The sequence below is a fragment of the Nematolebias whitei genome, chromosome 3, assembly GCF_014905685.2.
Source record: "Nematolebias whitei isolate Nwh7 chromosome 3, NemWhi1, whole genome shotgun sequence".
Classification (NCBI taxonomy): Eukaryota; Metazoa; Chordata; class Actinopteri; order Cyprinodontiformes; family Rivulidae; genus Nematolebias; species Nematolebias whitei.
The window spans coordinates 28977255-29042811 of record NC_056500.1 but is presented as its reverse complement, the minus strand read 5'-3'; the positions used below and the strand labels follow the sequence as shown (position 1 = coordinate 29042811).

The window sequence follows — 65557 nt, the reverse complement described above, 5'->3', positions numbered from 1 at the left end:
AAAAAAAAAAAAAAAAAAAAAAAAAAAAAAAAAAAAAAAAAATACTGTGAGTCCAGTTCTGGAGTTACTTGGCAGGTACAAAGGATGAATTTTTGCATTTCAATAATCATTTGCACTGGAAAAAAAACAAAAAAACAGAAATAAAAGTAGTGATAACCATAAAAGCACACAATCGTTAAAATGGCTTTTTTTTTTTGCAAAGTGCTTGTTACAATCGCAGAAGCTGAAAAAAAACAAAGTTTGAAAGCGCTACAGAAAGGGCCTTTTAAACCGTCCATACATGTCTGTTACAGGACAGCGAGGCCAGACGGACAAACGAAAATGTCAAACATTTCCTTCTGTTGTCTCAGACTCTCATCCTTTGTACCTGCCAAGTAACTCCAGAACTGGACTCACAGTATGAAAACATGGAATGTATCCTAAAGCTGGTTGAGGTGACAACAAACAAGAGTCTAATCTTCCACCGCTCACCCCGTTCCCGTCTCCATCCCTCTCCCTCTTGTCGATTCCCCTGCGATGGTGTGTGATCTCTGATCAAAGGCAGCAAAGATGGAAACCGACTCTGGAGCAAGGGAGAGCAAATGGACAAAAAAAAAAAAAAAAAAGACCATGCAACCTCTTCTCCCATGTGCTTTACGTACCCTTCAAAAAAATAATAAAATGGTGCAGTTTGAAGAAAATAATTTACAACAAACAGTTATTTGGATCAACCCTAACTGGAGAAAACTGTTGCTCACAGACACTTTACAATAAAGGAAGTGTTGATGTTTTCTGTGGGGAAGCCGTTATGTAAAAAAACCAAAACTTATCAAGAAGACAGGAAAATGACACGACAAATTAAACAAACCGAGCAGATAATGAAACTCAATGCATAGCAGTGTATTTTCCACCTGAGTAGTGCTTACATGAAAAACAAAAAAAGATCAGCAACAATTTGTTGCATTTTCCCAAACCCATTTATAGTAGCCTCCTTTTTATTTTTGTGGCCTTATCGTGGTTTTAGTTTTGCAAACCAACACTGAGATGATCGCTCAGCAAACGGACAATCATTTAGGCTTTAGAAACTCGTATCTAAAAATATAAAAGCCTCCCCTCCCTTTATGCCAACCATTGCATCCCCAGACTCCAAGTGCAAACTGTCCCCACTTGGCTGAGAGCAGCCAACAGACAGAAGTCCATCTCTGAAGGACCCATAGCTGTCTGAGCAAGTGCCAGAGCCACGCTGCGCATAGTGCCGTCCTGCATATGCTGCACTCGGCTTGCCGAGCGCCAACAGCCTGATGGAAAATGCACAAAAATCAGGTGTGCAGCACAACGACGAGGCAAAGCAACCAGTTCCTTTTCCACACGTCCGCATAACACCCTGCCCAGCTTGGTGCGACTATTTACACATCCCATTATCTCAGCCTTTGTTTTTGTGGCCTTCTCAGATAGATGCAGCAAGAATCTTTGATAATAGCTGAAGAAAAATTACATCTCAAGGTCAGTTTTGGAAAATTATTTGAAACAATAAATAAATAAAACGCGAAGCGAGGTTTGGAGAGCTTGTATTAAAAGTAACCTTGGTCTGGGGCTGAGGCTGGAGACACATCAGTGGTGGAGACAAAGCTCTGAACAAGCAGCTACAAAAAATAAAAACATTTTTACATAAATTTGTTATGCAAAGTTCAAACCAGTTACTCCCAATTAGCTTTTTTTTTTCTTTTTTTTTTTGTCAAAAATGTGGCATAAATGTCAGTCTGGTTAAAAAAATAAAATAAAATTTGACAAATGGTGCAAGTTTTTGTCGATCCCTACAAGGCACACTGTGGCTCTTTACGTTGAACTGAGGAAGAGCGAACCTCAGCCCCACACTGCACAATACGACAACCAGCACAACAAGCTGGACGCTACCGGCCAGTCGCTTTCCATTTCAGATCCTTTAAATCGTCCAGTTCAGCAAAGATTTAGACAAAAACAATCCAGAAAGTTGAATCATTATTAATTATAGAACAGAGCACATTTCGAAATTTGAGAATCTTCAAGCTGATGCTGAACAATTAAAACATTTCAAGTGTTTTCAACTGCTCATCTAAAAGCCATTTTATAGATGTTCTAATATATAAAAAAAAACATGAGTTTTTTTACTCATCATTACAATGATCATCTCTTTTTAAGAGCCTTCAGAATAAATACTAAAACTATTAATCCAACATAAAATTGGGAGCTTAAAATGCCCAGTGATAAGAATGAAAGCCTTTTGATCCCTGCTTTGGTTTTTGATGCTGAAAGTTTGTATATTTTGGAATATTCTGTACATGATTATCATTAAGAAGGGGTTGCATGGACTCTTTGTGAGACCACAGAGTATTGACCACGCTGCTCTGTGCTCGGAGGAACTCGCAGGCCTTTCTGAGGCCTCCTCTCCCATAAGCAGGACAAGGACATTTAACATTAGTGCAAACGTTGCTCACTCAGCTCAAGCACCATTTCCAGTGCTGTTAGGCATTTTATCCGTAACCCCACCCAAGCACCCTTTTATATACTCTACCCTCATGGCACAGCGTCCCAAAACCCCGACCCAAAACACACGCACGCTAGCAAACACACAAAATGCACAGCCATGAGGAAATAAATAGCCGCAGCTCAAGTTATTTTAAGTAAAACAAGTCTAAGAAGGAGAAAAATAATAATTTACATCTTTAAACCCTTGATTCTGTTCTTCACAGACAATTGAAAGTGAACTCAAGTAAAAGTGTGTATGATTTCAACCACGTATCTGCAAATATAGGACGAGGGCATCCGTGGCGTAGTCATGGAGCCCAGACTGGATAAATGGTTGACATATTTTTAATATCTGTAGCCTGCAGATAGGGAACAAAAAGCTTTGGTTGCATATAAAAAGAACACACATTTTGGAAAACATTAGTCCAAATTAAGATGGCTCACATGTAAAAAGATTCTGCCACATTAAGACAAAGTGCAGCAGTCCATGCCAAGTACCACAATAAAGATCCTGCACCAGACGAGACACCACATCACCCAGCTCTGAAGGTAGAAGCCCGATTGTGCAATATTGTACAAAAGAAGGAAAACGACAACAAAAACTCTTAGGACTTAAACAACCCTTGGCAATGACCAACAAACGTAAACAAGAGCTATAAAACCTGGACCAGGAGGGATGAGCAACTCCAACATGATCATTTAGCTTCCGTGGTACTGTGGACCTGTGGTCACTGTGGTTCCTGCGAGAACTCTTATAACTATCAAACAAATGGGGGCAGACACAAACGTTTGTCCTGAGACCCTCCAGCCGGCAGTGCATGCATGTGCACTCTGGAAAAACCTCCCCAAAACAAAACAGAAAATTAAAACTAGATATACAAACACCTTAAAGTGCTCTTCCTTCCGCCTCCATCTCCTTCTGTCCACGGATTTTATATTAAGACGTAAAGACAATCACTAACAACTAGCTTCAAGTGCATTCAGTTGCGTGGAATCATCTGAATCACTAACCCAAACATGTGTCTGAACTCACCAGCTTTCAGTTGTGACACTTTCTTTTTTTTTTGGGTGGAAATTTGTTATAAAAACCCAACCAAGGAACCAAAATTCACCACAGTGGACCAAAAACAAACAAAAAAGAACAGATCTCATTTGCAACCGATTTGTTTCAAAGTACCCGTTTTGTAGACAAAAGTGCCCTCTCCGGTAACAAAGTGCATACATAATCTGCCTCTTCTCAAATAAGGTGCAAAAGAACTAAATCGTACTACAGCACCACCGCAGAGTTTACATTTACGGTGAAGAGAATGTGAACTTTCAGCTCACAGGACAATAAAATGTAAATTAATTTAAACTCTATGGTCCTCACAGGTCTGAAAATTAAGTAGGGCAACCTCAGTTGAATAAAAAACACATGACATAATATACCAAGTCATTATTTAGACAATAAAAAATGCAAAATATATATATATATATATAAAAGGAAGTCCCATCAAATGTGAGCATTTTTAAAAAAGCAGATATTTTTGCAATATGCTGCTCTAAAGCATTTACTGTAAATGTGTTCAGCGCTAAGAAGAACCAGCTATAATTTTAGAAACGCAACCATTGGTCTTCAGTCTGCGAAGAATATTAGGACCGTTTTGAAACTAAATGGAATATTTCACACCACAAGTTAAAGACAGCTAGCTGCTCTTCATCTCTGAAGAGGAAGCCAAACGCAGCCACATCGATGACTCTTCAGACAGAAATTAGAATAACGGATGTCCAAGTTCCCAATTAGAATAAATAATAAAATGAAAAAGGGTTGGCTTGTTTGGAAGTTTTGCCAGAATACCTCCTGCTTTGGCTGCACTGTTTTAGATTTGCAAGGTCGCATCATGGACCACATCATTTTTGGAACAACGTCCTTTGGACAGGCTAAGTCAAAGTGGAAATGTTTGACGATAATGTTGATAAGAACTGGAGTAAAGTCAAACGCAGCAAAAACAACGGTCGGTCATGGTGGGGAGGGTACGATGATCTAAACTTCTGTTCTGGAGATATTTTTAGTTAAAACTTGGCCAAGGGCGGCACGGTGGTGCAACTGGTAGAGCTGCTGTCTCTCAGTGAGCAGGACCCCCGTTCAAATCCATGTCCGGGGGCCTTTCTGAGTGGAGTTTGCATGTTCTCGCCGTGCGTGCGTGGATTTTCTCCAGGTCTAAACTGTCTCTAGGTGTGAGTGAGAGTGTGAATGGTTGTTTGTCTCTATGTGGCCCTGTGATGGACTGGAGACCTGCCCAGGGTGTACCCCACCCCTCGCATAGTGATTGCTGAAGATGGGCACCGGTGACCCTTGTGACCCATAATGGAAGAAGCGGGTAAAGATAATGGATGGATGGATGAAAACTTTGCCCAAATTGGATGATGAACAATCCCAAAAATCAACAGCCAATCTCTGGCAAGACGGCTAATAAAATACATTAATGGGTGTTTAATAGTTTGGCTTCCTTTATAGGAGACGTGAGTAAATTAAAGCTCACATATCCTAAACGAAAATAAAGTTTTGGAAAAACTGCCCAAAAATACGAAGAAATTACTGAAGTGACACAAAAGACAATTACTTCAAACTGTTGTTGCAACAAAGGTGATACTACAACTTTTTTTTAAAAATGGAATGTACTTATGTTTCACAAAACCTTTCTGCCTTTTTATCTAAACATTCATTAAATAAATAATGACAAGGTTTAGTTTGTCACGTTGTTCATCTGAGGTTGCAAATTCAAGACCTGGCAAGGACGAGAGGAATTTACGCCCTGGTACAGAAAAACAAAAAAAGAAGAAAGAACTAGAATCTGGCGTCTTTACTTTTAACCATGACTGCATTTCGTGGGCGTGAGGAGGGGGATCACGTGGACATGATCTCAGCTCAAAGCTTGAGTGGGTTAACATGAAGAAGAACCCCACGTTTGAACGACACCTTACATTTCTGAAGTCGACACAATCCAAAACACACGAGGTCAGTGACGATATTCAAACCGATATGCAAGCTCTGGTGTTTTCCTGCTCTCTGTGGGATACCTGGACCCAGTGTGTGTGTGTGTGTGAGAGAATCAAACAGAGAAAGTGCACAGGGGCTGGCAGCTCAGGGTGCATGTTTGAACAGGCTGTGGCTGACTCACACACCGATGATGTGGCCAGAGGGACCCTCCTCCTCCTCACTCACACACACACACACAAATGCACACATGCACTCCAAACTGCATGTAGATGTAAACACACTCCCACAGTAAACTGGCAGCACCAGGCATCCTCCTCACAGCAACACCAGGCTCTAATATAATAATATCCCCTCCAGGCTGGTCCAGGGGCATTAGAGGACTACAGAGGCTGGGAGAGGGAGAGGAAAGGCTGGAATTGATCCCCTCCTGCTTGGAAACGTGGCTGAGCTGGGGGAGATTATTTTTTTGGAATGCAACAGACATTGTGAGATCCCCCTCCCCTTCCCTTGTTCCCATCCCCCCCATCAACCAGCTGCAGCTGCGCTCCTATTTGGCCTCCCAACTTGGACAGGTATTTATTGCTCTCTTCATCACACAGGTTGCCTTACGGTTGTGTGGTCCCTAGGGCCAGAAAGATTGGAATAAGCATGATACATAAACCTGACGCACACTCCCTCCCCATCACCAACCCACTTCCTTTAAATATACCCTCTCTGTTGGATATCTTTAGTAAAGCTGTGCAAACGCAGAAAAAAAAAGGTGCTCTTCTTCAGACTCACTCCCTGCCATTCCTTTAACCTGCAGTTGGTTAAGTGCTGCTGCGCCTTGTCGCACAAGGACGAAATCTGGAAAACTGCAGAAAGTTTAGCACATTCATTCATTCATTCATTCAATCATGCAGCCATCTCATCCTTTGGGCAGGAACTGTACATGTCAAGTGTAAAAGTTTTGGACAACTGGAATCCTCTCTCCCCACATCAAACATTCACACAGCTTTGTTTCATTCACCCACAAGCCTCGCTCTGTCAGAAATACGACAACCCTAAGAGGAAAGATGCAACTGGTAAGTCTAGAGGCCAACATCATATCACCACCTGCTATATATACAGACGTATACAATTATAAAGTGTCGCGTACCCAAAAAAAAAAAAAACGAAACAAAAAAATTAAGACAAATCAAAAGGGAAAATGCTGACATTGCAGGGTTGTGAAGGACAAGAGGCAACGTAGCAAAGTCAAAAGGTACATCGAGAATGGTAGTGCTTCAAAAACACAAACCCTTCACCCCTCGCGTTCCATAGTCCTGCAAATGGCGAGCCCCCGTTAAAGTGGATTTGACTCATTGTGAATTTGTTTTTCCAACAAGATGAACAACAGATTTTGAAAATGCTTTTTTTTTGTTGTTGTTATTTTAAGAGTAAGTAACACTTCAATCAAACCCTTGCCTGATTCTTTCTGGAACATTTGGAAAGAAACTGTTGCATCAAAACAGTGGTAAGTTGTTCTTGCATATACCATATAGTGGAAATTTTGTTTCTATGGTAACTGTACTGAGTTATACAGAGCTGCAAAAGAATAGAAAAAAAAAAGGTTTTCACTAGGATTTGTCCTCGCTTCACTTGCACAGCAGTCAGAAGGTGCACGACACCTTTCTAAGAGCTTGACGGCTGCGAGGACGAAACCAATACGAATCTAAATCAACTGCATAGTTGCTCAGAGTTTCCTTGCATCTATCACTTGCCTAAGCATATATGCCATGTAAAAAAAGTTTACAAAGAAAGAAATGGCCCAGAAAGTGGACGTCATGGGTGGATGATTTGAAGCGTTCTTTTCTCTTTAACAAACACGCCAAGTGACGTGCTTAAAAGTCTACTCTGTTTCCTAAAGTAAAAGAGCTATAAAGATTAGATTTGTGTGACACCCTGATTTGGTTTTTAGAGGAATAGTTAGTTGTTCTGTCTTTTTATTTTAAATTGCCGTTGCATGTTTTTGTTTCTCTCCCCCTCCGTTCACGGGCCTGTCTCACAGGCTGTGCAGAGCGAACGTGGCGTCCAGCAGCGTCCTCGTCGCCCCGGCAGTCTCAGGGCCCTGCCTCCCCTGATAGCTCCTGCAGCTGAGGACTGTGTGAATGCACTCCAGCAGCACACTCCACCTCTGCACCAGTGGACGCCTCGGAACGCCGTCGCCCCTTGACGATTCGAGGCCCAGTCCCAGTGTCGGGACCGAGAAAACCTGGGGTGGCCTCCAGGAGCCCTGGCTCCCTCACCCGAGGTTTCCTGCCTCGGCGGGAGGGGATTCCGTTGCAGCCGTCCTTCTTAAGGTGGCGATGCAGATGATCTGAACGTACAAAAGTCTTAAAGCAGCTTGAGCACTGATAAGGACGCAAGCCGGTGTGCACGCGCATGTGATTCTTCAGGTCGTAGTTGTGAGCAAAGGCAGCTCCACATTGTGTGCACAGGTAAGGCTTCTCTCCTGTATGCTTCCGCATGTGAACCTTGAGCTTGTCCTGTCTGAGAGGGAGAAAGACAAACATGGCTTAAGAACACACTGACAAGAAATTCAAATGTGCAAGACTGCGCTGCTCACACAACTTCAGGTCTCGGTCAATAATTAACTCGTCAATAACTAATTTAGGGATTTAGCTTCTAATTTATTCTCAATTTTCGAATTATTTATTTCCTAAAGCCATTTCTCTGATCTCTTATTTTCTTTAAAAGTATTCATTTGACTGAAGAGAAGTCATAAACTTTACATTATTATCTGTGTGACGGCACCACAAGAGCACAACGTTCACCGTGTCTGATGGCTCGTTCTGGTAACATGACAAACAGATTAAACTTTAATAGAAAAGGAGGACCTAAATATCTCCTGTGCAAAAGGGAATTTTATTGTTCAGTTTTGACAAATATTTGAGCCCAGAAAATAAGATTAATATTAGAACATTGCGTTTTCCCAGTAAGCCATGTACTGACTGAATTTTGTGCAAGAGTAAATGCCAGTATAGAACAAGTCCTGCAGCAGCTACAAATAAAACCACATTCTGACTCAAATTCCCTAAATTTCATCTCTACATCTTCAAGCATTTTTTGTTTGCTGTGACACCCCCTCCAGTAAACTTTATCTGGCAACCTTGGCCTTCATCTGACTTGTGTCCTTCCCTCCCCCCCTTTAGCCTTTACTATCTCTCTAGCTCCCGAGCTCTTAAATCGTCTAACCTTCCTGTACTGAGGGCTCCTAAACAAATAAGTGAGTTAAGACAACTCCATTTGAACACATACGCACAAGCAATGCCAGGACTACAGACAGGGATTAGCTGTCATACAAATAAATAGTTAAACCCACTACAATCATCACAGGTTTGTGCAAACTGTGCCTCAAATATATATATAAAAAAATTAAAGTAGAATAAGCGTTGATGACAAACACCTCTAAGAATGTGCACAGACTCAGGCTGGGGGCTTGGAACAAAGTGGCACACTGACACAGGTGAATTATTTAAAGGATGGGAGAGATTTATGACTTTGCAAAGCAAACTCTTAACCCTGATCAAACAGCATTAAGATTACAACGCCCCCTCTCTCCACTGCTGGTCTGAAGCTGAACAGGTCTTCTCTTTCTGTTACGCCTAAAGAGGTTCTGGATATTTCAAGCCAAGGGATCCTATTTCCGGCACAGGCCTGCGAGTTAATTAATTAAGAGAATGATTTCAAGGAAGAAGCTGTACTCCTGAATCCAAGAAAATCACGTGCACAGATGTAGCACAGAAGCTACTGTGCCACATTTTCTGGTTTCCAGGTGGGACATGTGGGATTTCACTCAAGAGGAGAGGGAGGGACAATGAGAGAGGTAAGGGGAGGGGTGAACACTCTGCTGTGGGCAATAATCATCCTAGCCACAGATCAAAAGTTCACATTATTGTACCGGAGCACCATCCAGAGCCTGCAATCCCCCTCAGTATCAGAACAGAACTTTATGGCTGCTTTGTACTAGATAACACCACCATGGCACAGCCTTGTTTTATAGGACCTCTATGTTAAAATTACAGGACTTTGCCATGATCATAAACCAGACCTTTATAACAAACCAGCCCCCTAACCCACTGAGGCTACAACTCCATGCTACTAAAGTTAGCATATAACAATGTGGTATTAAGAAAAAAAAATCCCTTTAGTGCCCTATGCAACCATAATTAAGGTAAACATTTGGACACTAACTGTGCTGCCTCCTTAATGCAAAGCTAAGATGGTTAGCACTAATACTCCAGCTCTAGGCTTTGTGGCGTTTCTCACTGCTGTGCCGTTTGTCTACAGTGCCACATCCAATTCTATTAGCACATGTGACACGAGGCAGTCGCTTCATTAAAGGGGCTTACCTGGTAAAGCGCACTTTGCAGATGGCGCATTCATAGGGTTTCTCTCCCGTGTGCGTCCTGATATGGCGGGGTAGCTTGCCTGCACCTTGAATGACCTTCGAGCATATGGGGCACTTCTGGAAGGCCTTAGAGCGCATCTTCCTCTCCCCTCCACCTCCACCAGCCCCGTTACCTCTCTCCCCTACGGCTCTGTGTTGGCCTGTACTGCCTCGTGATAGCCACAAAGACGGCACTCCCTGTGATACGGAAGCAGAGGCCGCATCCTCGTGCTGCGTGCTGCTAAAATAATTCAAGTAAAATTCCATGTCGGGATCGTCCCCGTCTCCCTGTTCCTCCCCAGTCACTGCAGACTTCTTCTGCCTCTCAATAGAGTTCATCATGTGTTGCAGGAGGGCACTGGCTGAACCCCTCTCTCTCCCCATCACCTCCCTACAACTGTCCTCCCCTTTGGTGTCCTGCTGCGACTCAGGGGGGAGGTAGAAGTGACCATTTTGAGATGGAGGGTAGTAGGATGAATCCAAGTTTCCTCCATTGCCCTGAACTGCCTCTTCGTCATCCTCTTCATCCTCCTCCTCCTCGTCCTCCTCCTTTGGTTCCTGCGTATGGGACTGTGACAAGGCAAGAGCCAGTGGGGAGTAGTACTCACTGAGGCCAGCCGAAGCCCCATTGCTGGGGGTGCTCCCGTTACCATGGTTAAAGTGCAGGTGTGTGGGTAGGTCCCTGAGCTCTGGCGTGCTGCAGCTGCTGCTCCAGTGCACCCCTCTCTGGAAGTACTCCAGGTATTCCCGGGCACGAATCTGGTTCCCCTGCTCCTTGACTTCTCTGCTTTTCCCCTCGTCGTCTCCATTCTCACTTCTTCGCTCATTGCCCGCCTGTCAAAGCAAATAAAATTGTGGGTAAAAACTAGCATCGGGGGAGCAAAACAAGCAAGAAAAAGGCAAAGAATAAAGTTCTTGAGGAATAAAATTGTGTTCAGAAAAATGGCAGAAAATTCACTTAAGGAAGACCGACTCCAAATGGCCAAAATTTACAACTCTACAAATTAAAGAAAAAAGAGCAATGTTGAGTTTTTTAATATATAACTGGAAAAATCGACCCAGTGGGTCTACAAGCTGTGACGTTAGAAATTCTAACCATTTATTATTATTTAAAAAAAAAAAATCTAGAAACCCAAAACATACACCTACATGTCCCGCATAATGTGATTATAACAACAAATACCAAAAATGATTAGATGTTTTTCATTCAGTCGGTGCAGGACTGCAACACCAACTCATGCTGAAGGAACGATGGGAAGTGCGGAGATGTGTGTCTGTAAAAGAGCATGTCGTCCTTCCACAAATACAGAGCGTTAAGTAAGTGCTCAACTAACCGAAGCAGTGGGTGTGTGTTTGGCATAGTGAGAGACACGGAAATTTAGGCTACGCCAGCTATTTATTAAGGTGGATGGTTTAATGGCTATACACCCATTTTTCATGTAAATAAATTAGGTTTTAAAAAGGTTATCCCAGTTTCACAAAATTCCTATACGGTTCATGCTTCAAATAAACATTCACCAAGCATTACTTTGTATTGATTTATTCATTCATACCCATCTACTCACTACAGACTCATGTTCGGGCTGCTGTTTAATACAACGTATTGTTTTACATTATTAGTGTTTAGTGTATATCTTAGATCCTTTAGCGTACCGTTTAGTGTTCGTTTAGCATATATCTTAGTGTATATCTTAGATCCTTTATATACCGTTTCCTTTTATAATTTATATACACCAACATCTTATCAGGACTATGGTCTATCTGGAAGTGCTTCATGGACAAATCTCACCGTCATCGTCTTGTCATCAAATGCATATGTAATGTGTTTATAAATGTGCTTGCTGGTAGAGTTTTTTTGATGTCTTAAATCGTGGCCTGATAGAGATATTTTTTGTAATACCACTATCCTCTCCTCATGGCCTTTCCCCTTTTCCATCTAACAAGTATTCTGATAAAGAATAAGGGGCCACGCTCTAGTAGCAGCAGCAACGTGCACTCCGCTTCTTTCGGACGACTGTACGAACATAATCTCACTGCATGTCAGTACAGTGATAATAAAGCTTATTCTGATTCAGATTTTTGCTATTTTTGGGTGTAACTGGGACCCTGTGTACACAATTTCATTCCACCTTACGCACCACATGTGATGTGAATGACAATAAAGATACTTGAACTTGAACTTTTAGTTCTACAAAAAGTGTTGTACCGGCGGGGAGAGCACTTTGGTGTCCAGCAGGTGTGTACAGACGTCCTGAACAGGTGGGATTTCCAGGAGGCACGCAGCAGCAAGGATGTCAGCCACGCTGTTGTGACTGACTGTCAATGTGGCCGTGTAGGCAAAGTCCAGCAAAGCTCCCAGAGCTTCCGCCGCCACAAAGTCGATGTTGTAGATGTTCTGTTGGTCAGCAGCAGCCCCTGATGTGAAGAGCTTGTGGAAGTAGGAGCTACAGGACGCCAGGACAGAACGGTGAGCCGGAAACTCCTGATCTTGGGTAACCAGGAGGACGTCGCACAGCAGTCCACTGAGCCGCTGCTTGTTGAGGCTGCCCAGGACGTCTGCGCTGTGTTCAGGGAAAGGGATGCCCACGGGGCCTTCCTCTGCCTCTCCTGCTCCTCCTCTCCCTCCCCCGCCGCTCGCTATTCCCCGGAGCCGCCTGCCTCCTCTCCCGCCGGCTCCTGACGACATCTTCCACCAGCCTGCCGCCGAGCCGCCGAGCACAGCCCCCACCCGTGTATCCGTCCTGCCGTCTGTCCGTCTGCCTATCTAAAGAGAAGTCAAAAGACAAAATAGGACACGTTTAGGAGATTTTTACTTTTTAGTGGACAGAAAAAAAAGAATATTGACTATCCAGGATTAAAATATGCACCAGCAGTCACTACAACCACAAGTTTTATGGAGGACACAAATAAAACATGTATACAAAGAAAGAAATCAATGTGAGCTGCAGTGGCTGAAAAAGTAAAAACAGACTTTCAAGTGTGTGGACAAAAACTTTTACAGTTTACATCAGTTTGCATAGAAATTAGCATTTTTATTAGAAAGAAAACTGTCTAGACGGTCTGCATTTTTTATGAGAATTTGAAGCGAGGCCTGAGAAATGTACAAATGGAAAGTTTCAGAATTATAATATCTCACAAACTCAAACTGCAATGATGTGAAAAATGTTAGTCCCATAATAACCGAAAACATTATACACAACCTCTTATATTTTTATGCATAATGTATCACTACGACTTCCAGCTCGTATAGAAAAGTTTTTCTAGTCTTGTTTATTTATTTCTCAGTATTTTTTCTTATTACAAAATTAATGTTAACATTAGCATTTTAAAAAAATGCACACTTTAAAACTATCTAAATCAGAGTTCCTCGTTATGACATGTTCCTCACAACCAAGAAAACCCAATTAACCTAAGAAAAAAGGCTAAATGTATGTTCCATCTACCTGACCCGCAACTGAACTTCACAGTACATTTTACTCCTTACAGCTGGACCCAAGAGCCTCGAGTGTCTTAGGTAAGGGCCATATGGTAACACCACAGCGCTGTGCATCACAACTGCTCAGATTTCATCTTTACAACAGATTAAAAGCACGTGTAGTTGGCATCAAAGCAGAACGATGACAATATCCAATACATATATTTCCCAGTATTGAACCCATCTGATTAACCTTTTTGTTTGCAGAAACACAATAATTGGGCGATTTGTGAATATATTTAAGTATATTTGTGTTCAGGATGCTGGGTGCCTGTTTCCTTGTGCACAGCTGATGAATAACATCTACGGATGTGCATGCATTTGTGCAAGAATCGAGTAAGAGGTCGTGGAGGACAGATAAGCAGAGGGCTGTGGGGATCAGAGTGCATGCTGGGAGCTGGGTTGTACAGCCTATGTACTCTGTGACAGTCAAGAGCAAGGGAGGTGGAGGAACAAGAGAGGAGGGTCAGTGATGAAGGGGGGGGAGGGGGGGTTGTTAGAGCAGACCCTGTGGAAAACAACCTCCACAGGAGGAGGAAAAGGACATGCAACAAGCTGCAAGGGAACAGTATTAAAAAGGGAGGTTGTCAATCCGGTCTGAGCTAGTTGCCCCACCCTGTACTGTGTGCCAAGTTTGAGAAAAGGCCTGTCCCCTTGTTCACGTGTATATGTGTGTTGGGAATTAAAATGATCGACTGAACCTACGGAACGGGAGGGGGGAGGGTTTCGGCAGAGCAGGCAATCCTCGATTTCTCTGTAGGCTCACACACACACGGAATACAGTAACATCACAGAGACATCAATAACACACAAATATATACGCATACAGAACACCCTGTCCACCCCATACACACACCACCACCATCTGTCAAACAGACCCAGCAGGGGGCAAGTCTGAACGGTGGATCACTAAATGCATTGCTCTCTACAAGATTCAAGTTACATTCCATCTGATCAGCGCTCCTGATACGTTTGTACGCTACACCCCACTACCAAAACCTGCCTAACCTGGCTTCCCCTCCTCTTTTGTACATGTTGACTTGCCTCGTCTTTCTTTATGTTTCCATTTGCTATAGTTTGCTCTATCCTCTGTACAGAAATGTCTCTCTGCACCCTCACCTGCCTTCAGGTCAGAGTAAGGTTTACCTTGACCTCTGCCGTGAGGCCATCTAAGGAACGGAGCAGATTTTTCTTCATCTACTTATTGAGATTGTTGAATTTATCCAAATGCTATAATGAAAATAAAGTGCAGATAAAAGGCTGTGGCAAAGATAAAACATTTGAACAGCCCTCTTAAGTACGATTAAAAGTAAAATACCCAACGGCATGACGATTTCTTATCCATCACTGCATGACTCTTCCAAATCAATTTTGATAGACAACCTTGGCGCATTTGAGAAGAATGCCAGTTACTTTTACAAATCTCCACTGGAAACAGCACAGTGTTCATCTGACCGTATTGAGGGAGGAGAAGGGAATGAGGAGGACGATGAAGAACACAGGAAGCAAGGACAGCAGAGAGAGATGGGAAGGAAGAGCGAGAGAAAGGGCATTCACACGGCTACCGGTTGTGTCCTTCACAGGTGGAAACAGATCTCTGTGAGCCCATCCAGGCCTGAGCCAACCTGCTTTTCTTAACCACAGATCTCCACAGCACCTGCAATGGACCAGGCTTTACTGCAGGCCAGTATAGCACCCTGTTCCCCGTCCATACACAACTGTCTTTTGCTGATCCTGGGTCACGGCTTTGTGAGGTAAAGACGCTGAGCTGAGAGGAGATAAAACACACAAGCGCACATGCACAACCATGCGGACATACACAAACTTGATTCAGCGCCAGCGGAGCACGGAGGGACTACTCTGCATGCAGGAGCCACCTGTCAATGAAATAATCAGAAAAGTGCACTAAGAAAGAGGAAACACAGTGCTCCAAACCTGATCCTCACACCTCCTCATGGCTTGAAACATTCCTTATCACTAATTCATGCCTGTGGGTGACAAGGCCTGCAATGTAGCACAAAGCAGCACTGCAGCTGTCGGTGTTCACGATGTTCCACTTTCAGGAAGGGGCCTTCTCTCAATGCGCAGTCCATGAGAGCCCAGGCCTGCTTTGCAAGTCAAACTGCTTTAAGGCAGGGCCGACTTACCCCATCTCCACCTTCATCACCTTTAATTCATCGGCAACATCTCTTCATGCCCCTTCTCATTTATCTACGCAACGATCTTGTGTAATATTAGTTTCGCTTTTGCAGTTATTTCAGATAAGTGTGTGTCGACAGCTTTGCAAAGACAGTTGGAACCATTTTACTTGACATCCACAGACAAAAACAAGGCAACGGACCGTGGTGGGAGCTGGTAGGAGTGGTTTTCATGTTGTCCGACATGTATCATGTACGGAAGGTGTGCAAAATTTCCACTCTCCCAAGTCTTTCACTGACGCATACCATTCATTCCTAAATACAAAAGGAACAAACTGTTAAGTTTCTAACTTCAGATGATTCTCAGACATGGGAAAAAATTACTGTAGAGATTTTTTTTAAAGAAAACACAAGACAAGAAGTAAATTAACAAGCACACTTTCAATGGACTAGGTTCAAACACGAACATCCCCTCTCATCTCTAAACATTACTCAGAACTTTCACTTTAACGTTCCTCTTTTAATAATATGCAAATTGGATATTAGCTGATTCAAACTGTGCACATTTTAAAAATACTGAAAGTGTTATCAGCCTATTAGATTCATTTAAATGACAAATGTATACACTGCGTAACCACCGTGCTATCAGAACTGATCAAATCCTTGAGTGTCGCAGATATGCAACAGCAACACCAGAAATAAAATGAAAGACAACAAAAAATTGAATTGTAAGCAAGAGAAGCAACGTTCTGACTACATCTATGCTTTCATGGCCATCTCCTTTATTTCTTATGTCTCACTTCAACTTACAAACTAACAACTTTTGTCATATCTTAGCACCAAGCCCACAACTATTTGCCACTGAATCGTCTCATTCACGTCAAAGACGTTCAAAGTTGAACCGATATTATATTTTACTAAAAGTGGAATAGGGGTGTGTGTGTGACAGTTCTGAAGAAAAGTGGATTTTGAGTAACTGCCATGGCTCAGTGACTCATTGCCAAAGTGGAAGGAAACCTGATTGGCCATACTGGGAGAGAAGCAGGAAGAGAGCAAGCGACTGATAAAACTAAACTTTCATGGGCTGGTCTATAGGCCTGCCAGCTTTGAAACTAACCAGGAAGCGCAGCCAAAACTCAAACACGTCTGTGTAAAGGGGAGTGGGAAAGACCGAAGCTCACTCATAACTCATGAGTACACAGTGGCCCAAGAATCAGGCTCAGATGTCAATGATAAACTCAAGACATCTTATACAAGTACCTGGTATAACCTGCTACAATGAGAGGAAAGGTAACAACCCTCAGGTTGGGCAAGGTTTACTGTGAGAAAACTGGCTGGGGTGGGGGGAGGTTAAGTGTTCTTACAGTACATTTTGTACTATTACTAGCTGTAACTACTATTCTTTAAACGTGCCATTGTTAAAAGTTCATATGACTTTCAAACATCCCAGAAGCCAACTACTGCTGAGAGACAGAAACTACACTGTTCAAATTCAGAAACAAACTACTGTTTAACCAACACATTAAATTATTTTTAAGCAGTATCAGACACAAGTTTTCGGTTTTCAAACTCAATTTTTTTTTATTTGTTTGGAGTTTATCCGCATAATAACATTTATTCTCATATTTGCTTTTCACATTTAAAGAAGCGCTCAGAATTATGCTGGTTCAGTCCAAACATTTCAAGTAACAGCTTATCATTTGTCATGCTTGCTTAAACCTTAAACGCATCATAAAATTGATTTATCCGAGCAACAGTTTTTAAAAAGCAAAATTAATTTTAAAACAATAAACTAAACGTGATTTATGCGAGCTGTTGTTTTCCGTCTTGTTGACTGTTATTCTGTAATCTGTTAGCATGTGTTGACAACCAGGAAGTGTAATGAAACACATGGCCACAGAGACACTCCCACACACCGACGCAGTGTCGCCCAGCTCCACTCCAGCAGGTCAGCTGGTCAGTCAGCGTGCCCTGGCTGCACCACTCGGTGCATGCGCAGGACGACGAGGGAAGGAGGACTTCCTGCGAGACTGTGGCAGGCCTGTAACAGAACCTGCTCTGTTATCAGATGACCAGCTCCCTGCTTGCTTGATCTCTCCGTACCTACTGTCTGACCCCCTTACACTCCTCCTTCCTCTCATCTGTCGCTCTCATCTCGTCATTGCTCCATGTCTGTCTGACTCTGCAATGCATAGGGTCCACCACATCACCCACTTCCCCTTTCCACTGCTGGCTGAGGAGGCAAAAAAATTAGTTGTGCAGACCCACCCACCTTTCTATGTCTGGCCATACTTTAATGCAGTCCATACATTGTCTCGCTCGTTTCATTGCAAACCAAGTCACTGCATCACCACGTAGATGTGCAGATTGGTCACACAGCCCCCTTCCAGACTGTTAACCCCCAAATAACAAGTTATACACCAGTCTTTAATAACAAAACGATAAAAGTTTATGTTGAATGTATTTTAACAACCCAAACAAAGTTATGTCACGCCATTTGGACGGTTTATTTTTTTTGTTGAGACGTTTCGTCCTTCATCCAAAGGACTTCATCAGTACGAGGAGCCTCAACAAACTCAGGGCCACAAGCAGCAGCACACTCACATAGTGGGCCAACCAGTTTGCTGGTGATACAATGGTTTTTGGGACCCGCCCTCTCCCCCGTCGACTCATCTGAGGCAGCCATAGCCAAAGTGGTTCAAAACATCAAAGTTCATGCTCAATAATTCAGGTAAAAAAATCCTAACAAAGTTAAGTCAGGTCATCTGGATGGTTTCTTCATTTTTTTTTTTTTTTTTTAGACATTTCATCATTCATCCAAAGGACTTCATCAGTACAAAGAGCCACAACAAAACTCGGTGCCACAATCAGCACACTCACATAGTGGACCAACTAGTTTGCTGGTGATGAGATGGTTTCTGGGACCTGTCCTCTCCCCCGTTGACTTGTCTGAGGCAGCCATGACCCAAATGTTCAAAACATCAAAGTCCATGCTCAATAATCCCGGTAAAAAAATCCAATAAAGTTAAGTCAGGTCATCTGGACGGTTTCTTTATTTGTTGAGACGTTTTGTCCTCCATCCAAAAGGACTTCATCAGTAAGTATTGTAACAGCATTAACAAAAGGACACATTTTAACTGATGCTTTATACTGAAAACCCCTCAATAAAGTGCGATAGAGCAGGACGAGCTTTTCCCCCTTTGCAAGAAACATGGCTGGCCTCACTCTCTTCCTTTAATTTGATCAGGTTGTGTTAGCCTCTCCATAATAAATGTCCCAGAAGAGAACAGAAGAAGCCCCTTTACTCCCCCTAGTCTTCAGCATAACAACAGAAAAACAACAGAGAGGGGTCTGTCTGTCTAGCCAGGCTGGAAGCTGTGGTATACTAAGCAGCTGACCAGGGGAAGCAGACATTAGGGGGAAGTGAAGCTGCATTCACGAAGGAAGAGGCCGATGAAACTATTCACACTGTAAGAAAATAATTCAACCGCAACAAATGACAATATTTGGAACATTATCCATGGATTTTCTTTACCCATTCAGTCATACTTGGGCGGCTGTGGCTGAGTGGTTAGAGCAGTCGTCCTCCAATGCAAAAGTTGGGGGTTCAAATACACAAGCAGTCACATGCCCAAGTGTCTCTGGGCAAGACACCGAACCTCTCATTGCCTCTGGTGATTTGAATGTCTTGATAAGCTAAAGGCGCTACATAAGTACAGTCCATTTACTTGGAACGTTAGCACAGATATGCTACTTAAAAGCACACAGTTCTACAGCACTTCATTTGAGCACACAGATTAAACTTTAGGCAAAGAGAATATGACAGTCTACATGCAACACATGGTATCTTGCCAGCTTTTTAAATGCGAAATAAAGCTTCAAACTGCCACGGCGACATCACACAACCTGTCCTCTCAGTCTGCCTGAACCTGCTCGTTTTGGGCCAAAGTGGTGTAGGCACAAACATACAGGAATATCAAACTGTACTCAGCCTCACCGCCAAATTGATGGGTGGTGTCTTGGACCTGCCCACAGTCACTGAAGTCCCCTGCAATTCCCCCAGAGTCTATTGTTGGTAACACAGACGTGCATGCATGTGTGCACACAAACACACACACTCACGCACACAAACACATATGGCGTCCTAGTTTAACCTCGTGCTGGAATTTACTTGAAATAACTACACATTTCTGCCGTAGTACCTAAGAAATGGCCCAGCACATGCAGTAAACAACATCTGCTTTAACCAATACATTTTGTAAGTCTCAAATAAATTAAGAATCGCTTCATTTGTCAATGCTTCCTGAACACTTTCCCAGCATTTGGGCGTCTTCATGTACTATGCTTTTACCATCCCCATGCCCGCACATTAAAAAAAAAACAAGTTCAACAAGTATGCAAAGCTAAAAAAAGAAAGAAAAAAAAAAGCATCTGGTTATCGAGGAAGACAGTCAGGGTTGTTGTGAAGTCTTTAAACAACTGGCCAAAAAGTATGCATTACATGGCGGCAGGCAAGATTAAAATCAGCTTTTGACAAGATGCTGGGGAGGATGGGGGCGAGCAGACTGGTGTCAGGAGACTGACCAGGGATTGAAAAGAAAAAAACCAATATGAAGCTGAATCAGTCTGCAGGGGGCACAAGTACTTCAAGGCTGTGTACAAATACACCAGAGCTTAAGTTTGTTTTGGCTTGGACTTGGCTGAGGCTGCTGAACCTGTCAGTGAAACTCAGTTGTCAAGACAAGATGTCCCTTCGTTAGCTTTCTCATAATAACGTTGAATGTTGCAACTGTACCCTGGCAGACATCATCATGGTTGTTCATATGCAGTTAGCAAGCTCTCCGATGGGGTGGTTTCTGTGCAATTACTTTAACACCCCCTTGAAAAGCAGCTGTGCATGATGCACATATGTTTTTATCCTCTCATTTAACTAATATGGGCAACAACGCCACTTAATTACCATCAAATACCCGTGTTATTACAAACAAACAACAATCCAGAGTGGTGGTGACGGAGTTAAAAAGTCAGCAGGACTTGAATAAAACATTAGCACAGTGCTTTATTTTATCGCTTGTATTCTGTGCTGCGATGACCTATTTGCCATTCTCTTCCTTATCAGCAAGTGGGTCGAGAACTCTGAACTCTTGTCAAGCTCCTCGACTCTCACCCTCCTCCTCCTCCTCACACCAGCAACATGCAGGGATGTTTATTCCCGCACAGTAACACAGTCCGAGTAAACTTGTGCACATGCACTTGTACTGCTTTCTCTCCACTGCCTGCTCTGTTGCACATGCTTCTGGACAGAGCTACAGCATTACCGGGCAGCGAACTTGTGAGTGGCCCTAGTCATAAAGGCAAACCCTTGCCTGATCCCAGATGCCCCCCACCACCATCATCCTATCCACCACCACCCTCTATTTTCAGCCCACAACTCAGCTTTGCATCTCCTCCTCTCATTGGCTTCACAGCAGCTCACTCACCACACCTCCTCCAAGCGATAGGCTGACAGCTGGTTCCTTTCCTGGCTGGCCAAGGGCAAAGCACTCTGGGATGTAGAGTGCTGAAACCCATTTTCACCTGGTTTAAAGCACCAACCCAAGACTACAAGTCCCAGCTCTCTCTGTCCCCACCACCCCCACTATCTCCAAGCTTGCTCTAACGTAAGCACTCAGGGCTGAATTATATACTACAGTGTGTTGCCATCAGGCTGACAGGTATTAAAGTACAGAGCAGCCATCAGACAGGGCAGAGCTCTGTAGGAGGAACAAACAAAACAATTTCAGCTTCGCCTGTGCTAAAACATTAGACTCCACACTCTTGTGACCGTCAGACACGTTTGAAACTCCTGCCCTAAATGGATTTCTCTTCTAAACAGCTCAGTGCCATCCCAGCAGAGCACACGGCCTACCCCACAATGGGCATTTCAGTCGCCACTGTTCTGAAGAGTTGTTGCCATTGAATGTACCTTGCCCAATCCCACAGTCTTCGGTTCCTCCTTTCCTTCGTTCAAGAGATCCCCCACAGTCCCTTCTCCACCTCCTCCACTAAGTGCTTCCACCTGCCAGAAAAGTTAATGTTCTCATCACATCCCATAAACTTTCTCTCAAGAGTCCCCAAAGCCAAAGAGCTCTACAGAGGAAGTATTTTAGAGAGATTAGTAAAAAAAAAAAAAAAAAGAGGAAGCTTGACAAGGGACTGCTGATGCGACCCACCTCTCCTCTCCTCTCTTGCCAACCCCCCCACCCTGCTCTCAGATGGGCCCCCTCCCTTATTCCTCCCTCTCTGCTCTCCTCCTCTGCCCTGCTCCCCCGCCTGCTGTGCTCGACAGGCCCAGGGCAGGCAGAAAGGGGGGTGACAGGGTGCCTTTAGCTCACCTGCGATGGCCGTGGTGGTGCTTGTTGTGGGTCAGCTCAGCTCTCTGCTCTCCTCTCCGGAGCTCTCCTGTCACTGCTGTGCAGCTTACAGCCCTGTATGCGCTAACCAAGCAGCAGCAGATCAACTCAATTCCCTTCCTGGTTTCTGGAGGGCAAAGAGGTCCCTCCCTTTCTCTGCCTCTCTCACACACACAGTACACTCACGCTCTCTCTCTTAAAGACACAGCATGCACCCTGTCTCTGCTCCCCCCCTGTCAAGCAAAAGTGAAATGAAAATATCTTTGCATAAAAAAAAAAAAAAAACGGATGGTTGAACGAGCCATAAAGTGACTCAGGCACGGCACAAATCATTAACCCGTGCACGGCCACGCTCTGTCAGCTGACACACGCGCATGTGCTCTGAGGTTAAATTCAGCTGCAACTCTGTTCTCACCCGTCTCATCTCTCACTACTCTTTCCCTTTTCTATGTAAGTCGCACCCACCCATCCTATTGCCTGAGGTCATGGTGTCCCACCCCAAAAAGCAAGTTTTGGCACATTCCAGCACATACAGTAAGGGGCTGCCAGCACCCCCTCCAAAGGTGCCTGTTAACAATACCTGCCAAGCTCTGACAGGTGAGGACATTACTGGGTCGAGAAGTTCCCTAAAAGTGAGGAACAGCAAGCTCTCTTGTTGGAACTCACAGAGCCTGCACTTCGTGTTGCGCCACTTCCAGCTGCCCACCCGCACACCCACTCAGTGAGCGCAAGCCAGCCATTGTGCCATGGAGTGGGATGGAGCACAAGATGTTGAGCTGCACCGGTTGGGTGTTAACAGGTACTGTGTAATCATCAGATTACACATGTAACTAAAATCAACCACATTACATTTAAACAATGTATAATGCTGAAATTATGGGGTGTCATTTGTAAAGTTACACAGTCAGAAATTAACATATTTTGGTTTGTTTAGCCTTTCATAAGACAAACAATAGTTTTTTTTTAAGTCATATTTTCACCATGTCATTCATACATTTATAAATGTCAAAGTTCCAAAGTAAATATTTAATTCACAAGCCAAACATTTAGTTTACAAACTAAATACTTAACTTGCAAGCTAAATATTTAGTTCGCAAGCTCAATATTTAGTTTACAAACTAATGTTTATGTGCAAGCTAAATGTTTCGTTTACAAACTAATTAGTTAATTATATAGTTAGCAAATTAAATATTTATTTTTGAAATTAAACAATTACTTTGGAAAATAAATATTTAGGTTCAAGCTAAATATTTAGTTAGCAAATTAAATATTTATTTTTGAAATTAAACAATTACTTTGGAAAATAAATATTTAGGTTCAAGCTAAATATTTAGTTATCAAATTAAATATTTAGTTTCAGAATTAAATGTTTGGCTTAGAAATTAAATGTTTAGTATGGAAATTAAATATTTAGCTTGGACAATAAATAATTTGTTTTGAAAACAAATATTTAGGTCTGAGCTAAATATTTAGTTAGCAAATTAAATATTTAGTTTAGGAATTAAATGTTTAGCTTAGAAATTAAATATTTAGTTTGTAAGTTAAGCATTTATCTAGCACATAAATATTTAGCTTGTAAACTAAATATTCAGTGTGGAGCTAAATATTTAGCTTGCTAACTAAGTATTTAACTTGCAAGTCAAGTATTTAGTTTGTAAACTAAATATTTAGTTTGTAAATAAATATTTAGTTTGGAACCATGACATTTTATAAATGTATGAATGACATGGTGAAAATGTAACTTTGAAAAAAAAAATCCTTTTTTTTTCTTATAAACAAAAATATTGCTGTTAATTTTTGACTGTGTAACTTTACAAACATCACCCCATTGGAAATAAAAACATTTTACTACATTTATATTGTACAGTTCACCTCAACACTTGCAAATATTTTTCTAAGCAGGCCAAGTTGGAGTGCTGAGAGCTTCCCCTATGTTTTCAAAATTGTGACTCGACTTTTTGAAGGGGTGGATAAGTAAAATTTAATACACTTTCTGACATATGGAAAATAAAGAACAACATTGTCAGTGTCCCTCCTGCATTATACAAACAGTGGTTTTAGATCAAAAATAGCAAAAACAGAAGAAAGACCATACATAATATAGTGGAGTACATGGCATTTGTACACAAAAAAAAAAAATAATAGGAGAAAAACTGTAAATGTTGAACGTGTACCGTATTTTCCGGCGTATAAGTCGCAGTTTTTTTTGTATATATTTGCCAGTCCTGCGACTTATATAAGTTTTTTTTCATATGCATGACGCAATTTTTGACTGAAGCTTTAAATGTTCATTCATATGGAACTGACATGATACACATTTTCTATAATGTTGAGCAAACAAATAATAGTTTTTAAGTGTTAACCTTGTTAAATTTTGAAGAACTGAAACAGCGAGTCCTCCTGTGCACACTCCCGTGGTCGTTTTTTGTCAGCCAATCGATTTGTGGCATGACACTGGCCCACGTTTCCCGGGGGTCAGCGGTGACACATAATAAATGCGACTTATACACCGAAGCAACTTATTTCAGTTTTTTGTCCTCATCATGATGCTTTTTTTGACTGATACGACTTATACTCTGAAGCGACTTATACACCAGAAAATACGGTAATGTGCAGATTGAAAGTTTTTCAAAACTACCTTTTCCCCAAATGTACTTTGTATTAAGATACTTTAAAAATAATAATTGGACTAAATGCTTTTGCTTTAGGTGCAATATTATTTAATGTTTGACTTTGAAGCCATAGAAAGTAGTTAAAATGACTCGTTGTTTAAATTTAAAAAATCTATTGGATAATATATTATTTACAAAAGTTGCCATGTGCTTGTAGTCAGGAACTGATTATATTTCAAAATCATCTGAACTAACATTGTGCATTAAAAAACTTTGAGAAATATGTCTTTACAATATTTTAAGCACCTTTATATGAAGAAATAATTAGCAAACTCATTGTTGTATTTAAATCTTTAATTTTTTGAGCTACAGTGTGCAGAGCTTGATGTTTGCATGGGGACATGCAGTAACGAAATGTCCACCTAGAGGGCGCTGTTTAGTTTGGCACGTGTGTGCACTGTAGTGTATGTGTGTGCGATTGTGTGGCTCAGGATTTCAGGATTGAAACAGAAACTATAAATGCATAATCAGCTTGTCCCCAAAACATAGTATTCACAAAGTATGAATTTCACTGAGTCTTGCACCAAACTACAGTCAATATAAGCTGTTGTCAGCCAATGGTAGTCTGAGATGATGTCAGACATATTTATAGTGTAAGGGTGGCCCTGCACTTCACTGCCAGACAGCCCACATCTCATATGCATTTGTAATTACTGCCTGAAAAAATGGTTTTAAATCATTCTAATCAAAAGAAAACCCAGTAAGCAGTAATCTATGTAAAAACATTGTCATAAAACCTTCTAACAAAAGGTTTTAATAAGAAGTCAAATAAAATAAACCAATTATAAACTAGTCGGGGACTGTTGGTTTAAATTCTGTCTACAGTGACGAAGCCCTGTGAGATTTTATTGACGTATTAAAAGATAACTGCATTTTCCTCACAAAGCTGAGTTTAAAGTTCACTGTTCTTGCTAAGTTTTTGTGAGCTAGCTGTTTAGAGGTTTTTATATGTCTTGTTAAGAACAGTGTTGATAACAACAAAACAATAATGATTGTTTGGACCCTTTTGGACAGAATAAACACTATTATAATCATCCATCCATCGTCTTTACCCGCTTCTTCCTCTTCTGGTCGCAGGGGTCACTGTGCAAGAGGTGGGGGACACCACCCTGTGATGGTCTGTCCATCACAGGGACACAGAGACAAACAACCATTCACTCTCTCATTCACACCTAGAGACAATTTAGAGTTACCAATCGGCCTAACATGCATGTTTTTGGTCTGTGGGAGGAAACCCGAGGAAAACCCACGCATGCACGGAGAGAACATGCAAACTCCACCCAAAAAGATCCCCGATTGGGATTTGAACCGGTCAACCTGCTCACTGAGAGGCGGCAGCTCTACCAACTGCATCACCATGACATGCCGCCATCTCTAATCTTTAGACGACTCAAATCTATGCTACTGTTGCAGCATAACATTACCATCTGTTCAGAGCAACAAAATCTTCCAAAACATTTATGCAAACAGGAATGTTAAAAAGTAAACATTGTGGAGTTTTATGAAGAACACTTACTATTGAAATTCATCTTTTCACAGTTTATCTAACTGAGCAAATCGTGTGGCCTTTTTCAGCCTGTGGTGGAGTTGGTAGAGCCGCTGCCTCTCAGCAAGAAGGTTGCAGGATCGAATCTGTGCTTTGGATCGTTTTGGGTGGTTTGCATGTTCTCTCCGTTCATGCGTGGGTTTTCTCCGGGCACTCCGGTTTACTCCCACAGACCAAAAACAGGCATGTTAGGCTGATTGGTAACTCTAAATTGTCCCTAGGTGTGAGTGAGAGAGTGAATGGTTGTATCGTTTCTCTACGTGGCCTGTGATGGACTAGAGACCTGTGCATTGTGTCCCCCGCCTCTCGCACAGTGATAGCTGGATATGGGCCTCAGTGACCCTCATGATCCAAACAGGAAGAAGTGGGTAAAAAATAATGGATGGATGGAAGGTGCCTTTGACACAGCTAATTCCCTAATTCTGATCTCCATGCTGGAAGAATTTGGGATTGAAGGTTCAACACTTGAGTGGTTCAGGTCTTGTTTGACAGGAGTTTCCCTATGAGCCCAAGAGATTTTTTTTCCCTCCTTTTCATGCCTCACATGTGGCGTTCCCCAAGGATCTATTCTGGAACCCATTTTATTTTCCATCAGCATGCTTCCCTTGGGCTTCATTTTTAGAAAATGTAACATCTCGTTTTATTCCTACAAAACTGACACTCGGATCTACCTACATTAGAAGCACAATCCTTCTCAGTTTACTCAAACCACTGTTTGACTGCCTTACTGAGGTAAAGACTTTGGATGGCTTTAAACTTCCTAAATTTCAATGAGAATAAAACCCTTATTTTTGGTCCCAGCGGCAACAGCAGCTTTTTCTACACATCCAGATAGCCTAGAGCAGTTTCCGTGCGTAACATTTGATTAGAATTTTACTCTTGAAAAACGGATCATTTCCATAGAAAAGAAAAATGTAATTACAATTTCCTCTAGGATTTGAGGTAAATATGGGATTTTAAACACATGTTGAAAGGGTCAACATAATTGTGCTGGTCATTGTCCAGAGTGTACTCCATGAATTGTGACCGACCCAAGTCCGCTGGCTTTAGATGCTATAACAAACAAGTCAACAGATGGATAACTCAATCAAAGTCCTATTGGCCAAAAACAGTTTTGTGTTACAGTACTGCTAGTTGTCCCACAGAAAAAAAATGCCTTAAAAGTTGCAAAAATGTCTCCAGAATAGCAGAGTTTGGTATATTTACATCCACTGGATTGATATTGATGATACTTAGTAAATGGGCTCTAAAGGCATTCTGGGGATTTGAACCACACTCCATATTGACTGCCTGTAGCCACGCACAATAAATGCAACATTTTTTTATGTTTCTATTTAGGTTAAGATTTACAGCAACATACTTAAAGTGTAGCCATAATGTTCACGTTTGACTTGGATTTTAGTGACATTTACTACTTTTGATGCTAAACCCCCTAAATAAGATACAAACTCATGGTCAGCTGTCAAACGTTTGTCCTGTAATCAACCACATCAGGTTATGAGTGACAAAACTCAACTGCTTTCCAGTTCAAACTCTGCAAAATTACTATTCATACTCAATCAGGGGGAAAAAAAACATGTACATTCACAAATAAGTTTTATTTCAATCTTTTATACATTATAACCATTTCCAACACATTTTATATTATAATAAAATGACTCTTCCCCCTGTCATTTACATAAAATCATATTTTGTATATTAAGACTGCAAAATAGTACATGTAACTTTTGTTTATAGCTTTGTACACATACAAGTGACAATGCATCCATTTACTTTTTAAGAATGCACAATTCGGGGTGGGGATAAGAAAGGGCAGCCATAAGCAGAGAATACAGGAGCTCTAGCAAGACGGCAGGCTAGCAGGAAACACCACCACCTTGTGACCAACACTGACCTGGGTTACATTCTTGTTAGATTCTTTGTACCACTTGGCGGGTCTGACGTTGCACTCGGAAGTCTGCATTATTATTTTATTTTGGCGCTTTTGGTGGGGGGAGTATCACAAGAAAGCGTGTTTAACAGTATTTCAACCAAAGTGTTTTTTTTTTTTTTTTAACAGCAGACCTCCAAGTCTGTTGTGTCCCAACGAAAAGCTTGGAGTGCTACATGTAGAGGTTCAGTGAAAAACAACCAAATACAGACCAAGAATAAAGAGAAAACACAGGCTAAATTAATCAACACAATTGAAAATGCATCAAAATTGCAAAGATTTAGGCTTAAAAAAAAAAAGAAGAAAAAACAAAACAAAACACCAGCTCAGCCCCATCATGATCTTGAGAAATATACATACTAAACCATGCTATACCATCCCATAAATACATCTTGATTGTTGTTGCCTCGCTATGTCAAAGACATTCTGGCATATACTCAGGCCTCCCAAGGATATGCATCCCTAGTGTGAGACAATATAAGAGGTCTATTAAAATGACAAGGGGGAAAAAAGGTCTCCACACAATTGTCATGAAGGTAACTGAGAACATTCAAAAATACACTGATATATACTGATCAAAAACTTAAAGACGACCAGCGGTTGAAGTAATAGTCAGGAGTACCTTCTTTGGTTTGTGACACTGTTCACGAAATGATTTATTGAGTGATCACTCATTTACTGACAGGTGAAAATAAATCCTTGCAGTTTGGTCAGAAACCCCAATCATACTAGAGGTGACGAGCTCTCTCTCTGTAAGAGCATCTCATCATGCGACAAACTTTACTTTATTTAAAGCGTCTTCAATCACCTCAGATAAATTTAGTTTTCAAACAGATTTGGATTATTTGATTCTCACTTTCAATCCAATTTAAACAGCAGGTTAATAAAAATACCACCCCACAAGCCTCCGTAGAAATGACTAATACAGAGCGATTAACAATACAAAACATGTTTGCCAATGCAAATTCTGATACAACGGCAGCCCTTCAGTGCTTTACATCCTCTATAGCAGTGTGAAAATGTGAGCCGAGGCTGCTATTGACACTGTCGTGGTGAAGATGTGGCCTTACAGTACAGTAATGACTCAACGGACCCTGCTGCTGCTGCTAACGAAGAAACCTAAAGGAAGCTAAAAATGTTTTACCCAAAAGCCAAATGGAAAAAAAAAAAAAAAAAGTGCCAACATGCAGTGTGGACCATGTACATGTATGCACAGTATTTGAATATGTATGAAGAGAGACCCAGAAATGTGTCAGAGTAAGGGGGGCGGGGGTCACTCAGTACCCCGAGTGGGAGTGCTGGGCTGGTTGAGACCCATGGTTTTGCACAACCAACCGGCAAAGTCTACTTCCTCCACTTCTGATCGCTTGATGAACGTGTGACTCTGAAACCGAAAGGAGACGGTCATCGTCAACACAGAAACAAAGAAATGTGGAAATCAAATTACCTGCTAGAAAAAAAAAAAAGAGATCAGGTACTCACCATAAGCATCTTTAGATCTGCTCTCTCTGCTGGGTTTTTAATCAAGCTGCAGACACAAATAATACCAGTTAATGAAAATAGATAAATAATGTTATTAACTTATTTTATGTATATCTGAATGTTTCTGTTCAGTGCCCTGAGAGGACTTCTGTTGTGACTTGGCGCTGTATAAACAAACTGAATTGAATTTAACTGAAAGATCTTTTAAAATTCACTCATCGAAACAGTGTATGCAAAAAGTGAGCATAAAAGTTTATTTTATTATATGACCAAATATAAGTCTGAAACACAATGAGCAACCCTCTTAAGATAAAATTCCAAACTTTTCACTTCAAATGTGTATATGTACATATTAAAAAACTACTGCAGTAATGTACCAGGTTCACCCACAATGTATAAAAGTATTTCCAATACTCTCATTATTTAGAAGTGGTTTCCAGGGCTCACCATTTAGTCACAAAGTCTTGGAAGTCACTGGTGAAGACGCCGTGTGGCAGTTTAGGGGGTGGCTGTGGGAGAAGCAGAAAGAAAACATCAGTAGTAGAACAAATTAAAGTTTGGACTCCTGCTGTGCAAACCAGTTTTTTTTTCTCCAGACCTCATTGACAATGTAGTCCAACAGTTCAAAGATGGCCATGGCAGGTCTACTGTCCATCCCATGTCCTACGAACAAGTTGCATTAAGATTTTATAGCAAATCATATTTAAAATCACTCATGAGCTGTACATGTTTATAAACGTCTAAATCTCTTACCGCTCACAGGCCTGCCTGGTGGTCTAGGCCTAGGCATGTTGGTGTGAGCCTCTCCCTCAGCCCCGTCCATAACAGCACGACCGAAGATTGCCTCCAGCTCTTTGGCGTCTGGTGGGGGGATGGGGTAGCGGCCAATCGCCAGCTCTACCAGGGACAGGCCCATGCTCCACACGTCAGACTGAACAGAGTAGTGAGTGCCCTGCAGTCTCTCCGGCTGTTGAGAAACACAACGACGTCAGAGAGACCAGGTAGAGCCAACATGCCAAGGAAAGGGAGAGGGTTGGGCAAAGGGCTGGGAAGGCACGAAAAGGAGAGGGAGGAGGGGGTGTTACAGCAAAAGGTTGGGTGTCTTTGGCAGAAAGGAAGGAGACAATTTTAGATGGAAGGGCGAGTATGCTTACAATGAAAAAAAGAAAAGCCCAGTACTACACCAAAGATACTTTGGAAAAGGATGCGAATGGAACAAGACGAGCAGCTTGTGGTACTTCATCCAGGTGTCTCAAACTGAGGGAATGCAAGTACAAGAAAGTGCATGCACTCCTTCACTGCCAAAGAACAGTGCCTTTGCTTCTTGGCAGGGGAGTGAGGGTGGGCCAGGGGAAGGGAAGGCAGAGGGTGGGACCAGTGAACAAGAACTGAGAGGGAAAGTGGGTATAGGGCCAGAAGAGGAGAGGTGGGGGCACAGGCGTGCAAAGCTGACTCACCGACATGTAGGAGCGCGTTCCAACAAAGGAGTTGGCCATGGAATCTATGAGCTGGCCGCTCACACCAAAGTCACACAGCTTGATTTCCCCACGGGAGTTGACCAGGATGTTGGAGGGCTTGACATCTACATTGGAGACGGGACAAAAACAACTAAATGAATGTTGCATTTACAAAGAAACGTGAACCAACACCATATCCCATCATTTATAGAAACATAGCTAAAGGAAAATCCAAAAACAAGAACCAATACGCTGTTGAGGTAATAATAAAAACGGGCTACGATCAAAACGTTTTTACCCGTTAACTTCATAAAGTTGAACAGTTTGCACGATTTCCCAATCTAGATTGTTACTTTATATATATATATAAAAAAAAGTATCGCATTTTCTCAGTAGGTTAAGCCTCTTTATCTAAAGCTTAAGTGACTTTGTGTTGAGATAAGGTTTAAATCTTGTTCTTCTAGACCCTGAAGCTTCGAAATGTTTGAGCTTGTTGCAAAATGAGTTGGGGATGAACCATATTCCCTACTGAGAAGACTGTGAGATGCGTCAGCTTGTGATTTTGAAGCAACATGTCATAAATGTAGGGATCTGAATGTGTGTATGCGCAACTATAGATTCACTCGGAATAACATGTTTCAGATGGAAAGGCAACACCACCTTACATATTAAAAATCTTAAGAATCTAGTGTGCCATGAGGGGAGTGAAAGAAATAACCCAGATCCTGTTGAGCTCGTTATAAACAATTCCTCCACGTGGGCAATTCATCACTGAAAAACATCCTACAAAATGAGGGTTTAAGGCCGAGCCCTGCAGTCTTCTCTGTGTGGCGGGTATGGGACATGTAAGCGACTGAGAAAAGAGGTGGTGTAAAAGAGTGGGAGAACGATGGAGGGAAACGTAGAGGGAGGGTCAGCAGGACTCGGCTGCTCTATAATCACACATGAGAGGCTGCAATTACCTCCTGAGCTCACAGACAACTTTATCCAGGAGTAACACCGACCCTGAAGCAGAGTGAAATTTCTAAACGCCAGTCTGACTGCTCCCTTTACTAGCACAAGCACCGTTTACACACATGCAATGCTGAAAAACTTGTCCGCCTTTAGACTTAGCCACAGTTTGACTTGGTGCTCCAAACACCGTCTCCTGGAAACTTGTGAAACTAAAATACTACTCGACATGTGGTGCAGGTGAAAAAACTCTTGCACATATTGATTCAGATGCATATAATAAATAATAGAATAAAAGCCTCCATTATCATCACACCTAAAAATCTGCCTCTAGCTACCAGCACAAGACACAGTTTTATGTTTCAAACACCTTCCTGGATAAGTGCCACAGGTTTTTTTTTTATATCCCTGATTGTAAAGTCAACCTTTAATATACAGTAATGATATAAATAATCTGACTGCAAGCGTGCGTCCTGGTTGTCATCACAACCAATTATGTCTGAAAGTCTCTAACCAGTTTTCTATAATGAGAATTTCTTGGGTTGCAGGGGCTGAAAATGTAGCAGAGATTTTCTGAGTGAAACCAAAGAGTTCAGTTACCTCTGTGCATGATTTGGTGCTTTTCTCGTAGATAAGCTAATCCCCTCAACACCTGTAAATGAAAGAAAATTCATTTGAAAAACTCACATTACAGTCATATTTAAAGTCTATACATATAAGAAGTGTTCTTTTGTAGATATAGTATATATTAAAGAAATCTTTCTGGCATGTACTACTGAAATAAACTTGATGCAAGAGTAAGGTCAGTAAGAAAGAGCAGTCTTTCTACTCGTTACTGATGCATGACTGAGCTGATCTCTCTGTTAGTCAACCCACACCACAAAGACACACACCCATTAATGCACAATGCATTTGCAACAACGTGTACAGCTGATGTTCAGCAACAAGCCACAAGAATTTATTTAGCACTGCCAAATAAAAATGGAACTCACGACTGCAATTAAAACCCAACTAGTCCAAGAATCTAAGAAAAATTCAAGCTGCAGACACACACAGAGAAACACGGACCATAAAGTCAACTTACAGCTATGCTAACTTTCCCAAGTATTTCTTCTGGAATTCTTCTGGCTTCTTTGAGAACCTGGTCCAATGACCCACCGTCCTGTAGAGACAGAAAAAAAAAAAAAGACTAAGACTGCATTTGTAAAAACAATGATTTATTTTTAATCAACTACCGTATTTTTCGCTGTATAGGTTGCATTTTTTGCACAATTTTCATGCCCTGCGACTTATATGCCAAAGTGACGTGTATATGGATTTTTTCACCTATTTATAAACCAATTTTGTCTGATATGACCGTTTTCATTCATTCTGACTGAACATATTGAACACTACCATTTTCAGCCACTAGATGGCAATCAAGTTGTATGGCATGCCGTTGTATCATGTAGTAGGTAAAAGTGGCTATTAAAGACGATCTGCTCGCCACAGACTTCCACCTTTGTTTTGCTCGCTGCTTGGAGCAACCATCAAATCAGATTCATTTCACTGCACCGCCCCGGTGAAATGCAGCTAAATTTGACCATTGGAGTGCATTTATTAAGTAAAAGTTCAACTGAGCCACACCTTTACTATAATGTCGAGCAAACAAAATTGTTTTAGGTGTTTATCTTGTTGAATTTCGAAGAAATGCGCAGCGTTCCTCCATGATTTCCTCCCCGTCTGTGTGCTCCCAGAGCACTGAGGCAGCAAATTATTTTGAAATGTAGCTGATTTGACCGTCAAAGTGCATTTATTAAGCAAAAGTTAGACCGAGACGCACCTTTACTATAATTTTGAGCAAACAAATAATTGCTTTTAGGTGTTAGTCTTGTTAAATTTCAAAGAGATGTACAGCGACTCATCCCTCTGCGCGTACCCGCTTTTGCGAATTGGGTTTTGAAATGCAGCTGATTTGACCGTCAAAGTTAATTTATTAAATAAAAGTTAGACTGAGACACATTTGCTATAATTTCGAGCAAACAAATGTTTTTAAGTGTTAATCTTGTTAAATTCTTGTTAAAGTCCTCCCGTGCACACTCCAGCGACCGCCATTTGGCAGCCAATTGATTTCTGCCACAACACCAGCCCACATTTTCAGGTTGTCAGCGGTGAACGCAAAATAGATGCGACTTATACGGCAAAGCGACGCATTTACGGATTTTTCCACATTTTTAGACATATTTGGACTGATGCAACTTATAGGGTGGTGCGATGTGTATGGCAGAAAATATGGTACTTAACATCCATCCATCCATTATCTTTACCCGCTTATTCCATTTTGGGTCACGGGGGTCGCTGGTGCCCATGTCCAGCAATCACTGTGCGAGGGGCGGGGTACACCCTGGACGGGTCGCAAGTCCATCACAGGGCCACATAGAGACAAACGAGACAAACAACCATTCATTCTCCCACTCACACCTAGGGACAATTTAGAGTTACCAATCAGCCTAACATGCATGTTTTTGGACTGTGGGAGGAAACCGGAGTACCCGGAGAAAACCCACGCATGCACGGAGAGAACATGCAAACTCCACCCAGAAAGGCCCCTGGACCGGGGTTTGAACCAAGGACCTTCTCGCTGAGAGGCAGCAGCTCTACCAGTTGCGCCACCGTGCTGCTGGTACTTAACAGTTTCATATTATTTTTCTTACTACACACAAAATAAAACATATTCCCAGTCAGATCAACAGAGCGCAACACACATGAACTGACTTCCATTAAACTGGCATCAGCTGAATGAGAGATCTATCTGAACGTGTACGCCCGTGCTTTTCTGCAACATTTAGCTCCAGTAGTCGGACTAAATTTGACTTGACATATGTCCAAATCAAATCTCAGCAAGAATCAAATGTGAAACACACAAGCAACAATAGCACACAGGAAAGCTCAGCAGCTACCAGGGATTATTTAACATATACCTTACTGTACAGAGGAACACAAGAAATAGTATTAAAATAAAAACTGTCCTTTTAACACTTGTATAATTAGATCCAGAAAATAATTAAATGCAAGCATAGATTTTTAATCAACTGGGCCAAATAAAAGAAAAGTAAAATTAAAAGCATTTGAACTGCAGCAGAAGCTTCTGCTCCAAGTCCGACTATAAATAATTCTATCAACTTTGGTAAACTAGACGACACTAGTAAATGCTGTTAGCTTGATCTGATTTATTACAGCAAAAAATATGTTATGGAAAACAAAAACTAACCGAGGACCGTTGCTTCATCTCAAATACGACCACAATGATAGATAATCTACTCTACGTGTCAAACTCAAGGTCCGAGGAACAAATATGGCCCTTGTCAAGATCTTATCTGGCATCCAAGATGATGCTTTAAAAGTAAAATAGTTTTATCGCTTCTCATTTCATTTAAAAGCTGAACATACTTTGTTTAGTGCAGCCTCCGCATGACAGTTGGCCAACTTTGAAGGAAAATTAAAAATTTTCCCGTAATCTTTGATTTTGATGCAGAAAAGCGACAAATGAGACCGATGAAACTCTTGTTGAAGAACTTGCAACCAAGAAAAGGCGTCAGGTATCTGACTGGAGTTAATGTTTGACTGAAACTGACCTTTGGTTTGAAACTATTTAATTCTGGCTTGTTTTGTAATGGTGTTAGACAACATTGTTTTACTCAAAGGATGTAAAAGACGGTGTTTTTTCTCAAACTGATGATTTCCCTGGGGTGCTTCATCTTTGCCATAATTTGTTGTTGCAATACAACATGGAGTTGTTAGAAAACTATGACTCTATAAGTGGTTCTATAGAAGTGACCAGAGTTTGAATATTGATAAAGACATTAATGCTTCATAACCACAGTCTGAAGAAAGCTTAAGAGATACTGCTGCCAGTGAAGAGCCTCTCACCATGTGCTCCATACAGATGCTGATCTCTCCGTCGCTGTAAAAGGCTCCATAGAAGCCCACGATGTAGGGAGAGTTGCATTCATGCAGCACCTGCAGCTCTCTGATGATCTGGTTTCTGATGGCAGGCTTGATTTCCAGGTGGATTAACTTTGAAGGGAAGAAAAAACCATCAACTGATGTTCAGTCATATATCATTCCCAAACAAAGAAATATTAACGCATCTCAACATGCACATACCAATGTTTATACAACCAGAATGTCTCACTATAATGTAAATTAAGTTCCCATATTTTAAAGTTGTTTCACTTTGATGAACTCTTATAGTTTTGGCAAACGTGTTTAATGTCAGATGCTCTTCCTGACAACCCTCACCATTTAGGCTAAATGGTGAGGGTTGTGTCATTTATGCTAAACGTCCTCAGTGGTGATGCTCCACAGGTTGGATGTGATGTGGAGGAGAAAGATCAGTTTTGGAAGGATCTGGATGAAGTGAGAGAGTGTATTCCCAGGGAGGAGAGTGGTGATCAGCGCAGACCTGAATGGACATGTTGGTGACGGAAACAGAGGGGATGAGGAAGTGATGGGTAGGTTTGGTTTCAAGGAAAGAAACCAGGAAGGACAGATGGTGGTGGATTTTGCCAAAAGAATGGAAATGGCTATAGTCAATACCTATTTCCAACAGAGAGAAAAACAGAGTGACCTATAAGAGTGGAGGAAGGAGTACGCAGTTGACTACATTCTGTGTAGAAGAGGAAAACTGAGGGAGATTGGGGACTGTAAGGTTGTGGCAGGGGAGAGTGTAGCCGGACAGCATCAGATGGTTGTGTGTAGAATGACTGTTGTTGTGAAGAAAAGAAAGAGTAAAATCAGAGAAGAAGACCAAATGGTGGAACCTGAGAAAAAAAAAAAAAGAATGTGAGAAATTCAGAGAGGAGCTGTTAAAGGCTCTGGCTGGTAAGAAAGACCTTCCAAATGACTGGACTACTACAGCAACAGTAATTAGAGAGACAGGTAGGAAGGTACTTGATGTGTCATCTGGACAGAGAATGGATGATAAGGAAACCTGGTGGTGAAATAGTGAAGTACAGGAAGCTATTCAAAGAGATTAGCCAAGAAGAAATATGACTGGACTGAAGAGAGGAGACAGGAATATAAGGAGATGGGGCATAGAGCAAAGAGGGAAGTAGCTAAGGCAAAGCAGAAGACATGATGAGATGTATGGGAAGCTGGACACTATGAAGAGAATGAAAGAGAAAGAAGAATAGAGTTCATGGAAACTGTGGACCAGGAAGTGGGAAAGATTAGTGAGGGTGAAGTCCAGAAAGATCTGAAAAGAATGAAGAAGGGGAAGGCACTAGGACCTGCTGACATACCAATGGAGGTTTGGAAATGTCTTGGAGAGATGGCAGTGAGGTTTTTGACTCAAATATTCAATGGCATGTTTGAGGGTGAGAAAATGCCTCAGGAAGAAGTGTGCTGGTGCCCATTTTTAACAACAAGGGTGATGCACAGAGTTGTAGCAACTACAGGGGAATTAAGTTGATGAGCCACACGAAGATCTGAGAGTTGTGGAAGCAAGACTTAGATGAGAGGTGAGCAGCAGTATGATTTCATGCCAAGAAAGAGCACCACAGATGCCATCTTTGCTTGATGATGCTGATGGGAGAAGTACAGAGAGGGTCAGAAAGAACTCCCTTGTGTCTTTGTGGATTTAGAAAAAGCATATGACAGAGTGCCGAGGGAGGAGGTGTGGTACTCCATGAGGAAATCTGGAGTGGCAGAGAAGTGGGGGGAGGGGTGGCGCAGAGGTTAGAGAAGGTGGGCCTGTGATCGGAAAATTGCTGGTTCAAGCCCCGGTACAGACAACATCAAAAATGTGGGTAGGGTAGGTGAAGCACCCACACCTGCTCCCACCCTCATTCGCCCCACTCTGGGTCCATGAGCAAGGCCCTTAACCCCCATCTGCTCCCTAAACAGGTCTCTCTTGAAAAAGGAGTTCTCGAAGCTCAATGAGACTACCTGTATAAATAAAGGGTAAATGGAAGGAAAAAAAAAAAAGTAGCTTCAGGGACAGGTGGGAGTGCATCAAGGATCGGCTCCGAGCCCCTTATTGTTTGCTCTGGTGATGGACCGACTAACATGAGGTCAAGCAGGAATCCTGTAGACTACAATGTTTGCAGATGATATTGAGATCTGTGGTGAGAACAGGTGAAAGAGAACTTGGAGAGGTGGAGGTATGCACTTGAAAGAAGAGGTATGAAAGTAATTTGTAGTAAGACAGAGTACATGTGTGTGAATGAGAGGGAGGCCGGTGGAGCAGTGAGGCTACAAGGAGCAGAGGTCACAAAGGTGCAGGACTTCAAGTACTTGGGGTCCACTGTCCAGGAAAATGTGAAGTGTGGTAAAGAGGTGAAAAAGAGAGTCCAGGCAGGATGTAGTGGATGGAGAAAAGTTTCAGGAGTGATTTGTGACAAAAGGGTGTCAGCAAAGGTCAAAGGAGAAGTTTACAAGACAGTGGTGAGACCAGCTATATTGTATGGTCTGGAGACAGTGGCAATGACAGAAAGACCGAAGAAAGAACTGGAAGTGGAAGAAATAAAGATGTTGAGGTTCTCCTTAGGAGTGACAAGGATGGAGAAGATTAGGAATGAGGTCATCAGAGGTACAGCACAGGTTGAACAACTGGGAGATAAAGTTAGAGAGGCCAGACTGAGAAGGTTTGGACATGTCCAGAGGAGGGACAGTGGGAATATTGGTAGAAGGATGTTAGAAATGCAGCTGCTGGGAAAAAGACAAAGAGGAGATGTATGGATACAGTTAGAGAGGACATGGAGGTAGATGGACTGAGGACAGAGATGGAGGAGGATGACTCGCTGTGGCGACGCCTGGAGGGAAAAGCCGAAAGAAGAAGAAGAATTTAAAAGTTGTTTCACACAATCTCTGAAAACCGCAGGAGAAAATTTCAGCTGACATTTGAACACACAGTTTTAGAGATCCTACAAGTGTGAACTTGCTTGAGTTGCTGCAGGAGTCTGTAAAAGGATAACTTATGTTATCTCCCCTTGACAAAAGGTTTCAATCAACTGATGAATTTTTCAAGTAGGTTTAGAGTTTTCTCATCATTTAAGTTGGTTTAGGTTTGTTATGTTAGGGATGAGGTCAAAACGTGCAACGAGCCAGACATCACTTAGTGGAAAAATAAACAGAATACAACAAACTATGTGGCTGAAGCACTGCCAGTAAATCACCTCAGATACAACTCCTGCATACTTTCCTCCTCATTTTTTCTTGCTCTTTACAGAAGTACAAGTCAAGATTTATGATGTAAGCAATTTGCAGATACATATTTTTCAGTTTCTGTTAATCTTTGGTGCTGGACCACTCTAAACATTTACAATTTGTGTTTTATGGTCACCAAAGAGCTGCAGATGAGCTCGTGTTAACGTAAAACAAGTAAGAATTGATCTTTGTGAGTCAAGAGGGTTTCTTTGTAGGTTTTCCTCACGGAACAATAATTATAAGTTGTAACTAAACTACAAACACCTGGATCATCATCTGTCAAGCAAACCCTCACGTTTCACTTCACTCGCACAAAAATCTTCACCTTCCGGGCCATGACCAAACCCGAGGGTTTGTGGCGGACCTTGTTGACCACTCCTCCGTTTCCAGCGCCCAACTCACAAATCGGGTCAAAATCTTCATCCTTCAGCTCCCCAACCTGGGCTTTCTGGGTGAGGAAGGCTTCTAGACGTTTCCGTTGCTGTTCATCGAGGTCCAGCTCGCCCAGCTTCTTTTGTAAGGCCTCAAGGTTGGCTCTGTTGGGAGGAAACACGTTTTCACAGAAGATGAAGAAACAGCTGGAATATACAGATGTATGAACCACCTGAGAGGCAATGTTAAACAGCGTTGTACATAGAAATACACGTATACTGGCAAACAACTAAAACATTTGCTGAGTAAGACAGTCATTTTGACTCAGAATGACGGCTCTTACTCTGATGCAGCATCAATGGTGTTGGAGGTGGCCTGTCCCTCCCCAATGGGCGTAATGTTCAAAGGAACTGGTCTTCTCTTTGGAGCCATGATTGCAAAAATCAAACTAAACGACCGCCTCGGTAAAACACTATTTAATTAAGCAGGGCAGCTGTTTATATAAACTGCCCGTGTTCAAAAAAGTCCGTCTAATAATAATAATAATAAAATAAATAAAAAAGCAACAGGATCCGCTCGATGGCAGCTAGTAACTTGGCTAGTTGACGTTAGCAAAGTTAACACACTTTTTGTAGCATGTCAGTTTGCTGATGTGGTCAAACGTAGCATTCCGACATGCCCTACAAAAGTCGGATAGTTTTTCCAGTTCATCTATGAACTCTAGAAGGTGACAGCTTTCCCTTTTCTTCCGCTCCTGCTCGGTTTTCTACCTGCTGCTGCTAGCCATTAGCCACCTAGCTGCTCTCGCTAGCTCCAGTGAGAATCTGCGTCTTTCAGCCGTGCAGCGATCCTCGTCCCCGAGCTCACACGACACAACAAGCCCAGATACGCCAAGAGACTTCTCAGTGGACCTCTCTAAAAAAAAAAAAACTCCTTTAAGGTTTTGCCTTTAGGCTGTGCGAGGCTCTGAAACGTTGCAAAGCTTCGCGCTGACCGCTGGTTTCAATACAGGAAGCAGCAGCTGCCTGCAGCGTCAGACTGTGACACCCATCGCCGCATAAATACCGCGAGACTGAACCTGGGACTAGCTCATTAGGTAAGTAAAATAATCTTACGGAGGATGTATATGTATAGTTCGTGATAACATTCTTGGTACATTTTTTATAATAATGTAAAAACCAGCTCAGCTGTTTATAAATTTTTTTTTTAATGCATTTATGGTTCGTTCTCATGCGACGTGTTTCTGCCCCCTGCTGGCAGCGTGGGGAACTGCAAGGCAAGAAGAAATGCCACATTTATGATTTCTTTATAAATATTCCAGTTATCTTAGTCAAGATTTTTGAAAGGCATATTTTAACTTAAGTTACACTGCGCTTAATTAAAAAAAGTCACTTTATTACCCGATTTTATCTACATGCGGCAAAGTACATTACTGCCACCTACTGAACACAAGGGGAACTGAAAGCTTAGTGTTGCAAAAATGCCAAATGTCTTTCAGTGATCCTACTCAAACTGTCTTGCAAAACATACAGTATTTAATAGAAAAACAAGAAGTAATGCATGTTTTATTACCAGAAATGTAATCCAAGTACAAATATAATGTTGCCAAGTTTTTATTTGTACTAAACACCTTTGTTAGGACACACCCACTGCCATGCAAAGGTGTATTAAAACAATGAAGCTTGATTTGGCATTGTCATACCAGTCTAAATTTTCCAGTTAATGTGAAGCAGCTTCAATAGTGCTGATGTATAGTACCTGAAAATGTACTTTAGTGTAAAGGGGAAAAACAAGTACATTTAATTTCAAATGCACTGTCCAAATCTTAAGTGTCTGTCAAATGTTTTTATGATGCACTGTATGTAAATATTAAAAAGTATGCATTTATTTAAAAGGCACTCAACATATTCAACCTGTTTAAATGTAGTTTCAGAAGAAAAAAAAAAGCCATAGGATTCAAAGAACAGGAACACTCTTGGAGGAAAATACCTTTGTGATAAAGTGTTCTGCAGAAGGACGACTTTAAAATAATAGACGGCCATACGAGTTTTAAAGAACAGATTTTATTTAAACACATCAATAACAGCTGTTAGAATACGATCATTTCAAATTTTACAGTTTCATCCTCAACAGGCATCAAACGTCTCCCCAAATCTCAGTAGTTACGTCCTTCCATTGGATACAGGACATAACATACCCCTGAAACAGGTCCCCCCAGTTCTCAGTGGCATCAGAGTTTGGTGATGCTGCACTCAGCTATTTTTGTCTGTTTGTCTAGAAGAACTGGAGGCAATTCAAAGCCTAATAAAATATTTAAATTTATTGTCTAAATAACATAAAGAACACAAAACATGTACATCATGGATTGAAAGCCTCTGCCCATGCTACCTTATGCATTATCAGAATGTCACTATCAAAATAAAATAAAAAAGACCAGATCTTCAGCTCTCTTCAGCCTCCTCATCACCTGCTTCTGGCTCAGTCCTACAGTAGCAACCCGCACCACCTCATCTTTAACCACAAGGCCGGTACAAGTTCAGGATAACCACTCAAAAAATGACTTTCTACATCTAGCAAATAAAAATGTTCTCTTCATATGTATAACGTTTACTTACAAAAAACAAACTACCAAATAAAAAGACAGTTTTAAGAGATTTTTTTGTTTTTAATTTGCTTTAAAGCGATTCACGTAGAATATAGATTTTTAGGGACATATATCAGTTTTGTAAAGAGCCACCAGCTTGTGTGATTACCTAAATGTTTCCCTCTGAATTTTAATTTTATATTCTGTCAAAAGAATAAAAATGGAAGACAAGATTTTACTTTTTTTCTTTTCCCCAGTGGTCAACAGTGAAGCCACAGATAAATGTATAAATATTTGTAAATTTAAGTCAAGGAAAAGGAAACCTGAATTATTCTGAATTATAACCACAAGCACCACACCCTCCACTGAACAGTGGAGCAGGACCTCTCATGTAATGTCTGATTATTTTACACAAAATATAACATGCCCATGGATTCATGAATCATTGTGTAGCCAAGGACCTTTTAAATAATAACCATTACAAAGTATTAAATGTAAGCACATCTCTGGGGTGGGGGGGATACATGAAACACATCTGAAACCGGTACCTTCAGCCTGAGTATCTTAATTTGAGGAGCAGCCTTCAGATATTTAAGAGAACGATGCAGATTTAGAGGATTATGAGGAAATTAATTCTATTCCAGGAAATAGATATGACCTTGACTACACTGTAAGAAGTCTGAGAGGGCTGATGCTGAAAGCCAAGCAGGATCATCTGTAATCTCAATGAGTTTAAATGTTATGTAGTTGTGTGCAGCAGCTACACATCTAAAAAAAAAGCCCCATTTTGACCCAGGCTGGACTCGGTGGGAAGGAGAAACTAAAAAGGGCAGAGTTCATTAACAGCAGAGCCACAAGCCTGGATCGACTGTATGCCAACACACAAATCCTAGCAGCGGAGGCGCCCTGATTTGGAAAATTACTAGCTAGAGCAGCAGCCAAATGTTAAGAAATTTACCACAGAAAACTATTAAAACTGTTATAAAAGATACCAGCACTTTTACATTCTGCTTTGTTCAATTGTTCTGACTCAGAAATCTAGAAATATACAGTATGAGTGAGTGAACAGGGCCAGCTCAGCTGAAACAATGAGCTGATTTCCTCCACTTTATTTCCCGTCAGCAGGTTGCTAAAATATTTCTGCTTTGGCACAGAGTCCTTACAGTATTTTTGATGGGTTATGTTAATTTTGAATTTATTATTCCCAACAAATCTTTGAGATTTGCAGTCAAGTTTTGCTGAATGGCACATTTCCTCTCCCAGTTATTTTACAATACCTGTTAGCCTGGTAATCCACACAGCAGCTCCCTACCACCAGTTTTATGTTGTGGTTGCAAACAGCTGCACGGAGGAAAGAAAGTAAAATATGTTTAAAAAAAAAAGAAAAGAATCTCCAGTGTAAAACAGGAACCTGAAAGACTCTATTCATCTGTCTCCTGTCTTTCAAAGCTATTCCCTGGTCAGTCTGCTAAGTTTTTATGACTGAGGTAGGTTCTCTTTATCCATGGACAAAACAAAATTAAAAGAACCCAAAATGTAAATTTTTAAACTTCTATCACACTTGAGATATTTCTGCCAGGCCCTTCCAAATTACTCACATCTTCTCGTTTTTACTATTTCACCTTCACCCTAAATCTTCTAATTTTACCTTGTCAGACAAAAGTCAGATGCAAACACTAACCTGTGGCTAAAAGAGCCCGTAGCTGAAGTCTATACAAAGAAATATGGACAGAGGGAATAGTCTGGAAAGAGAGGAGTAAGAAATGGAGGAGGTGGTGGTGGTGGGGTGCTAAATCCAGTCGGCCTCTTTAAAAGTGGCAGGTTGGTACTCGCTGCGAGGAGCCGACTGGCCAAAAAGAGCTGCTTCCAGAAATGTGCAGTGCAAAGACACAATCCTTGTCACTCTAAGCTGAAGAGTCATCGACAGAGCATATCTGAGTGTTTGTGTTGTCTGGATTTATTCTAGAGCTGCTAAAAAGGCTCTGATATTTGAGGAGTGGGGAGGGTTGTTGCATCTAGGGGATTACCGTGTTCCTGTCCTCGGTTTCGTGAAGTCCCCTGCAGCTCTGCGAGTCAGTTTGTGAGGGGACAAAGCTGCAGGGTCAGTAGGCAGTGACCAGGTCCTTGTCGAAGTTGTATCGACCTCTCTTAGGGGTGGGACTGTCGGCGCTGTCCTCAGTGTCCTCACTGTCCCCTTCAGCCCCTCCTCCCTCCTCCTCAGAGGAGGAGTCTAGAGTTAGATCTACCACTGCACCTCCTCCTGGTGCCCCTGTGGGTCCTGCCGCGACTCCAGTCGCCCCCAGTGAACTGCTTCCAGATCTGCCCGTCAGACTGGTGCTGCTGTGGGCTGGCGAATGTCCGTTTGCTTCAGGAATGCCTGCAGGAAGAACTACCGTTTTTAAAAATGTATATCTTTAGGAAACTTTAATTCTATTCAAGTACAGTGCAACAAAATACCATGTGTTCCCACATTTAGGATGAGAAGGTTTGACACTTACATATATCAACAACAGGGTACTCTGGTGTGTTGCTGCGTTCTCTTTCCCTCTCCCGCTCCTTCTCATCTTTGATGGGTCGCCAGGAGCCATCTGTTAAGTACTCGATCTCCTCGATGTCCTCACTTGTCTCTTTCAGAATCTCCGATAATAACCTGAAACACACAGAGCTTGACTAAGACGTCTCCAAAAAAATCAGGCATAAATGAAAAGAGAAACCAAAGTAATCAATTAAAGACAGAGTTTCTCAATAGTTTACTTCAAAGAATGCAAATAACTGCACAGTCCAAGTGAAACGCAATGCTTTTTGTTTCGGAGAAAGTGAAAGGAGTGCAAGCGAGACTTGAGTTTAGATCTTGGAATTTGTGGGAAATTATACGTTTGAATTGTTGTGGATCAAATATTTCACCCTAAAACAGTTTATTTTTTACAGAATTAAGTTCAGGCGGATCTCTTTTTTCCCTTAACTTTCCTAAAAAAGTGCCATTGTGTCAACTTCTACTCATAAGGTTTAGAAAAATTTGATTATGAACAACTGTCTTAATGTCACATCACAGCATTTTACTCAGCTTGAGATCCAGACTTCAGTCCTATTCACACAGGATTAGTTTTACCTAGGGACCACATGTAATAAATAAATTACTCCCCAACGTCTGCTTTTTATGTGGCGCATTCGCACCGGATAACCAAATCCTGAGAATTAGCTGAAATTTACAATTATCTTCTGGATGTGATGTTGACGCGCTGCGTTGTCACGACTGGGCCGGTCCATAATAATGTGCTTAATGTGCGGACCGGGTCGGTCTCAGGCTTTGGTGTAGTTTTACGAATCAGTACTAAAGAAAACTAAAGAATGCACAATATAAAATAGTTCTGATGCATGCTCAATAATCCAGGTAGAAAAATCCAAAAAAGTTCAATCTGGTCCTCTGGACATTCAAAGTTTTTTTTTTTTTTTGAATGTCCAGAGGACCAGATTGAACTTTTTTGGAATATAAAATAAAGATTAATCTACTTGTTGAAGAGGAGGCAGGTCCGACTGTCCGGTTTAAGAGGTAAAAAAAAGCCACGTTAAGCTCAGAAGGACAGCTGTCAGCGGCCGCGCACGTCCACTGACTCGCCGGTTGAAATGGACTTGCGACCTATCCAGGGTGTCCCCCCGCCTCTCGCACAGTGATGGCTGGACATGAGCACCAGCGACCCCCGCTACCCGAAAAGGAAGAAGCGGGTAAATATAATGGATGGATGGATCAGCTGATCACCGGCTGCATGCTCCACACCTGCCGTCATCTGCGGTGAAGAAAGTAGCCGCATCTACAAAAGCCGAAGCGAGCAGCGCGTTCATTTAAAATAGCCTTGCTCTATATTTTTCTAAATGATTTTGCGTAAACAAAAACGCCTCATTACGTATCAGATCCCTCCCATTTCTGTCCAAATCACAGAGATGCCTATTCACATTGGATTAGTTTTATTACAGGGCCTCGGAGTTCAGCAAAATATAGTAGGTAATTTGCGGGGGAATTTTCACTTGACAAATTACTGACATGGCCAATTCGCACGGGATTAACAACACAGACAATCTCCGTAATTATTACAATTAGCATGTGGTCCCTAGGTAAAACTAATCCCGTGCAAATAGGGCTTTAGACTACTTCAGTATTTTTTATTAGTGAAGTTTGCAGACATATAGCTTTTGGGTCATTCACAATATCTCAGCACATTAAACAGCTGGACCCCAGGATAAATTTACCAAAACATCCACTCCTAAGGAGAGTGGATGTTTGCTGAACTGTCTTGAATATTTCACATGCAAATTGTCCTTTTTTATAGCCTTTTTACAGTGATCAGGTAATCTAGTTTATGTGACCCCTGGTGGCAAAATGAGTTGGAATGAGCACAGGCTTCAGTGCAAAATTAGTAAAAAAAATATTGATTTTTGCTGTCATTAAGATTGGCATAAAAATGAGTCCATAAAGACACCATCTAGTGATCCCAGTAACTAAAACATGTGATCTTCCTAATCTAGCTGTAAAGTGAAGTTTTGCAACAGGCATTTCTTCAGAAATAATTATTTTACTTACAATCTTTTTTATTTCCTTTAAAATTCACTATTCTCTCTGCCGGTTCCTCCAGAACCAGAAAATAATTTTGTATGTTTGGTGTTATTATGAAGCTGGGGCATTTCCACTTTTATGCATATCAGGCTGGAATACCTAATGACATCATTCCAGACCAATAAAATTTGTTTTCAAATTGGCACTCTTGTAAACAAAATTAGCTCATAGCTAGCTAGGTGGTAAGTCGTCAAATCTCAAACTACTATTTTGAACGTCTGAGATGGAGAATTTGAAAATAATATTAACTGCATGTAGAAAAACATCCTCATTGTGAGTCAGAACATGTATGAGCCACTCAGCTTTAGTTGTTTGTCTAAGGTTGTATTTGTCATAATTATCATAAAAAAGTTCAATATAAATTAATAAATTAAGTGAGAACCAGATTGTTTTCTTATTCTCTGCTAACCACAAATTTTTAAACTGAAATTTGTGTGTCGTTATTCTTTAACAAAGTAGTAAAATCTGACAAGGTGCTCTTCAACGTTTAGAAACTACTCAGTAAAAGTAAAACTATAATAATTTGCAGTGCTGGCAAAACTTGTTGAGCCTTTGAGTTCATTTATTACAAGGTTCTCTACACGTGACAACTTGTTTATCAGCCCCTCAACAAACAAAAGGAGTCAGGAGTTTTGGCTTTTAGTCAGCAGTAAGTGCAAAAAAACAGAATAACTACTTTATAATTTTCAAAACATCCAACCCTTTTATCGTAAAACAACACACTCCACAGCTCAATATTAAAAATAAACTGACTTAAACAAAAGGACATATACAAATCTAAGTAAATTGTAAAAAGCAGCAGAAAATGCTGCAGGGGTGGCACATCTTCCTACCCATCAATGGTGAGCAGCTCAAAGGGAGCAGGCTTGTCGCAGACGGGGCAAGTCCACGTGGGCTTCTTCTCATTCATCTGCAGGAAGAAGACTGCGTCGAAGCACTGAAGATGGGCGCAAGTTAAAACTCTGCACGGCACACCGAGTCGCATCTTCACCAGCTGGGAAGACACGAAGACAGAGGACGATGCAAATTAAATTCTTCATGAACACTGATCAGGTTCGATTTAATGGTGATGCTTACTGGACAGATTAAAGAGACTCTGAGGCCGGTGGTCGCAATTTCGCTCTCAGGATCAAATCGAAGTTTATCTTGAACTGCAAGAGAATCATGGGAAAATACCCGAGCGGTCACAATAAGCTGCAGTACATAAATAAACGTTACTTCTACAAATCAACATGGAGAAAATGTAGTAAATGGCTCATTTTGAACATTATAAGTGTTGAGTTCACTTACTGCGTTCACGACAGCGTTCTGGATTTTCAACAGAGCAGAGCTTTAGCTGGTTGAAGAGGTCTGCTGCGGTGAAGACCCTCACTAGATACACCGCGACAGAGTAACGCTGGAAACAGATTTACACTGGAGTTTTAAAGGAAGTTACCACAGTTTAACAGAATGAATTACAGTGAAAACACAATTTTAACTTATGTTGGACAATGCTATTTAAAATAAAGGTAGAGTCATGCACAATAACAACAGATTATATTGAACACAGACAAAACCTTAAGTGACATTAGAAGAATAAAGCAATTTTTTCTCTTAAAAATCAAAAGTGTGCATGTTTCACCACACACAGCTCAGGGGGACCTCTGAAACACACAAGTCCCAGCATGCCTTGGTGCTCTGTGGAATCTACCAGCTTTAGTCTCACATACAGCTCTGAGGTTCAGCTTTTGGATCTGACCTTGCCAAAGTTTCCCCAGGTGATGGTGACTCTGTTAGCAACACTGGAGAGATGCAACCAAGGTGTGATGTTTATGGGGCGACAGGGACGACGTGGTTCAACTCCTGGTTTATTAGAAGGGTAATATCCCTGTAAACACACAAACACACAGTGAAAAATAAAACCATCAGTCACAAAGTCCTATATTCTAACTTGTTACTACTTTCAACCAGTGATAAAACCAGAGTATTACAACACATTACTCAGCACAAAAACCAAAGTATGTGATTTGAACAGAATTGTCCGAACGAATGAAACGTCCATCAGTGGCTCAGAAGAACAGCTCTTCAGTGTTTCCTCTACCATTATACAAGCGGGGCGCCCCGCCCTGTCAACAGAACCAAGCACCCTGGCTACCGAACCGAACTGGGCGCATACACCCCACTACCACCCACCCACCCACGTCGGCACTGACGTAGCACTAAGCTAGCGGCGCGCAATACAGGCGTGTTAGCTAAAAAGCTAAAGGCAGCGCTCACGCTGCCTCTTCCCTCACACTGCCTCTTCCCTCACACTGACCCCCCACCTGAAAACTGTTGATACAAACTGTCAGGGGAATTTAGGTAAAGGCCATGGATGTTATCATTAACTAAGGTTAAATTAATGTAGAACCACGTGTGAGGTCAAGAGTCTTGTCTACTCGGAGAGGAGCCAGCAGGCGCCCGATGAACTGCCTGCACATAACGTAACAGCTGACGCCTCCACATCTGTGTGCTGGGAAGCAGAGGTTGTCTTGACCTCGTCTCTGATAAGCGTTATGGCAGCACGACGACTCAGTGGTTAGCACTGTTGCCTCACAGCAAGAAGGTCCTGGGTTCAATCCCCGATTGGACCTGGGGCCTTTCTGTGTGGAGTTTGAATGTTCTTCTCGTGCTTGCGTGGGTTTTCTCCGGGTACTCCGGTTCCTCCCACAGAGCAAAAACATGCATGTTAGGCTGCCTTCACATCCAGGCCTCCCTTGCGAAAGAGATCCGTGATCTAAAAGGGATTTGCCTGGTTAAATAAAGGTTAATAATAAATAAATTATAAAAACACACTCCTTTATACTGTCTGTGGGCAGACCTTACAACCAGAGCTTCAATGTAACATCTGTGTAATCTGTAATAATGTGTGTTAACCCCCTTGCAAGGAGTAAACTGGGTTGAAAAGTCTAATGAGATGAAGACAGGATAATTAAATTATCCATCACAAACAGCGCACAGCTCAGACGTGTGACGTGACTTGCAAAATTTAAAAACGAGATGTGTATAGTGGCGTGAATGTGACCAAGTAAAAAGAAGATGAAAAACACCATGTGGTGAACGTGCATTATTATTTGAATTTTGTATTATTATTATTATTTGTATTATTATAGTATTTATCTGGAGCAAGCATGAAGGCAACAGTGGAAAGGAAAAACTCCCTCATGAGGAAGAAACCTCCAGCAGAACCAGGATCAGGACAAGCGGCCACCTGCTAACCAACCTCTATTGTGCGGAGTGAGGGCAACCTGCATGTGCATATAGCTTACAGAAAACTCAGCTTTATAACTCGAACCCCTCACTCCCTGTTCTTTGAAATGAGAATGAGAAAGCTCCTCGGATGAGAAGTGAAACATCTTCAGCTACAAAATAAAGTCCAGTTGTTTTTGTCTTTAACTTCTTTTTTTTTTGATTTACCATGTCCTGGATGACTGAGAATCTTCACCAGCATTTTGTGACAATAATTATGAGTGTGATTAATTTGCATACAATAATTAAAAGAAAAAATTGGAAATAGTTTTATACTTACTGAGAACCAAATGTGTAATCAAGCAACTGCTGATCATGTTTAGACATATCTATATCTATCAAGGGCGTCAGAAGCATCGGTAATGTGGGGGGGACACAATGATGTGTGTAGGTGTGTGCACGCTAAAACGTGTACACCAGTGAACAAAAAAGCAACATTTCACCTAGATTTCCTTTAATTCTACACATTTAAAGCACGTTTCTCACCAAGTTTGTGTAAATTCAGCAGTGGATTTTAAAGACATTTTAACTTTAATACACTTTAATACAGAGCGTCAGGTCGGCACTATTTGTGTTTATAGATGAATAAAAAACATCACCACTGGACTTTACTTGTGTTCAACACTACTCATCTAAATGATGTTTCTCACAAAGCTTGAGGACAATAAGGTGTGGGGGTTTTATAGACATTTCAACTTTAATGCACCTGAACACATCACGTCTCTTACACCTGCAGCTTCTTACAGTGTCACAGTTACTGCTAAGCTAAGATGCTACGTAGCGCTCCACTTCTCTCCTCCTAACCATGAATATATGTTTATGATTTGGGCCAAGTACCGAACCGAGGTTATTTTATAGCACCGACCGAACTGGTCGGTGTATGGATTGAAATGTCACTCTTTTTTTCAGTGTCAAGTTTCCGTATTGGCTGTAACGTGTCATGTGGTTTCAGCACGCAGGCAAGTAAAACACCAGACATATGACAAACAGACTACGTGTTTACACCCAGAGCTGTATAGAGCTGAAGTACCTAATCTATGTCTAATGTACGTCTATGGTGCTGGTGACGCCCACAGACGGGGTTCACGTGTGCAGCGCATGTTGTCGAATGGCTTCAATTTATGAGCAGAAAGTTGCTCCGTGTTTTTCTGCAAGGAGAGAGGACAGCAGCCTCCTCCTCCTCTCACCATTAGTCAGACTGTGAGTGTTAGAGAGCATGAACAGCCTGATTCATTATCTCCACGACTGGACTCCTCTTTATCAAAGAACTCCGAAGATGGAGCCGTGTCTGGGATTTCAGCTGGTAAGTTTACGTTTGTTAATGTTACTGCAGCTTAATGCATGCATCGTGGTGGGTTAAACTAGAATCCATGTAACGCTAACTTTTTAAGATATTAGTGTGTAAATTTATTTTATGGGCATCTATGTAGCTAGCTAAAATCAGAAGCTAACTAAAGATTGACAGTAATAGATAAAGTTTAGCTTGTAAAAATTTGCTCATCCATCTAGTAAGCTGCTTAAACAGTTCACTAATGTTCACTGTTCATGTTCTCCTCACAGGAGCCTCTGACCCTGTGAGGAGGACAGAGAAAAGAAAAGTGAGGTGGGGGCCACAGGACAGTCAAACTTTGTTGTTTGCTGCCTTTTTCTACAGTGGAGGCTGCATGGTGGAGGTAAGCAAACTGTAAAGGATTTTGTTGACCAGTTAAACTTTTATCTCTCAGCCTAGATAATGGTTTTTGAGCAATAATAACACAACCATGTCATTGTTGATGTTTTGTTATAATGTCATTAGGGAGATGATCAGAGCTCTAAACCCCAGAGAACCACAGAGAAGATTCAGGAAGAGACACAGAGGTGCAGATGTCTGCCATCAACCCTAACCTCAGTGAATCCAGTGACCTGGTGGTGGAATGTGAGGGACACTATGCCAGTGCTGTCAAACTGGCAATCAGGTATCTGTGTGTGCAACAAGCATCATCCACACCCTCAGAGTAAATATTTTCTACTGCTGGAGACACCATCAGCCAGGAACGGGCTTGTTTGTGTCCAGAGAAAGCAGACATGTTGATTTTTCTGAAGAAAACCTGTTAAGTGAAAATGTCCTCAGTGTGTAGCAGTGAGCATTAGACACTGACGTGTCACTGGTTTGTAACTGTTCTTTTGACCTGAAAATTGTTTATTTTTATGTAAGAAAACTGCTTAGAATAGAAAAATACCTACGTTAAAAAATAAAACTCTTTTTGTTAGAATCAATATTAATTACAAAATTGGTACCAAAAAAAGAACCGCCCAGGAACCGACACCAAAGAGAAGGTACTGACACCGGTACCGATAATTTTTTTTAGAAAGGTACCCAGCCCCATTTATGAACAAACCCCCTGGTCAACAACTGCCCGCACTAAGCTCGCTAAACTGGCGAGCGAGCAACACAGATGTGTCTCCATCTCCTCCATCTGTGAGCGTTCTCTGCCGAGGCAGGAGACTCAGTGAGTTGGAGGTAACCAGGAAAACCTGGAGTGGAGTTTTAGTGGCTTGAGTATTCTCCTATTAATCAAGTGGAATGGATTCGTTCATGAAGAAAGAGAAACTGCGCCAACTGTATTAATGTTTATAGTAAAAGTGTGTGTGTTTGGGGGGGGGGGGGAACGAGGGGAGACATGTCCCCTTCACATATAATGGTTGCGATGCCTATGATTATATATATATATAATTTAATGTTTATTAGTGGTTATGGCTTGTGATGGACATTTTTGTTTTTGTTAAAAAAGAGAAATAAATAACTGCAAATGAGTTCTCAAGGCTCAGTGAGCCTAACCTGTATAAATAAAGGTTGAATGAATGAAAAACCACAAAAGGTGGGGTGAAATGCAGTCAAGAGCTCAGATAGGAATGAAACAAACAAAAGCCATCAAACAACACAGACCACATGTTGTATGAAAGGATCTACCAAAACCCAACAGAGGAATAAACAGTTTTTGCCTCATACTGTGACGCAGTGGCTTATAACAGAGGAATTCAACCCACCGGTACGTGACAGTAGGACTGGTTCACTTTGACAGCAATGTTTGGAGGATACTGGTCTTCTTGAATGCCAACAGCGTCAGAGTAACAGATTCTGCAAGGAAAAAAACAATATGAAAAATAAATCATTTTGCTTTAAGAATGAGATTCTTTGGGATCACTTGAAGATTTCAGAAAAGCAGATTGTTAGTTATCTGGGAACCAACCTGAGAACCACTTGGATTGATCGCATTCCTGGACGAAGTTCACTAAAAGTAGACAAGATTGTTTTTTTTAAATAAACATCTGTTTTCTATTTTTAAATCAGATCAGCTGTGCAAAACAATTGCTGTGAATCTAACATGAAATTTTCAACAAGTTACCTGGCATTTCTGAGCTGGTCTGCTTGGTTTGGTGTCAGTTCAAAGATGCACTGACTGTCTTGTAGTTTTTCATTGTTATGGGAAACTGTAAAGGACAAAATCCATTTAAAATAGCACAGATATCAATGAGAACAAAATATACAGGAGAACACGAAAGCAACAAAAGGAAAGTACTCAGATCTGTCGGTGGCAGCAGTGTCTCTAAGGTTTGGTAGAAGGGCAGAGGAGTCAGCTTGACCTCTGCTCGTGGGGCAAGGAGCGGTTTCGAAATCCCATTGAGGTAGTCTGTGCCCTGTGAGGTGGTGGTGGTGGAGGAGCTGAGAGATGTGTATGGAACTGGAAGTCCATCAGGACGCCGCGCTGGCAGCCAACCAGATGCTTTGGGGAAGCGTGACTCATACAGCTGCCTGACATTCTTCAGCAGTTCTGGGCTGTATTCCGTCTGCACTAGCCTCAGAGCTCGCCCCACCAGGTCCTGCTTCAGGCCACTTTTGCTGCGACCCATTGAGGCCAGCAGCGTCTGCAGGTCTGAAACCCGGAAACTTTTCACCATGTTCTAAAAGATGGGGATAGAAGGAAATAAGCAAATTACAAAGGGGATTTAGCATGTAAAGAAAACACCAACTATAGAACAATAATCTGAATCCACACACTACAAACTTTTGATTTCATAAACCCACCTGAACGGATACAGACACCAAACTGACATTTAAACCCTAATTACTGCCACAGAGATAAATGTTCAAATTTCTCTGATTTAACTTCATGAACTTCATTAGTTGTATATTAGTTTGTTTTTAGACTTAACGTTTCGTTAACTTTAAAATGTCACCAGTCCAGACAAAATAAAAGCAAAATATAATTTACTGAAAAGTTGTAAAAATTGTCTAAAATGTGAAAATTCACATCTGCAAATGTTCATTTGTTTGAACCCTAATTTATGGGACAAAAGTATAAAAAAAATGTATTTTCTTTGAGTTGCAAAATATAAATACTGTATAGCTAAAATGTGTAACAATAAAGAAATATGGAAAAACTGAATATTTACTAATGTGATACATCACCTATCTTTTATACTGCGCTAACAATGTAGGTGTTGAAGACCATAATTATTCCCTACATAGAAGAAACATCTGTTTTGAGCTGCTCAAAAGGCTGTAGCTATTATTGTTTAATTCCCCTTTTCATGTTACACAACATAACTTCAACAGGAATAAGATCTGCAGGGAGGCCAGTCGTGACCACACACTTGTCCCCATGTTTTACATATTCACATATTTATGCCAAGTTTTCTTTGTGATGTAAAATACGACAGTGCTAGTCTAGAAGACTCTCCAAAGATTTGTCAGAACGTTTATGGTTCATAACCCTTCTGTGCCAGCCAAAAGACGTCACAAATGTTAGGCATTTTCTTTTTAAATAATATTCTGTTGTTACAAACATAATGCCCAGTTTGATGATATTGACAGGTATTCAGTTTATCCTAAATGCCAGTCTAACAAGTGTAAAAATGAGCATTGGATGCTCATGCTACTGCAAGATAACTAGTTAAATGCACACTGAATTTTTGGTAAAAACATCCTGCATCTGTTTACATAAAGGAAAGCAGCAACTGAAAATTATGCATCAGCTTCAAGTGGTGTCTCATTGTGTAGATAAGTGCTTTAACAGTTGTGATTTTAAATTAAGGGCAAAGGGGATACTGAACATGTAGCAGTAGCACAAAGAAATGAGATTTAGTCTTTGTGTAAACAAAATCACACTGTTGTTAGTTCTACAGAATGAAGTTTGGCATTCTTCTTGTTAGGAGAAACTATCCGTCTCTCATCAATGATTTCTTCATGCATGTGCAAGGTATCCAAGCAATGTACATTGATGCAGCTCCAATCTATCAAAGACTGTTTTCTAATTGTCAGATAACAGCCGACATGGTCTGTCTCGTAAGTTTGCACAGAAAACTCTTGGTGTTTTTGTGCCGAGTACATACACGTTTACATATCAACTCTGGATGCAGTGGTGGATTGTGTGTAAAAAGGGTTTACTGTGAGATTCTATAACATATAGCTTTAGTGATCACATTTTGAACACAAAGCCTTAGGTGTATGTTTCTTTTATAGACAGTCTCAACACCCCCACCATGTCCTCAGTTAATTTCTTAAACTTTACAGAACAATGTTACTTTTACAGTAAATTGTTTTAACTTGTAAGTACTTCTTTGTTTCATTTAGAGTACATACTTCTTTGTTTCATTTTGAGTACGTACTTCTTTGTTTCATTTTGAGTACGTACTTCTTTGTTTCATTTTGAGTATATGTTATGTGTCCAGCTGGCATTAAATTACATTTTAACATTTTAAAGGCGGTAAAACTAATATGGCAAGATGGACACTAAAATTTATGTTTTATATATAATTTTAAGGTATTTTAAACGAACATTCAAACAAATCAACTAACATATTTAAGATCTTATTTCTGAAAATGAGATTTCTATTGTGACACTTAAGTACAACGGCTACATTTGCTTGTCTTAAGGAGCACACATTGTACATAAACTTGAGCATTCAACACAAACCGTTTCATAACTACAAAATATTTTATGTGATTCATTAAGATCTACAGAAGCTTGAAATTGTCTTCCAATTTTTATTAAGGTCACACCATTTCTTATTTTGAATAACTTGTGACTGCAAAAAATTCGGCAGCAAAAATCAAAATGTACTGTACAAGTACAACTTACAAATTGTTGCTTTTCATCCACAGAAAAACAAACAAACAAAAAAAACAATAGAAAAGAAAGGGCATCAGTTTAGGATGCCTTCTGGACGCCTCCCTGGTGAGGTGTTCCGGACACGTCCCACCGGAAGGAGGCCCAGAGGAAGACCCAGGACACGCTGGAGGGACTATGTTTCTCAGCTGGCCTGGGAACGCCTCGGGATTCCCCCGGAAGAGCTGGCCCAAGTGGCAGGGGAGAGGGAAGTCTGGGCCTCCCTACTTAGGCTGCTACCCCCGCGACCCGACCCCGGATAAGCGGAAGAAAATGGATGGATGGATGGATGGATGAAAAGAAAGAAAAACCTTCAAACAATTAAAAAGGATTAAAGTCTTAAAAACAAAACTACATATTCAAAATACTATGTTGAAGAAAACAATTGCATTGTACAATGTTATCTAGGGGTCCACATATTAATTTAGAAATATTTTTGGTTATCAACCAGATATGAAAACACCATGTAATAACCTGGATGAATCCATTTATGTTCCTAAAGAAATGAAGGCAGTAATTTGCAGAAAAACTCCTCTAATATAATATAGTTGCAATGACAATTTTATATATATATATATATATATATATATATATATATATATAAAGACACCATATTAATGCGTTTTGAAGAAACAATTCTGATATTTTATCAGTATTAATAGTTTATTAGTCTATACTAGTAAGCATTGAGATTTAGCTTGAGCATTTACAAATGAAACTGTTTGCAGTGTTTACAGCTGAAAAAGAAGCGAAAAATAAACAAGTGCAGATGTTTATGGACTGAACACATCTGCACAGTAAAATGAGCCACGTGAAATGCACAGAAAACACTTGCGGTGGCTTAAAAGTCTAATAAATGCAACTTCTTATTGTTTACTTCTATACAGACACAACTCCATTAACCTGCTCCAATAAGACAACACATACACCCACTTAAAGATGTGTATTAAAAGGAACAAGAATCGATTTAAAATGAAGCCCAGAGACTTTGACAGGCTCAGCCTGCGGGACAACAATGACGGAGTTGCGTCTGTTTAAATGTGCTCACCGGGGTCTGTTTACCATTTACTGTACGAGCTGTCACCTGAAGTCGATAATGTAGAAATGTACTCAGTCTCAGCTCAACACCATTAAAAGGTCAGCATTGCTAAAAGGCTCACCTCGACTACAGAAAAGACTGTCGGCATTCAGTCATGACTACTTACATTTTGACAGGTGCACAGCTCCACAAAGAAAACAGCCAACTACACGTGGATTTTAACGTAAACATCGGCGCTAAATGATGACATGCGGGAAAATACAGTGATTGAACCCCCCAGCCGCTTATATTATGGCATCATTCAATTTCGTTGTCTTCCCTCACAGCCACTTTCAGGCTAGTTAACTTAGCACCGCACAGGCTAGTTCTTTTCGTCGTGAATACACTGCACCACATTTAGGATAGCACAAACGCTTAAAAGTACCCGTACCCAACCCCAGACATCCCATCAGCGGAGTGACTTTCAGCTTCCACTCCGGGACTCATTTTTCATCAAATGAAAGCCCACCAAGCTTCACCTACCATCGCCTCCACCAGTTCGGCCGCCATCTTCGTGCAGCGGTACCGCGAGAGTCACAAATGACGACTAGTCGTTCACCAATGAAACGCTGAGCCTGTTTGATTGACGGGCACGTTTGTCCAATGAGAACGCAGCATCTCGCAGCGTTCCGAAGGCTACGTTAAAAACAGGCGGGAATAATAGTTTTTAAAGTTACAGTGCACATTTAAAAAAATACTCACAGGCAGGTCTCTTTTCCAAATTAGGCCTCAGTGTTTATTATTTACACCACGTGTCGAAATATTAACAAATTTAAGATTTTTTGGCTTTATAATGTTGAGTTATTTTGAATTCATGTGTTAAGTGTTGGTGAAATTTAACTTTGGTGTAAAGCTTGGGGTGTCAAGTGGCTGGGGTAGCATGGTGCGTTCAAATCCTCTCCGAGCAACATATTCCATTTCGGGTTTTAGAACCTGCCGCCACAAATGGTGCTAATGCTTTGTTTGAGGTCGGTTCATAATTAAGGTGAAATTAACAATGAAATAAAACACACTCATGTCCTTGTTCAGGCCAATTCAAACCCATTTACAGTGCAAATGTGAATTTGAGATGAAAATTAAGTATGGCTAAGAATATTGTCAGAAATGCACGTTCCAAACGGTGATCCAGTTCTGTTTTTCAAGGAACACCGTGCGTGTGCATGCACGAGGAACAACCTCGTGGAAACAGAAAAATCAATGCGGGGATCATGCAGCATCATGTAATAATGCGGTGTGTCTTGTTTCGGCTTCACCTACGATGTAAATTGTCAACAAAAAAGGATGAATTGTCACAAGTACATCTAACTTTGCTATTCTTCAAAATTATAATTTTTTGATTAACTTCAGTTATATTTAACAAATGTAAAATTATTTTATTTACCTACTTATGTATTTGTTTTTAGTTTACACATCTCACACTCAAATGTAGCTTTGTGTGTTATCTACAGTAAATAATATTGTTTTGTTAAAGTTAGTTTAAACATTCTATTTTTGTAATGGAACATAAATTTGCACAGGAAATGTGAATAGGGAAATAAAAAAAAATAAAAAAAAAATCCCAAAGAGGTACCAAATTGGTCCTTTTTATTTTCAGCACTTCGTTTTCTCGTTTCATAGTTTAAACAGAAGAGGGCAACATGGTTCATGGTTTGAACTGACGCTGACTGAATTCCTCTTCTTGGTTGATTCGACAAAACAAAGCAGTTTTATTATTACTATTTATTGTATACTGTAAGTTGTAACCTTTCTTCACTAGTGTGACAATTATACCATATTCTGAGGTTTTTCTTTACACCCCCACAGATAGGTTAATGGATAATATTTAATATTTATATATGTATTATATATGTATATTTAATATTATTCAGAGCCAGAAGAACATCAAATACAGAAGTATATGAATGTGGATAATTTTCCGTTTCACATAGAACATTAACTAAAAATGTTGAAGTGTGTAACTTCACTTAAGTATTTGATTTGTGAATATACAAGAAGAACGTGATCTTTGGCTTCAGTTGATACATTTTATTTAAAACTGTAAGTTTAAATACAGTTGTTTTAGGCATTCTTATAGTTTGTCAAAAAAAGCATATATAAATACCAACAAACAATAAAATAAAACCCCAACATAAAAAAACAACCCTTTGACTGAATTTAGCCGCTAAAACAAAATAAGCATATATAGCGTTAAAAGACAATATATAATTAATGTCACTGGCAGTGCAAAATAAAAAAATGACAATTTTTTCACAGCTATTTTATTTCGCCTTAAACATCAAAATAAACCATTTTTTATTGACAACAATGCACACCAACAGACGTTACTTAGTCTTTGGTTTGGTTTACATACCAATACACCAAAGAAGGCTTTTTGAAGTTGTTAATCAAAGCAAATAAGTTATTGTTAACCCCCCCACGCTGAGTTATTGAACAAAATATGTAACAATAAATATTAATTTCCTATATGAAGATTTAATAAATTTCTTGGTTTATATTTATTTAATTATATGCACATTATAGCTAGAAAAAAATCTAGCATGAAAGATGAAAAACTAATATTCATTTGCTAATAAGAAAAATGCATAGATAGATAGATAGATAGATAGATAGATAGATAGATAGATAGATAGATAGATAGATAGATAGATAGATAGATAGCATCCAGTAGCATGCTCTAATTATACAGAAAAAAGACACAAATTTGGAAAAAGACAACATGCACATGCTACATTCACAATTAACCTATAAATCAATAAAAAAACCACTTGTAAAAATGGTAATAAATGTCATAAAAATGCAATTGATAAAATTTTCATATCAGAAGCAGAAAATCATTTGCCACACATGCATTTGTGTGTTAATTTGTAACTCTTGCTGGTGCAATGAAGAGAAATGACTGAACTCCAAATCACTGCTCGGCCCAGTAAGTTGTGCATTGTTGTAATTGTTGTCTTTGGACAAGATCCCATGCAAAACTAGTCAAACATGATAACTGAGGGTCTTTGATTCCACTGTATTCAGCCTACGTCTTTCTAAATCTTGAGTGTTTAATCTCCCGTAATTACAAAGATTTGCTAAGGTTAATAAAAAATAATCCGCCTCAATTGAGACCCCCTACCTGGACATCCGCTGTGCCGTCTTTGCCCCTTTCTGTGAGGGATAAGTTCACAGTCATATAAATAGAGACGCAACTTCACTTCACAACTGTGAAGCACAATGCAGAGAGAGGTTTTTATTTGCAGGGTTTTTTTCTAGAGAGACCAAAAACGTAAATTTTTTTTTTTTCTTCTTCTTCTTTGAACAAACAGCGCAGGCGTGTTTGGTCTTTAAAACTGACGTCATTTAGGTCGCATATGTGTCAGGCGTGAGCGCATCAAGGTTAACAACAGGTTAAAGGCTCATCTTTATCTGTGATCTTGTCAACAGTAAGGCTTCGGCGAAAGATTCAAGTGGCACTGACGCGCTTATTTATTAAGGGTCCTATTTTTGAAGAAAAAGAAGGAGCCATGCTGCAGAACTCAGAATCACGCTTCTGAGAAGACTTTTTAAAAACATTTTTATTTGCTAAACAATCAGCGTGGAGACAAAGACACACCTGCAATGAGTCAAAAATCTCTTAATTCGGAAATGAAAATGGAGAGCAGAAGCAGCCGCATTGGAAACAGAGACAGGCTTGGACTGAGCTTTACTATTGATTACCTTCTGTTCAATGGAGGGGTCAAAGGTTCTACAGTAGAAGTGACAGGAAGTAGTGCGGCAGAACAGACAGAAAAGGACACGCTAAACCATCAGGATCCTAAACGCGAAGAGGTGGAGATTCATTGTCAGACATCAGGGAAGCAATCCAAGAAGTCAGAGGCGGGCGATGACAAAAGTAATACCCAAGAAGAGGAGTGTGATGAAGAACAACAAGAGGAGGGGGAGGAGGAAGTGACCACCACCACAACCTGTACGAACTCTGATTCAGAGAAATCCGAGGACAAACCCAACCAGTCATACATCGCACTCATCTCCAAGGCGATCCTGGCGTCTGAGGTGAAGAAACTGCTGCTGTGTGACATCTACCAGTGGATCATGGACCACTACCCTTACTTCAAGAGTAAGGTACGTTCATACCAATTCACACGTTTTTCTATCCACGTGAGAAAGAAATCAAGACATTTATGGAGACAGTTGTACTGTAGTTGTGAAGGAAGGTGGAAGTTAAACTTGATAGTTAACACAAAGTAAATCGAGTAACGTCAGTGTGCATGTCGTCGCATATACATCAATTAGTCACCAAACGATGGCAGAACCTGTGTCTTATGCGATGCGACCTAGTTGGCCCAGGCAATCAGTCTGAGTGGTTAGGCTATTAGGTCCTCGTAGGGACAGAAGATGATCTTGTTGGCAAATTCACAAATAAAGTAATCCTGTTGCTAGGCTTCAAAGTGTCTCTGCCTTCACCAGGTGTGACAACAGATTGGAAGTCGCCTATAGTGGATTAAAGCTGATCGCTAGCTGATGTGCTGAAAAGGTAACGCAGGGTGTTGTGTGCCACTGCGATCATACAAACTCTTGACACACAAACGAGCATGCTGCCAACAACAGGAAAGGGTGCCATAGTAAAGCGGATCACTGATACTTAAGTTATCGTCCAATCAGGAGCCGTTGTTGTTTCAGTCCTGTTTGCTCTCAGGTTATAGCCTAATTTCTAAAAAAAATATTTCTCTCGCTCCAACAGGATAAAAACTGGAGGAACAGCGTGCGCCACAACTTGTCCCTCAATGACTGCTTCATCAAAGCGGGTCGAAGCGACAACGGTAAAGGCCACTTCTGGGCGATTCACCCGGCCAACTATCAGGACTTCTCTAAAGGGGACTACCATTGTCGGAGGGCACGGAGAAGGGCACGGAGGGTGGCAGGACAGCTCCGCCTGGCCTCCCTGACCTCCCCCTACCACCCTGCAACCACCCTTACACACCGCCCTCACAGGATGACCTGTTGGTGCTGTCCTCAGGCCCCCACATTTCCTTTGCCTTGTCTGGCTCCCAGACTCTACTGGCCGTGGTCCAACATGCATCCACAAGTCGGTCTTCACCTGGGCCTGAATGCCTCTGTACCCTGAAAGTGTTTGTATTATAGTGTGATAATTACTGTAGGGCAACACTACAATCGTATTTGTTATTATTTATATTTTTTAATAGTCTAATGTTAAAATGGAACCCGATTTGGTCAAGTGTGTGTCATTGTATTCTTTATTTCAAATATTAGGTCATTAAAAATGTCAAGATCATAAAGCTGCTGCACTTCATTTTTAATGTTTGTAAAATATATTGTGATATTGCAATAAATTATTATTTTAGCACCATTTTTTCACCTCTGCTGCTTAATTCTTTTTTTAAAAAGATGTGATTAAGTTTTTTTTTTTTAAATTAATTTATTTTTTACTTATTTTTATTGAAAATTTCTTAGAACAGTTACAGTGTAGAAGTGCATCCTTAAACAATGGGTACATTTCCAGGGTTCTCATTAGTGGTGTATTTGTCCTATAATAAGTTCATTTGTCCCATTTTTTTTTTTTTTTTTACAAAATTGCACCTCTTGAGTCTTGATTTATGAGTTTTTCCATTGTAAATGTCTCTTCCACAGTGCACAGCCACTGCTCCATGGTCTGTGGATCCACTCTGTGCCACATTCTTGATGGCTTTTTTACTTGCTGTTAACAATATTTTAAAAAGGTATTCATCCTCTTTTTATATTACGTATATTATGTGTAAGATTTCCCAGATAAAGTGTTTTACATGTTTTGGGTATCTCATATCCCAGTATTTTTCTCAAGCTAAGCCATATTTTATCCCAATATCCTTTTGTTTTTTGACAAGTCCAAAGTGTTTGGTTTTTGATCGTTAAATTTAACAGGATGAACTGCATCAGAGGCTCCGCAAACACATCAGAACCAATTTGCGAGTGTGTATGTGTGTGTACGGATTTTGCTAAAAGTGAGCCCACTGGTTACACACCACCCGGTGATGGATGATAATTAGTTAAAGCTGTCGGGATGCAAAATCCTGAGAACATTAAGAGACTAAAATTGGGCTTTCCAAAGCCGGCTCCATAAGGAAATGAGGCCAGATAATCTCTGCAATCCTACATAGTTTCAAGGAATAGGAAGCTTATCACACTGTGTAATCTGCAGCCGCTGCTGTAAAAAGATGGAGGTGGGGGGTGCGGGTGGTCTTGGAAGGAAGCAGCGGAAAAAGGAAGGAGGTACACAAAGTGTGGGGGGGGGATAGATTTTATTTAGAGAGCTGGGAGTACATTTACGAGACTGTGCAAAACATCTGAACACATAAACACATAAAAGTCAAAATAATTAAAATATACAACTCATTTCCATCGGGAGGTCAATAAATTATCATTCTGTTCTGTTCTATTCTTTAGAAGAGACATAAACTTGAAATGACGATGCTAGTTTTTGTGAGAGACAATGAATGTTAAGACGTCCCCATATCATTAAACGTATTATTCATTTAATAGTTGTAAAATTTTACAAATGAGGAATTTCAATGCCATTTTGCAAAGGAATGCAAGATATCTCTGTTTTTTTTTTTAATTTCCAAATATATTCAATACTTTAATTTGGGTTTGGATTAGAAACTACTGAATATAGTTGTAATTACAAACGATAAATTGTGTCAGTGTGAGTGTTATAGATGTGAGCATTTCTGGCTCTGTGGCTGGAGTTAACTGTTTTTAAAACAGCTTCAACATATTAATAAACCTCCTTACATTGTTAATAAAACTCTATTTACCTGCTAAAATTGTATTATGAATAAGACATGCTCTAGGGGAAAAAAATACAAAAATCCCAAAACTGACCAGTGCTTAAAGTTTATATTAAAAACCACAATAAAAAAATAAAAAAAACGGCCTCTAAAAAGAATCATATTAGTTTTTACCTGTCTGACTCACATCGATAATGAAATTCCTCTCTGACTTGAAAAGGTTGGCATTTACATCCACAGTTGTGCAGCCTGGGAGGATTAGATCATACATTGACTTTTGTAAAGTTTGTTTGTCTCAGCTCATGTGGGCTTCTTATTTGCAAATGATCGAATATTTGAATAAGGTAGTGTTTGACATTAAATTAAACTGTGGATAGACCAACAATATGTCAGAGGGATAAAAACACATCAAGAGCAGGTGTTATTCGCAGCACTTGGTGTTCATTAGAGCAATGACAGATCCAGCTAATTAATTTTTGCTTGCAAATCTTCCTATTCAGGAGCTAATTGGAAGCCTAATTTGCTTAATTCCCATGAATAGGCCTCTGCATGAAATCCTCTTCAATTCGCCAGCTTTACGGCTTTAATTTTGGTTGCATATGTTTGCTGTACACACAGACGCACGCAGACGGACACGTTTAGGAAATTTATGAATGCGCACTATCAAAGAACATGTTAAAACACAAAAAATAATCTGAAATGACTCAAAAAAACAAATGTATTTAGTGTCAAAATGATGCACCCTTTATGATAATTAACCACTTTTTTGGGGCTTGAATCAAATTGAGGTCATGGTGTGTGTATGTGTGTGTGTGTGTGTGTGTGTGTGCGTTCATACGTGCCAGTTATTTTGGTAATCTAATGAGATGGGGTGGGAGGCGTGCTGGTGCTGGAGGGGGCCCGTAGATTAAAGCTCCAAAGATTTTATGCTGATTAGCAGAGAGTGAGCTAAGAAGATCAGTCCTGCTGAGATGGCGATGAAACATTAAGGCTGTGTGTTTTAATACACTTTATGTTTACAGCAGCATTCCAAAGCTGAGTCCTTTTAACTCGCGTGTAGCTCTTTAATTTGAGCACAGACACAACCAACAGCAGATCAGGCAGCAGAAATCCATAGGTGTTAATGGATCAAAGAGAAGGGCGCTTGAAGAAGGACACGACTTGATCCATGTGGTTCACTGTGTACATGGCAGAGACATGTTGTGATCAGGGCTGCCCCCAAAGTTTTATGTGGTGGCCAGAAAAGGACCACTGTCAGTCTTGGACTCTAGGGCTTTTATTATCCTCTTGTCAAATATCAGGCTGTGGAAAAATACTTCAAAATAGGAGTTGTGTAATCACCTTCTGATACATGATCTTTTTTATTTTATTTTTTATTTAGTTATTTTATTTATAAAATGTATTCATTTCTTAAAAACAAAACAAAACAATTCCACAAACAATAAGAATACAATCAAAAATAAAATGAAAGGCAGCAGAAGCAAAACAAAATCTTGTCATGTCTGCACCTTTATTTTCAAATAATTAATTCAAACAATAGTAATCTTCCAGTAAAAAAACAAAATAAATTACTCCTTCTTGAACAACAATTCATACTATGTATATATATATACTGTATATACATA

The 65557-nt window shown here is 40.8% G+C and overlaps 4 protein-coding genes across 4 annotated transcripts; 1 reads left to right on the top strand and 3 right to left on the bottom strand.

Annotated features, from left to right (window-relative positions):
• Window positions 1–7393: 7393 nt before the first annotated feature.
• On the bottom strand, window positions 7394–15318 carry zbtb7a (zinc finger and BTB domain containing 7a). The gene is made up of 4 exons (XM_037674785.1): window positions 15286–15318; window positions 12082–12639; window positions 9838–10709; window positions 7394–7975 (listed from the first exon to the last, which is right to left on the bottom strand). Exons 1-4 carry the CDS (start codon window positions 15316–15318, stop codon window positions 7546–7548), a joined length of 1893 nt encoding a protein of 630 aa, XP_037530713.1. The 3' UTR covers window positions 7394–7545.
• A 13762-nt stretch (window positions 15319–29080) lies between these two features.
• On the bottom strand, window positions 29081–39910 carry map2k2a (mitogen-activated protein kinase kinase 2a). Its single transcript, XM_037674784.1, has 11 exons — window positions 39822–39910; window positions 39432–39642; window positions 35828–35974; window positions 33003–33080; window positions 32519–32570; window positions 30968–31092; window positions 30264–30477; window positions 30109–30173; window positions 29958–30019; window positions 29511–29556; window positions 29081–29412 (listed from the first exon to the last, which is right to left on the bottom strand). The coding sequence occupies exons 1-11, from the start codon at window positions 39908–39910 to the stop codon at window positions 29302–29304; spliced, it is 1200 nt and encodes a 399-aa protein (XP_037530712.1). The 3' UTR covers window positions 29081–29301.
• Window positions 39911–43519: 3609 nt separating this feature from the next.
• pias4a (protein inhibitor of activated STAT, 4a) lies at window positions 43520–57695 on the bottom strand. The gene is made up of 11 exons (XM_037674783.1): window positions 57649–57695; window positions 53499–53880; window positions 53325–53409; window positions 53169–53210; window positions 52966–53056; window positions 48410–48538; window positions 47962–48067; window positions 47749–47822; window positions 47505–47665; window positions 44561–44712; window positions 43520–44439 (listed from the first exon to the last, which is right to left on the bottom strand). The coding sequence occupies exons 1-11, from the start codon at window positions 57673–57675 to the stop codon at window positions 44165–44167; spliced, it is 1524 nt and encodes a 507-aa protein (XP_037530711.1). The 5' UTR covers window positions 57676–57695; the 3' UTR covers window positions 43520–44164.
• Window positions 57696–60583: 2888 nt separating this feature from the next.
• On the top strand, window positions 60584–62272 carry foxq2 (forkhead box Q2). Its single transcript, XM_037674782.1, has 2 exons — window positions 60584–61269; window positions 61889–62272. The coding sequence occupies exons 1-2, from the start codon at window positions 60766–60768 to the stop codon at window positions 62270–62272; spliced, it is 888 nt and encodes a 295-aa protein (XP_037530710.1). The 5' UTR covers window positions 60584–60765.
• The last annotated feature ends 3285 nt before the right edge of the window (window positions 62273–65557 follow it).

Excerpts from the sequence above, each read along its gene's own strand:
- zbtb7a (XM_037674785.1), bottom strand. The coding sequence starts at position 15,318 with ATGTTTCAAGCCATGAGGAGGTGTGAGGATCAG. Across the intron at positions 12,640-15,285 it reads TGAGGAGGTGTGAGGATCAG|ATAGGCAGACGGACAGACGG; the intron begins GTTTGGAGCACT and ends ACTTCTCTTTAG. Across the intron at positions 10,710-12,081 it reads CCAAAGTGCTCTCCCCGCCG|GCGGGCAATGAGCGAAGAAG; the intron begins GTACAACACTTT and ends TTGCTTTGACAG.
- pias4a (XM_037674783.1), bottom strand. The coding sequence starts at position 57,675 with ATGGCGGCCGAACTGGTGGAGGCGATG. Across the intron at positions 53,881-57,648 it reads CCGAACTGGTGGAGGCGATG|AACATGGTGAAAAGTTTCCG; the intron begins GTAGGTGAAGCT and ends CCCATCTTTTAG. Across the intron at positions 47,666-47,748 it reads GAGTCTCTTTAATCTGTCCA|CTGGTGAAGATGCGACTCGG; the intron begins GTAAGCATCACC and ends GTGTCTTCCCAG.
- map2k2a (XM_037674784.1), bottom strand. The coding sequence starts at position 39,910 with ATGGCTCCAAAGAGAAGACCAGTTCCTTTGAACATTACGCCCATTGGG. Across the intron at positions 31,093-32,518 it reads GCACCAAATCATGCACAGAG|ATGTCAAGCCCTCCAACATC; the intron begins GTAACTGAACTC and ends TCTCCAATGTAG. Across the intron at positions 29,413-29,510 it reads CAGATCTAAAGATGCTTATG|AGTCACACGTTCATCAAGCG; the intron begins GTGAGTACCTGA and ends TTTCGGTTTCAG.
- foxq2 (XM_037674782.1), top strand. The coding sequence starts at position 60,766 with ATGAGTCAAAAATCTCTTAATTCGGAAATGAAAATGGAGAGCAGAAGC. Across the intron at positions 61,270-61,888 it reads ACCCTTACTTCAAGAGTAAG|GATAAAAACTGGAGGAACAG; the intron begins GTACGTTCATAC and ends TCGCTCCAACAG.